Below are 71,334 nucleotides of genomic sequence, written 5' to 3'. Positions count from 1 at the left end.
CCAGCAAACAAAAGTTCTCAGAAGCTCACTGTGCTTCAAACTAATGGGTGTGACATCTCATTAGCACATTGGATGTGCTGTACAGTTAATATTTGTTCAATGCAGGGGCAACAATTCACGCCCAATGATGCTAGATTTATGCAGAATAGAGAGGTAGGCCTGGGCAAAAAATTGGTCCATGAAATTAAGTGATTAAATCAATTCAAATTCAGATTTTTTTTGCAACCCAATTATTCAATCAATAGATTGAGGAAAAAATAAGTTTTTGTGAAGTTATTTTTTTGGGTGCTGACAGCATAAAGAGAAAAACATTTTAAGAAAAAATTGAACATTCATTGGTTGTCTAGCTATGGAAGCCTGTGTGCCGGTGACTTTAGTGTGTGGCCTTCATAGCAGGGGTCCCAAAACCTGGTTCGCGGAAAGAAGTCAATCAAAATTTTGGTGAGGAATATGTAGTCAGTTCCCTGCATAAAATACCTGCTTGTAGCAGATATTAAACTCCATATTGAGCCAACCAAGATCTAATGTAAAACAAAGTAAATTGTATTTATATGAATAGATTCTTGGCTAGCCACCTGCTGGTGTAGAGCAGAGGTGCTCAAACTTTTTTGCTCAAAGATCTACTTTTAAAGGAGCCAACTTTGCGCGATCTACCCTTTTTATCCGGGCCCTTGAAAAAGCTCAGCTGTTACATATGCTGATGATATGATATACCTGATGCCAACAGGATCCAAAATAGTGTAGGGAGGCAGTAATCGTGCTTGGACTTGCAATTGCCCTGTTTCTCAGCTTAAGCCCCATATAAAATTTTACTGCAAATCCACTTCTTGGATCAAATCTTACTGTCATGCGATCTACCAATAGTACCTTAGCGATCGTTGGTTAGCTCGCAATCAACGTATGGAGCACGCCTGGTGTAGAGGTTCACTCGCCTGACTTCAGTGCGGACAGGAGCGGGCTCCATTCCCACTGGCGACAGAATGGTTGTCTGTCCCTCTGTGTCCCCTATGGCCGACTGGCAGACTAAGGTTTAGTCTGCCTTTCGCCCGAAGTCAGCAGGGATAGGCTCCAGCAACCAACGCAACCCTTACGAGGATGCGCGGTATGGAAGATGAATGAATGAATGATTCTTGGCTAATTTAGTTGTGTTTTCTCGCAACAGAGTCCCAAATTTTAATTTTGACACAGTGAAACCGATTCTCTATCGGACTACAAATCTCACTTTTTTCATCGTTTGCCCCGTTCTATGTCTTAAACTCAGGTCTGATTTATTCAAACTGTAAAATTGAGAGAGTGACTACCCCCTAAAACAGGGGTCGGGAACCTTTTTGAAAGAGAGAGCCATAAACAATTCCCATTTCCAAATGTTATTCCTTGAGAGCCATACTCACAATTTAAAAGTCAAAATACATGAAAATGTGCGAATTTCCCCCCTTTTAAAGTACAAAAAGTCTCTGGATTCTTTTGACAACATTGTTACGCTGTTGCTAATCAATGAATATCAATGAGTTCAATGAGTATCATGAGAGAATGAATGCAGAAGACTCAAATCAATGCCACAGTTCCGACGTGACGTTCCTATTGGTCCGTTCGGGACTCCCTCACCAGCAGTTTCCATATTTTAGCTCAGAGCCATATGCACCCACCAAAAGAGCCACATGTGGCTCCCGAGCCATAGGTTCCCTACCCCTGCCCTAAAATATCAGGTCAATACCCACAAGATCTATAATTAACTGGCACATGTCCGGTTGACTCTAGGGGCCTGTGCACTGGATCTAACATCTTTTCAGCTTGGGTCGGTATGTAGGAAGCATTCCTATTTTCCACGTCATGGTAAAACTTCCATGCAAGTATGTGCGTCTATATTTGACACAGCGAGGAACTGCCGCGGCGAAACAAAAACGGAACAGTCAAGTCAAACAGGGACTTCCCTTTATCCCAAGTACGGATGGGAGAACAGCTGGATTTGCATTCGCACCCCTGCCGGGACTGACAAGAGCAAACTGCAGTGTTACCTCATACAGAGTCCTCAAACGAGACCATCCACAATGGGCGTCAAAAGTGTACTTTGGCATACTCAATTGCTGCCATATGTAAAGGTTTTCATTTGATTAGAGTTATAGAAGTAGATATGACTAAAAATAAGGTCTGAAATGCTTTTTGTCACCAAAATCATAGCATCAAAACAGAAAATTGATTTGGCGAAAGCTTAGTAATGTGTCCTTCTAGTGCACTCGAGCAGGAATGAGATTGTGTTGGCTCTGTGCAGCTATTCGATAGCACTTGCAGTGGAAGAGCAATCGTGACATTCCCTTCCCACCTTTTAGATGTTCTTCCTTCTTGCTCTTTTTTAGCAGGTAAAAACAGGGCTACCAGATCGCCTTTCAGCTTTCAAAACCTTTCTTTTTCTCGTTTTCGTTAGCGCGCAAAGCTCTCACAGTGACTCGACAACAAGTACAACTAAAGGGAGTCTTCAATGGCCACTCCAAAAAAAATAGTTTCAAAATGATCGCTTCAATTACCCTCCTGAAACCTAAATGAAAGCAGCAGAACAATAAAAATGTTGCACAAACGGTTAGTTAAAAAATAAGAAGTACTAGGGCTGTGTCTGGGAACCAAAAGAAAACTGATAGTAGCATTTTGAACATGCTTTTTACTGCATATTGTGTCAAGTAAACATTTAATTTTGTGTATAATAATATTGAATCCAGGGCGTTCTGAAATGCTACCAAATAAATATTTTTTTGTGTTTTTGGGCTCAATTTTGTGCTATTTGGTTTTGGACAAGAAAATTAATTGCATTGCAAGAAAGTAAATTTTAACGTGCTAATTTACTTCAACAAGGACTCAAGTACTGGCTGAGCAAAAGGCAATTTACTTGTAGAGCATGGTAGATTGTGACTTGCATGCAAAATCAGGCTACATCAGACTTTGGATTTCTGTTCTTCGATAGTTACTGTATTTATCATAAATGACAATTAGCAAAAGTAAATTCAGCCAAATGTTGTTCTTCGATCAACTCGGCCGCATTGCGTTATGGCATTTAGTCTTCATCACCTTGCAGTTCCGTGCATTTCAAGTCTAATTTATGTGCATACAAGCCGTACCCTGGATTCAGTCATCATATTTTTAGCGACAAATACGGCTTATATGCGAGAAAAGACGGTAGTTGATTCAATGCAAAATAATCATTGATTATTCCAATATTAATTGGATCAATTATAAATGATTGTGATCACATCTGTCGGAAAGAAATCGTTACCACCGCATTACACAACGTGAACACCGTCAAAATGAGGCCAATCCCAAAATCTGCGGTAGTTACAGTAACTCACCTTGTCTCCACTGGAATAGAAGAAGTAACGCAGACGTACGATGTTGCAGTGGTCCAATTTTCTCATAATTTGCAGCTCACGGTTCTGAATAAAAAACAAAAAAAACAAAACTGAAGCAGTAATATCCAGTATATTTTGTAAATATAAATGTACCATGACGCCCTGGTGGAGCGAGTGGTTAGCATGTCAGCCTCACAGCTTTGGGGTCCTAGATTCAAAAACAGGTCGGTCCACCTGTGTGAAATTTGAATGTTCTCTCCGGGCCTGTGTGGGTTTTCTCTGGGTTCTCCGGTTTCCTCCCACATTCCAAAAACATGCATGGTAGGCTGATTGGACACTCTAAATTGCCCCTAGGTATGAGTGTGAGAGTGAATGGTTGTCCGTCTCCTCGTGCCCTGTGATTGGCTGGCCACCAACTCAGGGTGTCCACCGCCTCTGGCTCGAAGTCAGCTGGGATAGGCTCCAGCACCCCCCGACTCTAGTGAGGATAAAGCGGTTCAGAAAATGAATGAATAAATGTACCACTTTGCACTTAAACAGGGATTTTTCACTATCTTGTTTTTCAGAAAGAATAAAAACAACAAACAAAAAACAAACAAATTTAACACATGGATTTAGTGTCCCGTTAGCTTTTGGACTTTTTAATCAGATCCATATTACGAGCAATCAGAATGATCCTTTACTAATGTTATGCGTGTGTGTGCAAGAGCGAGCAAGCATCCATTTTCCACTGGACTGAAATCTGATTCCTCATATTGGTGCAAAGGCAAGCTATCCCATAATGCATCAGCAGACCTGTCTCTCACTTAACTCACTCACTTCGATAAAATCAATTCTCATTTCCAGTTAAAAAGTGAAAGACGTCATGTCACAAAAAGGCTGTAATGGATAAATATAAATGAATATGATCAACAACAAAAAGGAGAGTTACTTATGTTAACTGGCAGTCATATGAGGAGACTGAAGTCAAACCTAGAAGTGAGAACCACAAAGCTGCTAGATTTGTGGTTCTCACTTATAGTAGACTTTTTTTAAAGCAAAGACTAGAAAAAAAAAGTACTATATATTACTTAACCGATGAGTTGTTCAAAGTAGCATGCGAAGCTAACCACAGGTGAACCACAAAGTAGCAGCATAATAACATTGCGGGCAGACAAAAACAAGCTACAAACATTTCGCAATTCAGGACAGATGCACTAGGTAAAAATAAAACACAAAAACACCACGTGCCATGAAGTGACAATTTTATTGGGCAGCATGGGCAGCACCTGCTGCAACATTAAGTTCAACTTTTTGCACTACATATTGGATATATTCATCTCATATTATGAACCACTTTATCCTCACTAGGGTCACAGGGGGTGTTGGACCCTATCCCAGCTGACTACGGGCCTGAATCGGTGGCCAGCCGATCGCAGGGCATAAGGAGACGGACAACAATGCACACACACCCATACCTAGGGGCAATTTAGAGTGTCCAATCAGCCTACCATGCATGTTTTTGGAATGTGGGAGGAAACCGGAGTACCCAAACAAAACCCACGCAGGCCCAGGGAGAACATGCAAACTCCACATAGGTGGAATGACCTGGATTTGAACCCAGGACCCCACAGCTGTGAGGCCGACGCGCTAACCACTCGCTCCACCGGGCCGCCCTATTGGATATACAAACTATGATATTGCCCAATTTTCCAATAAGTGTGAAAAGAGCAAATAAGCCAACTCACTTACTTTGACCATGTGTTGCCAAAATAAAAGAAGCAGAACATTTATGTTAAAAGTAAAAATATTAACAGCAATGGGCATCTGCTGTCCATTGCAGACAAAGAGTTTAACGCTTCAATCCTGGTAAAATGAAAAAAAAAAACATACCTAGGATTGTAAAAGTAAAGATAATGCAGTCCTTGCACTATACAGTTAGAAAGCATCAAAATGTCAAAAACATTAACTCAATGCCTGCCATTGACAACGATAAACGTTTGGGAGAACTTTCTGTGAACGCTCATTTTTCAGCTCACCTCTCTCTGTCCTTAGCGCCCTTAACGGCAGTCAATGAGTTAAAAAATAAAAAAGAGTGGGTAAATGGTTTAAACCAAGGGTGTCAGACTCGGGTTGGTTCGCAGGCCGCGTTAGTCAACACGATTTTATGTGGGCCGGACCATTTTAGATATATTTAAAAAATAATAATAAATGGATTCAAAGAACTGGATTAAAAGCCCTGAATATTCAGTTTTATAGATCTAAAACAATGTTTATTTTAGCTTTATTAATATATTTTTAGATTTTACAAAATGATTTTTGAACTAAAAACACAGAAAAAAATGATTAAAAAAATTACAATTATTGATTTAAAAGGGGGAAAATCTGGAAATGTAATATACATCTATACTCTTCATTTTAATTTGATCCTAAAACAGAAAGTCGGCACTCATCATTTACTTTCCAGGGCCACACAAAATGATGCGGCGGGCCAAATTTGGCCCCCGGGCCACAACTTTGACATGTTTAAACACAAAGTTCCCAAGTCTTCTTTTAAAAAACTTTGGGCATATCACGCAAACCGAGACCCAGCAGCTCACCCGTCAAAGCGAGTCAAAGTCAGGTAAGGAGCGTGCGTGCAAAGTGTTGTTTGGAAATAACCTGCACATTTCAATGGTAGCGCTGAAATGAAAGCAGACAACACTTTTTACTTGAACTTTTTCATTACAAGACAACAACCAACTTCACAGAGCAGCATTTAACATGAAGTCTTAAATAATCATGGGTTATACAGAATTTAGAGGGGAAAAGGGATACCATAGTTTGCAACAAGGGTGCTAACTGTCCTAGCCAAGTTTGTGAGATACACTATGGAGGCTTTATGGTTTAAGGGGACTCTATCTGAAGCTAAGTGCCATTACAGAATAAGATTTCCAAAGTTTGCTACAAGCAAGCTGTTGAGCTCTGACTTAAGGAATTTAAAGTCTGTCTATACGTTGCCAGCTAGCAAGTCAAAGTGAAGTGGATTCTTTTTTTCTTCATTCATTATCCTTACAAGGGTCGCCTTGGGTGGTGGAGCCTATCCCAGTTTACTATGGACACTAGGCGGGGGGCACCCTAAATTGGTGGCTAGCCAATCACAGGGCACAAGGAGACGGACAACCATTCACGCTCACACTCATACCTAGGAGGCATTTTTAGAGTGCTCCATCAGCCAACCATCTGTTTTTGGAATGTGGGAGGAAACCGGAGTACCCAGAGAAAACCCATGCAAGCCTGGGAAGAACATGCAAACTGGACCGCCCGTGTTTTTTGTAAGCAATCTAGTTCTTTAAGTGAAGTGCGATTGTGGTTTCAGACTCGCTGTGAACCTTCAAGTGGGAACTTTGACACGCTGTGCCTAGCAACAGAATTATTTACCTTAAACCTCTTGTCCTGCAACACCTTCTTAATAGCCACCAGCTCTCCGGAGTCGCACAGCTTGGCCTGATAGACGACGCCGAACGAGCCGTTGCCGATGACTTTTGTGTCCGTGTAACTCACTTCCAGTGGTCGGTCAGGGCCTTGGCCCGGAGTGGCCATTACTGTTGTTACCTTGCCGCCATCTTTGTCCCCTGAGAGAGAACGAGAAAAAGCATGTCAAAGGAAGGGCATGGGAAAATACATGTTTAAGAGTTCATTGAGAGTCTCTTCTATACATAAAGCTATCAAACTAGTCTATTGTAGTACCACTGACCCGAGACGGCGTTACACCACTACGCCTACATAAATCATCAGGGCCTTTCCAGGACGCCTCTGCACTTCCTGAAACTGTGAGAAAAGCCTGTTCGCACGCACAGGGATTTCTCACAACTAAAAGGCGCATACAAGCAATACAGATAGCAAGGGACATGTCGCATAACTCTATAAGAACTGATTTCTAATTACAAAGAGTCGACAGAAAACGGAGCGACCATAATGTTACATCAGAAACATTGCAAACGACTGATTGTCCTCTAGTTCTCGTTTGGTTAGGAATCAAAGTGAATAAGTGACTAATTTTGTTCCCATCACTTGTGAGTGAGATGTGAGGGGGAGATGTAAAGGAAGGGGTGAGGAAAGCAGAGGGAGCAACGCGAAGGTGCTTTGAAACGCTCAACAAGCCTGCTCATTGTTCTTGGTCCACAACCCCCCCGCAAAAACAAAACCTTATGAGCAAATGTGTGGGTGTGTCAATGTATGGCGCATGAGCTCACAACTAAAGACCGAGAGAGAGAGAGATAAGGGCGCTAGATAGTGCTAGCACAAATTTATCGGGTACACCCATTCAACCTCATGTGTGAAAAGCACTGCAGTTATGTTAATTGTCCACTAGACGTTACGTCGTGTTCACTTTACCATTCATTTTTGGCCCAATGAAATTGACAAATGGTTGCGCTAAATACATCATGCATTGACGTATGGATCCATGTCACCCACATGACTGGCTTTGCTTTACTACTGTCCGCAAAAGAATGAAAAAATATTACAAATATTCTGTTAGGTTGCATTTAGTCACATGGAAATACAAGTTACTGGGTTCTCCCCGGGCCTGCGTGGGTTTCCTCCGGGTACTCTGGTTTCCTCCCACATTCCAAAGACATGCATGGTAGGCTGATTGGACACTAAATTCCCCCTAGGTATGGGTGCGAGTGTGCATGGTTGTCCATCTATCTACTTGTACCCTGCGATTGGTTGGCCACCGATTCAGGGGGTACACTGACAGACGTAGCTTCTTAAAGGGACAACGCATGTACATACAAACTCTTATACACTCACACTTTGGCTCAATGAAACTGCTCATGGCCATTGTTGGCTTTTATTGATGCGTAGACCGTGTTGTTTTACCTTGTTTGGTCGCCGGTCTTTTGGTCGTCGGTCTTTTGGTCGCCCGTTGTCGCGGTCGGGCGACCAAAAGACCGGCGACCAAAAGACCGGCGCCCAATCGACCGGACACACCCCTGCCTCTGGCCCGGAGTCAGCTGGGATAGGCTCCAGCACCCCCCGCGACCCTGAAGATAAAGCGGTTAAGAAAATGAGATGAGATGAGTTTATTTATGACTTATTTGTTCCCATTAACAGTGATAAGCATCCAATCCATTTGAACTGGGAGGGACTGGCAGCAATCATTCAATCACTGCCAGCCCTCAAAGTAGCCAATGAGAATTAATAATTTAGTTACTGCCTTTATGTAAAAAAAAATGCCTGTTGTAAGGCAGTGGGCCACCAAGCTGACCCTTAATGCTCCGGGTATATAAAAGTAGGACATATTTTTAGATACAGGGTCGAAATGGATACTGATAAGTAGGAAGGGGGGGAAGAAGGGTCCTCCACCCCTAGTAGAGAATATAATTGGCATGAATGCCTCAGGAAGGCCTACAGCTTCCTTAGCTGACAATTAGGTCCCTACAACCGAACAAAAATTACGTTCGATGAAATTAAAAGTCAGAATAAATGGTAAGAAGAAACCATTCATGGTTCGGTCCAGTCATCACGTTGCGCCTTGACAGTTGCGTAATTGCCTGCCGCGTTAACAGGCGCATGGCTATGTGGCAACCCGGCGATGACTCATATTCCAAAATGCTCCATACTATCGTAATCAGCATGACGGAACCGGACTTAGGATCGAATCCCAAGTCAAGGCCACAGCTGTCACGCTGCGGCCCGGCTGAGGGAGCTCCTCACGCGGGCTCTATGCTAAGCTAATCGGTAGCTAACAGTCCGGTACACTCGGGAAGGGAGGGGGGGGTTCGGATAGGATAGGGTGGAGCCCGCACCGAGTGGGCCCGGTTCTGGGGAGACGAGCACTTACTGCTGACTTTCATGCTGCCGAAGGCAGACGGCTGCGGTACCGGCTTGCAGCTCTCCGCGAAGGAGGTGGTTCTGGGCCGACCTGACATGATCAAAGCGCTCGCAGCTGGATCTCGGACGACTTGCTTTAGCCACTTATGAGATCTTTGGAGCTTTTCATCCAAAAACTATACAAGAAAAACAGTATCTGACAACCAATGTGTTGCACAAGTGGACACGTTCGCCTAATAAACCAATCCTTTCGGTCCAAATGTGTGCATTATCCCCTCGTTTGGAATATTTCGAGGGGGGGGGGCTTTAGGAGATATCTTCTACCAAAATGGTCATGGATTAGGCCTCCTCGGTGGTGCGTTTTTTTAAACAACTAAACAAAAAATACTTCAAATCCAGGGTGGGTTTTAGAAAGAGGCTAAGGTTAGCACGAAGGCTCAATGCGGCGTTTTTTGGCCTGTCCGGTTCCTCTTCATATCCCGATGTGGAGCCTCAGTGAACTGGCTGCCATGGCGGCTCCCTCGCCGTAGCCGAGCCTTACGAATGTCTAGAGGCAAGCCGTCTACTTTCCCCCAGAAATGTCTTCAGCGTCAGCGAGGTACACCTTTCGGATAAATTCCTCGCCTAGGCAGACGTTTAATTCCGGGTCGAACTTCCAAGTGGAACAGGGTAGGATTATGGAGAGTGACGATAGTGGATTTCTTTTTTTATTCCTTCCCAATAGGTCTCGGGCTCGCCGTCTTTGTCACTGCGCACGTGAGCTACGCCTTTTGCGTAAGGGCGCTGTCACACGGCTCCTTCCTACGCCGTTAACGTAAACTCGATCGCAGAATATGGGTGAGCGTGAACATGCAAAGACGAATCGAGGATGGCGAATATGGCCAATCGGAGAGGATTATTCTTCCAGAAGTAGGCGTCTACTGGAAGTTCTTTCGACCAATCACAACGGCGTTCTTGGACACCACATGGCATAATTTGCTCGGCACCGCCCATAGGGCTTCAGAGGTTTCCGAGCAAAGCCGCGACAGGATTTGAGGGACGGCCAATGGACCAATGAAAAATCAATACTCAAGTGTCGTCATTGACAGCCGCCAGCTGTCACGAGAGTATATTAATAGTACTAATACTATTGGCATACTAAGTATACCAGTTTCGTATGAAATGTGCATGCAAAAGTATTAGAGTATGCAAAAAAGAGACAAATATTTGTAGTTATTTATTCAACCATTACAATGAATAGGAGATGCAAAGACATTTTCCAATGGGGTGGAATTTCAAGTGGCAGCTGAGTAAACATACACACACATGCACGTAAACACACAATTTAACAACTTAAAAGTATCTTACATACACAGAAAAACTCAAACTTCACCACCTAAGGCACGGCACGCTAACCTCGGTTTCGGCATCAGGGAGCATCAGCTTTCTTCTAACCAATGAGAGATCACTAAGGTGATGGGAGATAGCTAATGGTAAAGCAACTCTACCACAACCATTACAAAACAAAAAAACAAAACAAACATACAGAAGAAATAGTGTATTTACGGTTAGGGGTGTACAATTTTGCTTGACGTTTTGTATCTTGGATTGATTTTGTATCTTGACACAAAATGGTTCCCCTCGAGGCTTTTCATCACCTGAATATTTTATATGTAGAAGCATTTGTAATATATATATATATATATATATATATATATATATATATATATATATATATATATATATATATATATATATATATATATATGATAGTAGAGAGTTCATACTTGCTTTGTTAACATTAGTTACATGTGGAAATAAACTGTCGATGCATGAACTGACTGCTTTCTTTACTCACCCTCTCTTCTGTGTGCGTGTGAGCTTTCCTATAACAGGCTAAACTCAAATGGTCTCCCCTCCCACACGCCAAAGTCGTCGGAGAGCCTTTTGTGTGGTTTGTATCACATCTGTTATACACGACGACAAAAGAATTCATCCCAGTCTGCCCTTCAGCGCGTCATATGCAGAATCAAGTCGTGTCCCAGTAAAACGGCATTCGAGCAAAAATAATGCGGGCGGAGTTCAAAATAAAAAGATGCCTTTTTTCTTTTAGTAGTTAAAGTCCTCCAGAATCTTATCATCTAATCTCTCATAAAGAAGCCCACTCTCAAACTAACAAACTGTAACAAACCATAGAAATGCAGTTTGGTGTCAACCTCCTGGGCAGTTTATATACTGCAACAAAACAAACGTTACATAAGAACATACAGCTCACCAGAACTGCTTTGTGTTCTTCAAATGCAGCCATGTAAATCAGTGGTCCCAAACCACCCGGTCTGTGGACAGGTACAGGTCCACGAGCTACCTAGTGCCGGTCCGTCAGAGTAAAAAATATTAACGTTTTTAATCTCGTCCCCCGCTGTGAGGCCGACGCGCTAACCACTCAGCCCCCAGGCCACCCAAAACACAGTCAAATTAATTCTCATCTCATTTTCTGAACCGCTTTATCCTCATTGGGGTTGCGGGGGGGGGGGGGGGGGGTGCTGGAGCCTATCCCAGCTGACTCCGGGCCAGAGGCAGGGGCGTGTCCGGTTGATTGGTCGCCGGTCTTTTGGTCGCCGTCTTTTGAACGCCAGTCTTTTGGTCGCGGTCTTTTGGTCGTCCCGACCGCGGCAACGGGCGACCAAAAGACCGGCGACCAAACAAGGTAAAACAACACGGTCTACGCATCAATAAAAGCCAACAATGGCCATGAGCAGTTTCATTGAGCCGACATGTGAGTGTATAAGAGTTTGTATGTGCATGCGTTGTCCCTTTAAGAAGCTACGTCAGTCAGGGTCTTAACAAGTTCTCCAACAAAAAACAATAAAAGTCCGGGAAATTTGGAGCTTTTCTTTAGCCTAATAATTACTTGGGCATTAAGTATGACTAAATAGTAATTCGCAGGTTGTATTTAGGGAATTTGAGCAACGATTTAAATGGTAATTATCACTTACCTTCCGGGCGACCAAAAGACCAGCGACCAAAAGATCGGCGACCAAAAGACCGGCGACCATTCGACTGTGTATCGAGGCAGGGGACACCCTGAATCGGTGGCCAGCCAATCACAGGGCACAAGGAGACAAGCAACGATCCCACTCATACCTAGGGGCAATTTAGTGTCCAATCAGCTTACCATGCATGTTTATAGAATGTGGGAGGAAACCAGCGTACCCAGAGGAAACCCACACAGGCCCGGGAAGAACATGCAAACTCCACACAGGGGACCGGACTGGATTTGAACCCAGGACCCCAGAGATGTGAGGCCGACAGTCCAACCACTCGTTCCACCGGGCCGCCCTCAAATTAATTGAATTAAATTAAATAAAAAGCAGATAAAAGGTCTTTACACAAATGTGGGTTTTAGGTCTTCCTTGAACACGACTGGATGAGCAGAACGATAAAGATCGTTACTTCCGTACTCGCTGTCGGAAGAGTCTGAGGAGTCCGTGGTCAAGAGTGAGCCTCGTTGCAAGCACGAGTCGCAGTAGGGTCGGTGATAGAAACAGTAGTCTGTAGAGCTGCTAGAGTCTGATTCCCAGTACCTTCCAGGTTCCTGAGTGTTACCTGCTGTCTCTACGTCAAACGTGTCTGGAGAACATCTGCTAGATTTTGATGGCAAACTGCTAACTTCCCCATCTTGCACTTCAGAATGGCAGTCAGGAACACGCAGTGCAGTACAATCCTCAGTGATGCCACCTTTCGATGCGACCCTCTCAGGGTGCCGACAGCTGGTGTGGAACCGTCTACGTCTACGCGGGTGGAAGGGTGGTCGACGTTTCCTCATGGCATAGGGGGAGATGCTGGGGTATCGGAAGATCGGAGGAGGATGAGAGGAACGGAGAGAAATTGGAGAGAACGAAGAGTCCTCGGTAAATCTACTGTGAGAAGGACTCCTCGCAGATTTTAGGACAGTTTCCAAAACGGTGTCAATACTAAGTTCTTGGAGGATCTCCTGCAGTTTCTCGCTACTGACAAACCCGGCCGGTTTGACGTTCGGTCCTGAGGGGGATGTTGGTCTGTTGCTCAAGGTTTCAAAATGATCCAAAAGTCCAGGGGAATGGAAAGAGGTTACAAAATTAGCCGTTTCTGTTGCTGTCCTAAGACAGCCCCGAGGCTTGGGGGGTGTTTCTGTTATGGCTTTGGAAGGATCTCCATTCATTTTTCCACAATTTGGAGATAAAGCAAAAACAGGGGGACAGTCAAAAGATCGCGGACCACCCGATGACGAAGAATCAGGAGGCGAAGGCGAGAAATCAGACTTGACGTCGCTCTGAGAAGTTAGAAGGTGAGCGGTCTGGAGTTGAGTGGCCTGAGTAGAGGACGACTGGAGGTGGTCGTCTGCCTCCTGCTCCCCTGACTCCTGACTGGCCGACACCAAACGCAGAAGCTTGTCTTTGGCATTGCTCACCTGCTCTTGCAGGCTGTCGATCACAGCATTCTTCTGGAAACCCGAGAATAACATCAAGTTAAATCTTGCTGCGCATTGGCTTATAAAAATACTTATGTGCTGAGGTGATTGTTCATAATTACACACTGGAATCCCTCACCCGTAGGAGGATACTAGTTGTGAGTTGTTTTTTTCCCTTCTTCCACCCTTTTGTTTTCCCTTTTCTCATCTAAGGAATCAGGGTGCTGCACGGAGACCCGCCATTTTTCCCTCCCCTGTACCCACTGTTTGCGTGACCGGACGTTTCGTCAAAAGACGTTTGGTCCCCGGACGTTTGGTCCCCGGACGTTTGGTCCCCGGACGTTTGGTCCCCGGACGTTTGGTCGACCGGACGTTTGGTCGACCGAACGTTTGGTAGAATGGACGTTTGGTAGAACGGACGTTTGGTAGAACGGACGTTTGGTCGTCGGGTTCGCTCGCTGTCAAATTATGACAGAGAGTTTACTGTTGATATTTTGATACTAGATATTTAGATATTAAACTCTCTCTCTCTCATGATTATAATTTTGAGAGCTGGTTTCAACAGTAACAACCCGGCGACCAAATGTCCGGTCTACCAAACGTCCGGGGACCAAACGTCTTTCCACGAAATGTCCGAGTACCCCCTGTTTGCATCACTAAGTGATTGGAACTCGGGAATTATTTCCTTCTTCAGTTCCATATTTGATGACAATAGATATCAGATCATGTCTATTTTCCCGTACATTTCAATGACTGGATCACTAGAACTAGATATCTAATTGAACGGAACCGAAAGGCCAGCCCTCCCAGTTCCAATGAGTTTAAACACATTGCACAGCTGTTGCTGTCAATGGCAGCAAATGTTAACCTTTTCAGTGCCATTTACCATGAAAGGCATCCAAGCACGTGACTATTTTTCATCCTTCTGTTTTGAATTTGTGTCACCAGTAAACCTCCATTTCTATACATGGGAGAGATAAGTTAGTAATTATGAAGGTCTAGCAGTGCCAAAATGAAATAAATACAAAGTGAAAAAAAAATAAACAATAAAAAAAACATTTTATAATTATAGTTCATTCAAATTTAAGTAACTTAACATTAGAAAATGATAAAACAAATCTTGAGAATATCAATCCTTAATAAATATCATATTTGATGACACTTAAGTAATAATTTAATAGTGTATTCACTTGTTAATTTAATCTTAATTTTGGTACTACTATTCCTCCAAGGAGTGCAAAAATGTAGTTGAATTTTTTGGGGGGAAATAAATACGTCCATGAATAAATGACTGACTTCGGCTTATCCCCTTAGGAATTGTATTAAAATATATCAATAAAAATTCAAAACAAATATAAACTATGTGGAAATCCAGAAATACATATAGAGAGAAATAAAAATGTAAATATATAATACATATTCATTGATATTAATCTTGAAATGAATAAAGACTGAAATATTAATTTATTAGGCTCCAGCACCCCCCGCGACACTAGCGAGGATTAAGCAGTTCAGAAAATGAATGAATGAATATTATTCGTAAATAAAGATAATTCTCATTAACTCATTGGCTACAATTGAGGAACATAGACATCCAATCTATCTGGAAGTAACCTGTCCAGTCTAGTACCTCATTGAGGAGCTTCTTCATGGAGTTGTTCTCCCCGAGAAGGAAGTAGATCTCATCCTGGCTATAGACCGACTGCTGGCTCTTAGCAGGGCTGCTGAAGTACTTGGCCATCTGACTGGCATTGTTGTGATCCTCCTCAAAATGCCGCCACTCGGTGAGCTGATCATTTAAGCAATAGTGGAGGGAGTCATAATCGAAGAATAGTTCTTGTACTATTGTTCCGATTTCCTACCTGGGGTACAAAAAGCATGCAGTCGGTGGCCAGCGTGCAAATAAAAATGGCGCCGGCCACCGTGCCGCAGACCACGTTGGGCCAAGCCGGCATCCAGAGCGACACGGGGATGGCCACGCCCGAGCAAAAGGTGACCAGTGATGCCGTCGTCAGAATGGTGGGCGACTGGTTGACCGGAGGCCGGCTCACATCGCTGGTCAGGCCCGCCAGGTAAGTTCCGTACAGCAGCAGACAGCCCTGAATAAATGGAAAAAGAACATAGGTAGGAGAAAAGGGGGGAATTTAATAATGTCATGCAAAGATGAGAGGAAGATGTGAATGTGGAACAACAAAAAACACACTAGCATTTATTCTTCAGTGTAGGTTTGTGATTGTAGTCTTTAACTTTGCACCTTAAAAAGAACACTAAAAAATATGCATTTACTACTACCATGCACTATAAAGCGCATCTACCTCAACTTTCTAAACTTTCTAAAAATCTGGCGGTGCGCCTTATATATGGATCAATATTGGTTCATCATTGTATGAAATTCCCTTTAGCTACATTTAGTTGATGCATAACATAATTCCTAACCACTACTACTACTACATCTAGTGCATGCATAACACAATTCCCTACTACTACTACTAGCACAACCACCACCACTTCTACTAGTGTGTTTTATAATCTGGTGCACCTTATAGTGCGGAAAATATGGTACTTTAAATGTTTTATTGTACTCTTGTCAGGCCCCAGACCAGAGTGGTGGCTGTTTGTCCCTGCCATCCAATCACAGGCCCAGCCCCTAATGACTCAAGCGCTTCCAGGTGTGAGTCATTAGCCAGTGAAGAGTATTTAAAGCCACCAAGAACCTGACCACACTGCTGGATTGTCTTATCAGTTCGCTGTTAGGTACCTGCCCGTATTTTCTCCTCGCCTGCCTTTATTGATCTACGACCTCTTGTTTGGCTCCCAGGATTCCGACCACGCTCAGCCCCACGACCACGGACAACGACTTCGCCTTCGCCCTCGCCCTATGTACCCTCCACTCTGGACTTCACGGCTACCGACCTTCCTTCTACGACTAACGACTAGCCTACGCTATCCCCTCTTGTGCCTTTGCCCGTCTCTTGGACGATTCTAATAAAGATTCGAGAACCAGACTCTCAGCCCTTGCCTGCTTTGGGGTCCTCCATCCCCGATCGTAACCGCACGATCCAGCCAACATGGACCCCGCGGGCTCAAACCAAGCCCCCACCGATCATCCAGCGCCGCTCATTGACCAGCACAGCCAAGCAATCCACTTCCTTCTGACTGAGGTATCGAAGATGACTCAAACCCTCAAATCCATACAGGCACAACTCTCGCCCTTGCCTCAATCACAGAGTGCACGGCCAACCCCAGCCTCGCCAGAGGTAACCCCGGTATCGCCGCGCCGCGAACTTGTGCAACCGCCGCCCGCCCCCTACAGTGGGAACCTTGACACATGTCAGCAGTTCCTTTTTCAGTGCCGTCTGGTATTTGAACAACAGGGCCTTACCTACAGCACGGACCGTGCCAAGATCGCTTACCTTATCTGCTGTCTTCGAGATGAGGCCCTGGCCTGGGCGAGCGCCGAATGGGAGCGGGGCTCCAAGATATGCACCTCCTACGCTGAATTCACCGCGGAGATGCGAAAGGTCTTCGACCACCCGGGGGCCCTTCGTCGCAGGCCATATAGCCCGCGTAGGGGAGGGGGTACTGTCAGGCCCCAGACCAGACTGGTGGCTGGTTGTGCCTGCCATCCAATCACAAGCCCAGCCCCTAATGACTCAAGCGCTTCCAGGTGTGAGTCATTAGCCAGTGAAGAGTATTTAAAGCCACCAAGAACATGACCACGCCGCTGGATCGTCTTATCAGGTCACTGTTGGGTACCCTCTCGTATTTTCTCGCCTGCCTTTATTGATCTACGACCTCTTATTTTGCTCCCAGGATTCCGACTACGATCAGCCCCACGACCACGGACAACGACTTCGCCCTCGCCCTTTGTACCCTCCACTCTGGACTTCACGACGGACTTCACGGCTACCGACCTTCCTTCTACGACTAACGACTCTCCTACGCTATCCCCTCTAGTGTCTTTGCCCGTCTCTTGGACAATTCTAATAAAGATTCAAGAACCAGACTCTCAGCCCCTTGCCTGCTTTGGGGTCCTCCATCCCCGATCGTAACAACTCTATTTTTTTAAAAATGTTAATGATTCATGCATTCATTTTGTGTATCGCTTAATCTCATAATGGTGGTGGGGTGCAGGAGCCTATCCCAGCCGAGTTTGGGCAGGAGGTGGGGGACACCATGGTCGCCAGCCAATCGCAGAGCACCAGGAGACAGACAACAACCAGTCATACTCCCATTCATACCAAGGGGCAATTTAGAGTGTTCAATCTGCTTACCATGCATGTTTTTGGGATGTGGGAGGAAATTGGAGTACCCAGAGAAGACCCACAGAGGGAAAATATGCAAATTCCAGATGGGAAGGTTGGAACCCACCAGGGGTTGAACCCTCGATCAGAACTATGAGGCGGTTTTGTTAACCACCACCCACCACCATTCTAGAATGAAGAATAAAAACTAGCATATACACCAATCTAATGGAATTATACATAAATACAAATATATATATATATATATATATATATATATATATATATAATAAAATAAAAACTCGGTCAAACTAATTTGATAAACTCCACCAACCTGAACAAAACTGGATGAAAAATCCAAAACAATTATAACATTTGTAAACTCAACATACATTTTGACCCCAATTAGCCCTATAATGGTTATAATTGAAGAGAGGGAGGTCAATAACCTACCTTTTCAAGGACGATAATGAAAACCCACAGATCCGAGTACAGGGAAGAACAGGAATCCAGCAGGGACAAAGAATAGGAGACATCCTTCTCCACTTTAACGATGGCATGGAGTGATTGGGAACAGCGGGTGGGGTCCGAGAGGTTCCAGACGCTCAGGACTAGTAGATCGGCCACAATCAAGACCGCTACCATGGCCATTAGTTGAATGTCTCTGATGATCTGACAAAGGACATAGATACAATTATTGCCTACCTCTGATAGCGATAGATATCCATTCCGACCTTGATTCACAATTTTCACCTCCATATTCATGGATTTAATAGGGAGTAGAAATGCATTACTATGTAGGGAAAATCTTAAGAAAAATCATCGCACGTGGTATTTCTGAGATACTGTATAAACCGAAAGGATCGTCGGCTGAATTGCACATTCGTAAAGGGTGTTGTCTGATATGGATCTAATATGGATAAATCGGTTCAGAAAATGAGAAGTCACGTGAGCAATACAACCAGGAAGTGTGTCCGTAGCGGTTCCAGTTTGTCGTCCCTAGGTAAGATGGCAGCGCCCTGAGTCATAGACGTCAGAATACATTTTGTTAAGCGTTTTATCAGTTTATCTTTTCTCTATTTTGAGATAAATGGCCGCATTGTCTTGCGTTATGGCGTTTCATCTTTGTCACCTTACAGTTTCATGCACGTCAAGTCTAATTTGTGCGCATATAAGCCGTACCCTTGATTCAGTCATCATTTTTTGGGAGCAACAAATACAGCGTATATGCGAGAAAATACGGTAATTTTGTGGCATTTTTGCATCACTTCCTTGTTAACTCGTTAGTTAGCATTGACGGTGCTGAAGGTTCAATTGAATGAACTTTGTCAAGTTGTCAAGATCTGATTTCAATAGTTGTAAATCATCGAAAAGATACAAAAGGGCTTCAGAAACATACAATTCATGTGACATTTTTCAATTAATGATCAAATTAATGACATATTTACACAGTGTGACGACCCAATAAATGTGAATTTTAAATATGCGCATTGGCGGACATGAGCAATTGAAAGCACTGTAAGACTGCGACATTGCTCCAATAAACAGTCTTAGTAACCAATAGGGAATTCCGGATGAAATTCTCAGTATACCAGCTTAGATGTTTTTAAGAATGCTTTCATACAGGAAGATGCCGTTTGAAGGACATCATTTGAAACAAATAAAAATAACATCACCGTTTCTTGAATGGCATTTTTAAAAGGTTTCATTTCCTATAATACATGTTCCTTCTACCACTCTTGGTTATATTGTATTGTTAAAAAGTTCCTGTTTCTTTTTCCCTGTAATAAATAAAAAATACAATAGTAAAAGAGCAATCCTTTAACTTAAAATTGGGGCATTTTCTGGGGAATTTTATATATGCAAGGGGAGCTTTGCAAAACACCATAGCTCATACCACTCTCTTGTCAGGAACTCTCTGTGTGAAGACCCTATAGAGTCGCCAGGTTTTTCCTAAAATGGGTCCGAAGACCATGGTGCTGCCCAGACAGAGGGTCCAAACCCGGGCCTGGAAGAAGGAAGTGGACTAGTATGAGGATCTGGAGTAGATTTTCATCAATGGGAGAGCAATACTCACGTGCAGTACGGCTGTGGATACTTCGGTGGGAGGGTGGGGTGGCGCATCAACGGCAAACAGGAAGCCGCTGATGTACGTTAGGACGCTTCCTAAGAGACTCAGGATGTTCAGGTTAGGACTGGACATCTTCACTATTCTGGGGTCAAAACAAAAAGGCTGTTTGATAAGGAGGAATGGCAGTGCCAAAATCAAGTCAATAAATGCATCATTCAAGCATTAATGAAATCATCATCATGCATGATCAAAAACTAAAGGTATTATTTCAGTAATCATTTATTTAAATATATCCTTTTCAATATTTTATTTCAATTTTAATAAACATGTTGAATGCTTTCAGGGACACCCTAAATGGACAATTTAGAGCACATGTGTCAAAGTGGCGGCCCGGGGGCCAAATCTGGCCTGCCACATCATTTTGTGTGGCCCGGGAAAGTAAATCATGAGTGCCGACTTTCTGTTTTAGGATCAGATTAAAATGAAGAGTATAGATGTATATTAAATTTCCTGATTTTCCCCCTTTTAAATCAATAATTGTAATTTTTTAATCATTTTTCCTGTGTTTTTTAGTTCAAATATCATTTTGTAAAATCTAAAAATATATTTAAAAAAACTAAAATAAACACTGTTTTAGATCTATAAAAAAACTGAAAATTCAGGGATTTTAATCCAGTTCTTTTAATCCATTTATTTAAAAAAAATCTAAATATTATATCTAAAATGGTCCGGCCCACATGAAATCGAGTTGACGTTAATGCAGCCCGCGAACCAACCCGAGTCTGACACCCCTGATTTAGAGTGTCCAATCATCCTACCATGAATGTCTTTGGAATGTAGGAGGAAACCGTAGTACCCGGAGGAAACCCACGCAGGCGTGGGGAGAACATGCAAACTCCACACTGGTGGAGCGACCTGGATTTGAACCCCGGTCCCCCACTGTGAGGCTTAACTACTCAGCCGCCATGCAGCCTATCTATACACACATATTTCAACATTCAACTAAATGGAACGAATTCTGTAATGATTTTTCTCAAGATATATTTCAGTATTATACATTTAATGTTTTATTAAATGATTTGTATTTTCATTGATTATAAAATTGATGTACTTATTTCAGTTTTCATTTAATTTCAACATTCGCCTGTAGATACCAATGTATTCGTTAATTAATTTTCAAATCATTAGTATTGTATTTGCTTCCTACTTATGTGAACATTCGTTTATTTTTCTTGTTTTTTTATTATCTTATTTTGGCAGACAACAATATTCATATTGGAAGGCATTAACGAACATGTAGTATGTTTTCATTTTTACTTTATATCCTCTGCCTATTGGTCATAAACTTGTTAGTGTAGCTACCTGTTGTTTTTGCAACGCAATGTGAAGAGCAGGAAGCAAAAGGCAAGCAAAATGCCACAGGACAGCAGCGTCCACACCACCGTGCTCATCACCGACGAAAGCCGGCGTCTTGAGGGCGTCGCCACCATCTTTTCAACAACATACAGTATGACAGTTGGGCATTAATCGTTGGCTGCAATCGATCGCAAAAGACATCCTATCAATTTGGACCGGGGAGCCCTTCACTGGCTCTCACAGCCAGTCCAACCAGTTTAAATCAATTGAACGTCTATTATGACTTTTACATATACATATAAACATATGTATATATATCAGTGGTGTACCGTCAGGGCCTTCAAGGCCTTCTCTGCTGGCCTAAGAAATATCTGAATCATATATTATATTTTGTCCATCAATGCTTATTAAATAATACCAAATTGTCTGTCAGCTTCCTTTCATTGCTTTTCCCCCTGGTTGCACAGCTTCCAGATGTGTGTTTTCAAATTGAAGCATTTAACCAATCACATTTCAGCCGTTATTTGTTGCCAGGGTCAGAAATCTGCCGCAAGGCCTTCACAATCAGTTCTGCAGGCTCTGCTGCATTAAACAAGCGTCGATAAGACTGTTGCTTTAACCAATCAGATTTCGAGTTGGCAACACCACAATGCATTGTCGCAGGCGTAGGGATACGTCATTGCCTTGTCGCAGGCGTAGGGATACGTCATCGCTTTCACCAACTATGATTGGCTAGTGATTAGCCAGAGCTACCAAACAGTATCTGTAGCGAGCTGCACAAGCAAATATATTGTTGTGTTGATTTAAAGCCATTTTCAAGACGGAGTATGCCAGAAATACGACAGGACAGACTCGACTTTCAGCATTAGCTTCGATGGCGATAGAAAAGAAGGAAGAAAGAAAGGAGGATGGATACTGTGTACAGTTAAAAAGGATAATGGTGAGTAAAATATGGCTATATTCCTAAATAATATTTCAATTGTGGGCCCGGTTCTGATATCTGAAAAGCTCCAGTGTTTGTATTTAAGCTCCAGTGTTTGTATTTAATCACTAAATGCTACTAGGAAGTGGATTTTACCCCATTTTAGTGCAATTTTTGCCGTTTTGCCATTGACGTCCATTGCTGTCTTTTCCTGGGAAAATCACCCCCCGACCCGGTTGTAATGTCTGAAAAGCTCCAGTATTTGTATTTAATCATTAAATGCTGCTAGGAAGTGGATTTTACCCGTTGAAGGCGCTACGAGAAAATGCACGGACCGCCACTGATATACATACATACACATATATACATATCATATACATTTTAGGTCTTTTCCTATTATTTTTGGACTAACAATTTCTTTTGTCAAAAAAATAATGACCACCACCTTATATTTTAAAATGAATGTGTCATTTAAAAAAAAGACAATTTTGCCCAACAAATGTGTCATAGTAGTCAGTTTGTCATTGCATTCGGAGGCACTCCCTGTTCAAAATTGTCGGGCATTTCCTTGCGTTAATGGTCTACATTACTTCATAAATCTGAAAATTTCAATTAAAAAAACAACTTTTTACCCTTGTAAGACTGCAGAGTCTCTGAAGCACATCCATGCTGTCTTCCCTTTGGACCCCCAAGATGCCCAGGCATAGTGGGGAATCGCAGCGAGAGCTGCAGTTCCATGCTGCCTCCATGTCAGTCCACCTTCAGCTGGACATCCTGTCCAAGAACCAAATAAATGTTGTTTTACTGGGTGAACGACTGCAGTACTCGGAGCCGCCACAGTGGGACGCCGACACCCACGTGGATTTACAGATGGGATTTTATAAATAAGTAACAGGAAGATGCAACTTTTGGAAAAATTGCACAAGGGTGGTTTCCCCTCCCATATTTGTGGGACATTTTTGGGTCACTTCTTTGTTAACTTACTGGCTGCAGTAGACATACAATCCAAATGATTTAGATCAGGGGTGGCGAACACGCGGCTCTCGAGCCGCATGCGGCTACTGGCCAAAATTAATGCAGCTCTTTGCTTCTAATCATATTTTGTATATACTGTGGCTCTTGGCCTCATTTCAAGTTTCTCTTATTTTTATTCTCTCTTAAATACACTCAAAGTCACCGGGGCCCATTAAAAACAAATAATAAATTATAGTTTAAAGTATAGATTTTTTATGCTGCTTCTGATGAAATGGTGGCTCTTTGACTCTCACAGTTTAAAATTTTGACTCTTGTTCGGCACCCCTGATTTAGATGAAACCAAAAAAAATGGTCAAGTACATACAATTTCCATTCATATAAACAAAAACTGAAATGAATATATATCAAACTAATGCTAATAACGAATTAAATGTTGAAATATATATAGCAGAACATAGAGCCTCCAAAGTCTGCTCAAGATGTGTATAAAATATTTCATAATTATATATGTTATGTCTGTTTCATTTTTATGTACTTTTTTGTATATTTATTTCACCTTTCCACTCTGATCAGTGTATATTTATTTCCATTAGAACTTTTATGCATTAATTTCAACAAATATTTCAATTGTTTGTTGGAGTTTTTATTCAAATAAAAAATGGAAATGAAAACATTCAATGTTGAAATAAAAATGGAAAAAATGCATAAGCCGATTATTTCAGTATATCTATATATTATATAATAAAAATATTAATAAGTAACAATACCAAATATGGGCGGCCCGGTGGAGCGAGTGGTTAGCGCGTCAACCTCACAGTCGGGAGGTCCTGGATTCAAATCCAGGTCACTCCACCTGTGTGGAGTTTGCATGTTCGTCCCACGCCTGCGTGGGTTTTCTCCGGGTACTCCGGTTTCCTCCCACATTCCAAAGACATGCATGGTAGGATGATTGGACACTCTAAATTGCCCCTAGGTATGAATGGGAGCGTGGTTGTTTGCCTCCTTGTGCCCTGGGATTGGCTGGCCACCAATTCAGGGTGTCCCCCGCCTCTGGCCCGAAGTCAGTGTGGGTAGGCTCCAACACCCCCCGCGACCCTAGTGAGCAATGTTCCCTCTATTATTTTGTTTGTCTGGGCAGAAAGACAACCTCCCTGAGCACACTGAGTACCGGTGTAAGCAACATCCTCATTGCTCGCTATGGGCACACACCAGTATCACACCTGCCATAAGCAGGTGTATGTCTACTACACATAAATGATTTAGTAATAATAAAATGTAATGATTAATATCTATAAATGGGCGGCCCAATGGATGAGTGGTTCACGCGTCGGCCTCAGCTAAAAATAAATAAATAAATAAAATAAAATTGAGATTTTATTTTGTGCGCTCCATATGATTTGCTGTGCGCAGAGAAGATGAGAGTAGTGCGCAATTGCGCACGCGCGCAGCTTAGAGGGAACATTGCTAGTGAGGATAAAATGGTCCAGAAAATGAAAAAACAACAAGTATATTGTGGACTATCAACACAATGATATAATAAAGGCCTGTATCATATAAATCAATGCCTTTAAGCTTGAATTCTCAATTTTCCCAAGCAAAGTACAAGAATGACAAACAGTAAGTTTGTCATAGGGCCCGCAGGCACTTGCATCTTGCGCCGACATGTATACGTAGCTAGCTAGCGTGACTGAAACACTGGTTGTAAATCAAGTAAGGTTGACTATGACTCAACCGCATGTGGCTCAACATCACATTTTAGCTGAACACGTTTACCCGCCGTCTGAGTTGGGGAAGTCTCGTCCAAGCCGATGACGAGGCGGGACGTCATGACAATTCTCACACTCCTGTATGTGCTGTGGTAGTTATTAAAAGAACAGAACAGGCAGAAAAGGACGAAACATTGCAGTAACATTGACGGCAATGTATGTCCAATCCGATCGGGCCAGTCCAAATGGATTGGACGCAAGAGTTCATACTCCTGGGTTGGAACTGTTGTAAATAAAACTTTAAAACGTTAATCTATGATTAATCTTAAATAACAAATATAATAATAAAACACACATACATATAACTGCGATTGGCTGGCAGTCAGTTCAAGAGGCACCCTGTACGTTATTAGCTGGGCTCCAGCACCCCCGCAACACTTGAGAGAAGACAGAAGATGAGTGAATGAAAAAAAAATAGTAGATGGGTGGAAAATAATGGCAAATAAAACAGTATTATTAAATGAAAGAATAATAAATGACTGAAATACTTTATTGCATGTTATTAAAAAAATCAATAAAAGATACAAAATGCATGCAAAAAAAACAAAGCAAAATCTCACACTAATTATAAAACATTTGTTTAAATTGAGTTTAAAAAATATGTTTTTTAAATTAAATTTTAGAAATGTTTAATACAAAAAAATCATGTAAAAACATTAAGAATGTGACATAAGATAAAGCAAAATAAATACAAAGAAATGGAAAACAAAATAAAAAAATAATTTAACTAAAATTAAGGCTGGATGAAACATTTTTAAAAATAAAAGTACAAAAACAAAGAATAACAATAACGATAAAAAAGAAACAAATGGAAAATCTGATTAAAAATATAAATTTAAAGGATTTATGAAACAATGACTGCGTGGAAAATGAACAAAATAATGAAAAATAACATTTAAATGATATGAAAATAATTTTGTTTAATTGAATAAAAATATGGATTGGTGATTAATGGACAGAATTTATTTTAAAGGGTTTTGGGAGCCTTGCGTTTTTTTCCTAATAACAAATTGTTGCAAAACCCACCATGACCTACTTGTACAAAAATGAAAAGCGAGAGAACAGTAGTGAGAACAATGCCGTTACATAGTTGGGAAAGGTCCGCATTTCCTGTTCTGCTCATTTCCGTCACTTTTCCCACTTTAGTCCAGCCTCTTCCTACAGGAAAGGCCCATCTAGAAGGAGGCATTTCCTCCACATTTATTTAAAAAAAAAAGCTGGTGAGGACTTTGAGTTGAAAGTCATGTACGTATATGAGCCTGGCTTTCCACTGATCCGGTCTGACTTTTTAATGGAAGCCCGTTTTGTCTTGCAATGGGCCACTTTCAAGATTTAGATTAAGGGGGCTGGTGTAAATCCATCCGCCGAGGCATTCCACCTGCCTCCCTTTCGGAGTTGATTCTTTAAGCTGAGTTAGAATGCAATTTATTGGGGATAATCTCTGGCCACGTGTTGGTGCATTTTGAACCAGTGGCGCCTTAACAGACCCGTTACCGGACGTTTGGTCGCCGGACCCTTAGGAAGGGACGTCAGTGAGGGTCTTAACAAGTTCTGCAACAAAACACAATAAAAGTACGGGAAATTTGGAGCTTTTCTTTAGCCTAATAATTAATAGGGCATTAAGTATGACAAAATCATAATTCGCAGTTTGTATTTAGGCAATTTGAGCAACAATTTTAAATGGTAATTATCAATAACCTTCCGGGCGACCAAACGTCCGGCGACCAAAAGTCCGGCGACCAAACGTTTGAGTACCTAACAGAGCGGGGCGTTGACCACGATCTGCCCCAAGGTCCGCGGGTTCCTTTTCTGCCACTGACGGCGATGGACGTCCAATCCATCCCTGATATCGAATGAATGAACGTTCACCCTCCCGTTTCCAATAGTTTGGATGTCCACCGTGATAAACGCATTACAATTCATATCAAAAAAATGGTTGGTCATCTAGCAATGGCTGCCAATGAGTTCATTACGTTTAACATTCATTCATTTTCTGAACCACTTATCAATAAGTGCAAGGGGTGCTGTAGCCTATCCCAACTGATTTCGGGCCGGAGGCGGTGGCCAGCCGATCGCAGGGCACAAGGAGACACACAACAATTCACAAACACACACTCATACCTGGGGGCTAATTTAGAGTGTCCAATCAGCCTACCATGCATGTTTTTGGGCGAATGTGGGAGGAAATCAGAGTACCCAGAGAAAAGCCACACAGTTCCTGGGGAAAACATGCAAACTCCACACAGGTGGACCAACCTGGATTCGAACCCAGGACCCCAGAACTGTGAGGCTGATGCGCTAACCACTCATCCGCCAAGCCGCTATGTTTAATATGTTCTTATAAAATGACCAAAATTTATATTATATTATACCCGAGTTGTTTCATAATCTGTGACGCTAATATTACTTTTCTTGTAATGAATGAATTACACCCCCCCTAACACACATTTTTTTGTTTTATTGAAAAGAAAAGATGAAATTAAAAGAAATAAATGAATGTATATGTGGACCGGTGGACACGTGGTTAGCGCGTCAGCCTCACAGTTCAGGAGTTGAGGGTTTGATGAGAGGTGGGTTCTCCCTGGGATTGGCCCCCTGAGTAGGCTGGTTGAACACTGCTTGGTGCCCATAGTGAGCTGCGATAGGCTCTAGCACCCCCCACAACCCTTGTGAGGATAAGGGTATGGAAAATGAATGAATGAATGAGTAAATGCATGTAGTATATCTTTATATTTCATGTCTACCATCCGTAACCCTTTTGAAAGGGGTAGAACAACAACAAAAATGAGAAAATATTTAGAGCACATGTGTCAAAGTGGCGGCCCGGGGGCCAAATCTGGCCCGCCGCATCATTTTGTGTGGCCTGGGAAAGTAAATCATGAGTGCCGACTTTCTGTTTTAGGATCAAATTAAAATGAAGAGTATAGATGAATATTACATTTCCTGATTTTCCCCCTTTTAAATCAATAATTGTATTTTTTTAATATTTTTTTTCTGTGTTTTTAGTTCAAAAATCATTTTGTAAAATCTAAAAATATATAAAAAAAAAAAGCTAAAATAAACATTGTTTAAGATCTATAAAAACTGAATATTCAGGGCTTTTAATCCAGATCTTTTAATCCATTTATTAAAAAAAATCTAAATATTATATCTAAAACTGTCCGGCCCACGTGAAATCGAGTTGACGTTAAAGCGGCCCGCGAACCAACTCGAGTCTGACACCCTTGATTTAGAGGCTCTATAAAATGAATGGGAACATTTGAAGATTAACAATGTTTTTAAAGGGTGTAGTGACAATCAAAATAGAATATGATTTATTTGCTAATGGGTTGGTTGATTGGTCGTGGCATCCACAGTTTAATGTCATTGACGTCCAGTGCCATTTCACTGGGACGTGCAAATGAATAGTCTTAAGGGATTGGACGTCTAACGCCGCCAATGGTGGACAGATGAGTTAAATATTCATATGGGTTGGCCATAACCATATTTTGAAGTTTGATTGGTTTTGGGGTTGAGGCCGATTTTTAATAATTTGTATAAGGTTGTACAGTTTTTGACCAATTTAGTTAATTTACTCATTAAAAATATTCACAAACGTTATCCGCTAGTGTTTGGTTAAAACATAACGTTTGGCCAAAATATTACTAAATCTTCATTATACATACCTTTCCAAAGCCACGTTCAATTGCTGCAAAATATGTAAATTTTTCATCATTTTCAACTGCAAAAAAATTCTATTGGTGCTCAATATTTAAAAAAAAATCCTCAAACTGGAAATACCTCAAATTGTACAAAACACCAGCTTTAATTAAACAATTGTCTCCTGTTGACCATGATAAAACATTCAATTCATTTAAATTGGAAGGACTAGCTTGAGACTGCCCATGTTTCAGTCCACTGACACCACTGGACGTCCAATCCACTTGGAGTGGGAGGGGCAAAGGACCAAATGCTCATTCAGCCCTCCCAATCCAAATGGATTGGACATCCCGTATCGTCAATAGCAGCCAACGAGTTAACAAGGAAGTGACTGGTACCCATAAAAGATCCAGATCAAGATCAAAACTTTTTAAACAACTCTGGTTCATCGATCTACGTCATTAGTAGCTAATGAGTTTAATTTACATTTTCACATTACCTTGGTACAATTCTGACGAGTAGTCCTGAGCCCGGAAAAAGCAGAAACCAGGAGCATGTCCTTCTCGTGTTCTAGCCTCCCACTTGATTAGAATCCCGGCATTTGGTGCGCCTCCTGTCAGGAGAAACTGAGTGAGTGAGGCGGGAGGTGTGCGTGTGTATGTCACAGGAAGGGTGTGTGTGTGTGTGTGTGTTTAACACTCACACATTTCCAGCCAATAGGGTAAAAAGTATGATTGGACATGTGGTACAGACAGGACGTTGTGGCACATGTAAGAGTCTGCAATGTAAATAAATAGGCCAGTGAGTTATAAAGGAACAATAGTGGTTTTGTAACTTGGTTGTTTTGAAAGTAGAAGCATATTTTACATTGAATTAGCACCATTGAATCCACGCTCTTTAATAATACCCCCTAAACAACAAGTGTCAAACCGATCCCTAGAAGGGCCAAGTGGGTGGAGGTTTCCCTCCCTACTAAAATTAGGAGGCCTGCTGGAAGGAGCAGCAACTGACTGCAATCAACTGATTACAGTTGTACAGATTGGTGAAAAGGTGTCATCTTGGAGGGTTGGAATGAAAATCTGCACCCACTTGGCCCTGTCTGGAATGAGTTTGACATCTATGCCCTAAACCAGGGGTGACCAACTCCGGTCCTCGAGGGCCCCTGTTTTCCATTTAAGCCAAAAATGGTAATCGGCTCATTTAGTGATAAATTAAATAAAGGTCTGAGTCAATTGCTGGGTTAATTTGTAGCTACTAAAAGTGACATTGCTCAAGGTCAGCAGTGATCTTTGACCTTTCCATTTTTGGCCTAAAAATGAATGTCAATTTGTTACCAACCCTTCCGTGCATTTTCTCGTAGCACCTTCAACGGGTAAAATCCACTTCCTAGCAGCATTTAATGATTAAATACAAATACTGGGGCTTTTCAGACATTACGGGCCAGGGGGTGATTTTCCCGGGAAAAGACAGCGATGAACGTCAATGGCGTACCGGCAAACATTGCCCGAAAATGGGGTAAAATCCAGCCGAAAACAGCATTTATTGATTAAATACAAATACTGGAGCTTTTTGGACATCAGAACCGAGCACGGAGTATCATTTCTCCGGGAAAACGACAGCGATGAACGTCGATACGTCCATATACGTCCATACGCGAAACGGCAAAAATTGCACTAAAATGGGGTAAAATCCACTTCCTAGCAGCACTTATTGATTAAATACAAATACTGGAGCTTTTCAGACATTACAACCGGGCCAGGGGGTGATTTTCCCGGGAAAAGACAGCGATGGACGTCAATGGCGAAACGGCAAAAATTGCACTAAAATGGGGTAAAATCAACTTCCTAGCAGCACTTAGTGATTAAATACAAACACTGGAGCTTAAATACAAACACTGGAGCTTTTCAGATATCAGAACCGGGCCCACAATTGAAATATTATTTAGGAATATAGCCATATTTTACTCACCAAAAATCCCTTTTAACTGTACACAATATCCATCCTCCTTTCTTTCTTCCTTCTTTTCTATTGCCATCGAAGCTAATGCTCAAAGTCGAGCCTGTCCTGTCGTATTTCTGGCATAGTCCGTCTTGAAAATGGCTTTAAATCAACACAACAATATATTTGCTTGTGCAGCTCGCTCCAGATATAGTTTGGTAGCTCTGGCTAATCACTAGCCAATCATAGTTGGTGAAAGCGATGACGTATCCTTACGCCTGCGACAAGGCAATGATGTATCCTTACGCCTGCGACAATGCATTATGGTGTTGCCAACTCGAAATCTGATTGGTTAAAGCAACAGTCTTATCGACGCTTGTTTAATGCAGCAGAGCCCGCAGAACTGATTGTGAAGGCCTTGCGGCAGATTTCTGACCCTGGCAACAAATAATGGCTGAAATGTGATTGGTTAAATGCTTCAATATGAAAACACATCTGGAAGCAGTGCAACCAGGGGGGAAAGCAATGAAAGGAAGCTAACAGACAATTTGGAATTATTTAATAAGTATTGATGGACAAAATATAATATATGATTCAGATATTTCTTAGGCCAGCAGAGAAGGCCTTGAAGGCCCACCACTGAATTATGGCTATATTTTTTCAAGTGATAATAGGCTAATTTAGTGAAAAATTAAATAAAGGTCTGAGTCCATTTGTAGCTACTAAAAGTCACATTGCTCAAGGTCAGCAGTGATCTTTGACCTTTCCATTTTTGGCCTAAAAATGAATGTAAATTTGTTACCAACCCTTCATCTTATTCAGATTGGACATATACTAATGACAAACGTATTTCAATTCAGCGCAGAAGTATGCAAGTCATAAAGAACAAAAGCATCTCGGTTACAAGCAGCGAGTATCGCACAGTATCAGGTTTCCTTTCAGATCGGGTTTAAAAGACATCAGCCAGGATCTGCTGGCTCACGTTACTAACAGCCTGAATATTTTATTCACTCACCCAAAGAGCAGAAGTCAGCTCATTTACTCTTTAGCTGCCATTGACGCCAATAGATATGTAATCATATAGCTCTTTCCAGCCTTCTCCTGTAAATTGGAATGGGTTTCTCACCATTCGATGTCCAAGACATTTGAACTGAAAGGGCTGGCAAATAAAAACGAGAGCTAATTTTTGGGGGCCAAAAAAGGAAAGGCTATGATTACAGCAGTTTGAATATTTCATTAAAAGAGCAGAAGTCAGCTAATTAATTTCATGGGTGCCATTGAAAGGGATGGTGTTCCCTCAAATTAATTCATGTGTAAGAATGACAAGAATGTACCATAAAACTATCTAACCAACCCTTTTAAAATAGTAGGATAAAACGTGATCAAAATCCAAATGAGAATAATTCTTGCAACTTCAATAAACAAGCAGAAACATTTTAAACAAATTTTATTATAATGGTATACAAATGAAAGTAAATTTACAATATTATTTCTGTTTAACTGTCCACTACCTTCCTGGTTAATCAAATAAGGAAATATTTTGTGGACACTTAATTAAAGCAGTTATTAAAAAGGTGTCAGTTACAATTTTGTATCCCTGAATTTCAAAATGATATCTTTCACATTCAGGTCACATTTTTTATTCTAAATTAAGAGAATATCTAGTGAGATTATGAATGCTAATTGTCATCATCCAGTTTTATTAGTATGTTGTTAGAATTGTGCCACAATTTCATGTGCGTAAGGGAAAATGCCAAGAAAATGTGTGTTTCAGCACCCAGTGTGCAGATGAGCACACAGAATTTATTTTTGGGGGAAAAATCATTTTAATTATTAATTTTCACATTTCCTATTGTTTACATTTCATTTCCAAATGTTTGCTGCATTCATTGGTCTTATTGTTTGTTTTACATCAACATGCCATACCTGATTGGCATTTGAAACAATGTGTCACACATTTTATACAAAAAGTGTTGTGATGTTAAACACTGTTTCGCATTTCGATCCATTTGATTGGATCATCACGTACCCAATCCATGTTTTGTTACACCCTTAAAATTTCACATGACATGCATGTAATTGTGGCACTAATTTAACACAAAAGCAAAAATGTAATACATGTACATATACATAAAACTATAGTTGAAATAAATTGACCTGATTGAGCACACCTAATGTAATATTTGCATTCCTTAATTCATTCATTCATTTTCTGAACCGCTTAACCTTACAAGGATCAGGGGGGGGTGCTGGAGCCTATCCCAGCTAACTATGGGCACCAGGTGGGTGACACCCTGAATCAGTGGCTAGCCAATCGCAAGGCACAAGGAGATGGACAACCATTCACGCTCACACTCATACCTAAGGCGAATTTTAGTGTTCATTCAGTCTACTGTGCATGTTTTGGGATGTGGGAGGAAACCGGTGCACCCAGGAAAAAACCCACACAAGCCCAGGAACAACATGCAAACTCCACACCGTGAGGACCCACCTGGGATCAAACCCTCGAACCCAGAACTGTAAGGATGATGTGCTAAACACTTATTTGCATTCAGCACATAATTTCCAATATTAGCCTAAAGAAAATTTGGTCTTGACCATTGAGGAGTTCCACTTATTGATTTAAACTAAATCAACCTTTCTAAAGGCATTTTCCACAAGTTAAAATGTTTTTTCATCATTTTAAGTCACAATTCACAACAGACTCTGTTCCAAAAACCTTGATTGAAAATGTTTGCACCTTTTTTGCTGCGCTGACAGCATTTTGGAAAACGTCACTTCCTGTGTGAATGATTAATATATCAGGAAGTTCAAATCTTGAGGTAAAAGACTGGCTTACCAGGCAAGCCAATCACGTGATAGCTTAGCATTGGCACTGCAACTTAGCACCATAGTACCTTGGACCCACGGAAACTGCTTTTTAAAAAATATATATATAAAAACTAAATGTTTGAATTAGATTTTCATCCGTCTGTTGCAGAATGGTAAGTACAGCTCCAACAACAAACAACTAGTTGGCAAAGTCCTCGCCGCGGAGCTGAAATCCAAAACACAGGGCGCAATGCGAATATACAGCAGGCGAAAATGACAAAAATCGCATCGCACTTTGTTTGTTAGTCATCGCTTGGCTCTGACCTGAAGGGAACTGATTTCTTTTCAGAGGGTTTTGTGGGAAATAATGGTGATACTGGTTTTAACATTGCTATGGGCTAAAAAAAACAACAACAACGCTGAATACACCCAATCTTGACTACTAGGATGGTCAATGGATAATACTAACAATTTGCACACCGCTTAAGTGATGCGCTCCTATCTTGACAAAATGAATATGAGTTGGCCAGCGTACTTGCAGGTTATTTGTCGATAAACAAACTCATTGGTGATTGGTTGTAATGAGAGGTGACAGAAATAAATCCACTTTCTGTCCTCTTAAATCACGTTGCCGGCTCGTACACATGCAATATTTGTTGCATGTCGCTCGACCATAACAGGGTAGGCGATAATCACTTGGTTATGCTAATTCCAAAGAAAATCAATTGAACGCGAGGAACGTCACCTCCCTTGTGTCCCGCCTATTCCTTATTACGTTTAAAGGGAAAAAATGTGGAAATATTTGGGCATGCGCTATTGCCCGCTGCACGAATTAGTGTTATCTATAGCTCGTCATATTGTCCCTGGCCAGAGCGGCACTCATTCGATGCTTGCTCTGTCATTGCTCTTCCTTTGAAAGGGAGTGGAAGAATATCCCCTCCCTATAGTCTTAATTTTACACCGTTTCTGGAGCCCCGTAACAGCGATTCAGCATGCAGCCTGTCCCGTCTCTCCCCAATGTAGTATGTGACGTTATAACTGTCTCGGTCAGGCTGCCTGTGCGCTTACAAAGACAATAAAGAAACGCTGTACCTTGCTAAGTAGACAAGCTGGAGAAGGCGGGAACACAGCATTTAGTTGGTTTCCCATAGAAGAAGATTCAATCAATAAGCAGAAATGACAGTGGCCAAAGTCCAACATGTTTCTGCGTGGTAATAAACAAAGAGAGGGAAGGTGGGACCTTAAAGTTGGAAGGAGAATCTCACCCTTTGTGGAGTGGAAACTTTACAGAAGAATCTTATCGCACGTTTTTTGCCACTTTTAAAAAAGAGCCAAACCACAAAATTGCGGGACCATTATTTTTGTGTTTTTTTCCACCTAAAAGTTTTCCCCTCCATCAACAATGCCCTAAATTTAGGTTAAATTGGGTGAAAAACCCTAATGTGGGGTCTTTAAGTGTCTCCTTCAAAGCTCAACTAGGTAAAGTGTGTGTACTGGGTATGATGGGTAGGGTGATGACGTCTTAGCCTAGCAGCACCCTCTGGAGGCGGTCGGCGGGCACACTGTTGTCGTCGTCTGACTCGGCGTCGCTCTGCGGGTTGGAGGTGCAGGGTGACGTTGTGCACTCGGGCGAACACAGGTAGTGCATGAGCGGCAGCCGATACTTGCCGCAGAAGTCCACAAATTTGATGTGGCGCACGCAAGAGTCAAAGTACACGCCTAAGTGAGGAACAAACAACAGTTTAGTCATATGATGCTCGCTTCAGCCAGAAACATTCCACACTCCTGTTCAAATGCCACAGACCCGTGATAACTATATAGTAATGATTGCATTGGCCTTATTAAGCAATAAAAATTAATTGCAATGCGGCACATATTTACTCACATAGGGCTGACGTAAAAGTCTAAAAAGGATTTTTGGTGAGTAAAATATGGCTATATTCCTAAATAATATTTCAACTGTGGGCCCGGTTCTGATATCTGAAAAGCTCCAGTGTTTGTATTTAAGCTCCAGTATTTGTATTTAATCACTAAATGCTGCTAGGAAGTGGATTTTACCCCATTTTAGTGCAATTTTTGCCGTTTTGCCATTACCGTCCATCGCTGTCTTTTCCCGGGGAAATCACCCCCCTGGCCCGGTTGTAATGTCTGAAAAGCTCCAGTATTTGTATTTAATCATTAAATGCTGCTAGGAAGTGGATTTTACCCCATTTTTGTGCATTGATTTATTTATTATTTTTTATGTGTCGCAGCTGTAGCTGCAGTAGAGGTTTTATAGCCATAAAGTAGTTTTTAAGGGTTGGATTGAGTCATTGAAGACGCTACGAGAAAATGCACGGACCGCCACTGGTAAAACAAGATCGGTTTTACAAAAAAGTTACTTGAAAAGAAAATTCTCGTACCAAAGTTGTTATATGTTGTACAGAATTTGAAATGATCAAAAACCGGATAAAATACGGGAAAAAACGTAGACGTTGACAGGTATGGTAAATATTCATCTTTCAGAGCGAATATTCATTCACACTTTCCCAGGTAAAATGGATTGGACGTCTGCAGTCAAAGAGTTACCAAAGAAGTGACCCAAAACTAATAGTACGTGACACATTGTAAGCAAGGCAACTAACCGGCACATTTAGGGTTGGGACACTTGCTGGCCAGGTCCAAGTACTTGAAAAGGTGGTCGGGCAAGTCCTGCCGCGAGTAAGGCACGTTGCCACTCTTGACGGTGCGACCGGCAAGCTCCAGCAAGGACGGCGGATCGTACATCAGTTCCTTGACAAAGCGCACCACCAACGGGTTCCCGCGCAGGCTGAGCTCCTGCAGGCGCACCAGGCTCAGGATCTCCCGCGGCAAATAGCTCAACTGGTTGTTGTGGAGGCTCAGCGAGCGCAACGAGTGCAGCCTGAAAGGCGTAATTGGGGAAAACAAGGGACGCCATCAGGGACCAACCGATAGAGCAGCTTTCGTGGTCGTCCGCTTTTACCGGGTGAGCTGCGGCGGGACGCTCTGAATGCAGTTGTCGGACAGCGCCAGGTAGGTCAGCCAAGGCAGGTTGGCCACCTCGGCCGGGATGGCTGAGATCAAGTTGCCGCCCAGGTATAACACCTCCAGTCTAACACACAGAGAGAAAAAAAAAATTAACTGTCACGGAAAGATTTGCAGAGTACAGTAATACCTTGAGATAAGAGCTTAATGTGTTCCGGGACCGAGCTCGTATGTCGATTTACTCGTATCTCTACGTTTCCCATAGAAATTAACTAAATACAAATTCATTCGCTCCCACCCTCTGAAAAAACACCCAAAAACTGGATATTGCAATGGAAAAATATTTTTATTGGTTCTAATTCACCATCTACTAACAGAGTAACAAATATTTATCTAGTGGTTATGATGTTCAATACTAAAAAGAGACATTCTTCATTTTCCCATCAGAAAAAAACAAAAACTTTGTTTTCCAAATAAAAAAATAAAAAAAATAATTGATGAATGCCCTTTCTTGATCAAGTAATCTGTACCCTTCTAGGTTGGGTGGACGTGCTCTACTAATTCCCTTTCAGAAACGATGATTCAGATGTAGTAAACATGATAAGGCGGCTCTTTTCAACTGCCACTGGGAAACTCACTGAACCTTATGACACAACTATATGACATAATAAAAATTTCACTTGTTGAGACGAAACAATCATACCCGGCATTGGTGTATAAATGAAATTTGTATGTATGGTTGCATCTCTCAGTTCAAACGGATTGGATTAGTTAATGGCAGACAGGGAGTTAACGATCACTTGTTATTCTTTGGTTTGTGACTCACATAAATGGCTTTCACCAAATAAAAAGGAATTGGATTCAGATGTTTTCCCAAACAGTCCAATCCACTTTAGTGCAGTTCAGCTAAAAAATAAAGTCAATATGTAACTTTACTATGCAAATAAACATGCTTCAATGTGGCTATGCTGTAAACGATTGCTTAGCATATACCTGTTTCCACTACATTAACAAACTGCAAAGGTCAAACTGTGCATCTATTTGGCATATTTCATGTTAATTTCATCTAGTTCTGATGCAATCTTGATGTGCCAATATGAGAGGCAAGGCAAAACATGTGCAAAACAGAAAGCCTCAAAAGCCTCCCGCCTTGACAAATCACTGCTTATGCAACATGTTATGTCAAATTTTAGCACTTTTCGCATTGTGACTTCCTTCCTTCAGCCAGCTTTCTTAACACGTGCCCAACAAATTTTGCTTATGTTGGAATCAAACTCGTTCAGTGTTTTTTTTATGAAATTGTCTGAAGGGAGGGCGCCAGATCTCACTTGCTTTGCTCTTCTTGGTGAGGACACCAACTACAGTTGTTACTCCTCTGTTAATCCTGGACAGATCAGAATACATTTTGACAGGTATCTTGTTGGGGTGTATAAATATCCATCTTCTGCATCCATTTTTTTTTAAATTTATGTTGTTGCCTGTGGTTTCTGAAATTGCCAGTAGAGGGCATGCAGACTATTCAGCATTCAGTGTATTGCTGATGAAACATTTAGGGCAAGGGTGGCCAAACTAGGCCAAAAACCTTAGAAACACCGTACAGTCGTACGGTGTTTGTAAGGTTTTTGGGGGGTTTGTAAGGGGAATCATAATCATTTATAAGGGCAGTTATCGGCAGAGGTTGACAGGTATGTATTCCACAAAGGGCTGTAGTGGGTGCAGGTGTCCATTCCAAATCAAAAAGAGGACTCCATTTCATCAGCCTGGTGTCCTACAAGTGCAATCAGTGGATTGCGGTCAGGTGCTGCTTGTTTTCTGCAGAAATCTCATTGGTTAAAGACTGTGCTGGATCAGTTGGGAAAAAAAACCTGCACGCACAGCAGCCCTCGGGGACCGGTTTGCCCACCCCTGATTTAGGGAGTTAGCAAGATGGTGGTGAACTTCTGGAAAAATATTTTTTGTGTGGTACCTTACAATTACTCACGTATAAGCCGCCCCCTGATTCACAATTTTCACCTCCATATTCATGGTTTTAATAGGCAGTACAAATGTGTTACTTTGAAGAGAAAGTCTTGAGAAAAATTGTTGCACGTGGAATTTATGCAAGTGTATATGAATCAAATGCACATTATTAGGCTCAATATCTTTAGGAAGTTAGTAATTCATCCAGGAATGGTTGTTTTCTTACTGCATAACAGAAAATAACCAACAAATAGTAAATCTTACTATGCCAACATCAATTGTTGAAAATGAGTAGAGCAAGTCTTGTGCACGTATAAGCCATACCCTTGATTCAGTAATCATTTTTTTGCTATAAATACGGCTTGGGGATACGAGAAAATACGGTAACCATTTTTAAAACATTTAAAACAACATTTTCCAGTTAATTTATTAAACCAGTTCATCAGTGAACACTAAAACGACACCACTAAATTAGGCCTGAAACGGTAGCTCCGTCCACTCTTGCTCGTTTTGTGTTTTTGCTGCTTTTCTGTCTTAATGATTTGATTTGGTGATTCTTAATGATCCCATTTACTTTGATTTGCTTTGTACTTTGTGCTTTTGCTTTGTGGTTCTGTCTAATCACCTTCTTGCTACTGTCACAATCAAATTTCCCGAATACGGGATGAATAATGTTATCCAATCCAATAAAAAAAATGCAGGTGAGGCACTTTTTTTTAATCTGTTCATCTTTAAATGTAATTGCAAATTGGAAGTTCAGACAGTTTAATTGAGTTGAGACTTGAACTATTCAAATTCTTCAAATATTTTTTAGTCCATTTTCATGACATATATTGAAAAGGATTCACCTGCCATTTGCTTAAACATCCCAACCTAAACGACAACACTAACACACAATGTGCAGCTGGACCCCTTGACCATTTATCCTCACACAAACCTGAATGGGCTGGTCAAAGTTCATTGAGTTTAGGAATTGTTACCATGGAGATACCACCCGCATTTGTAACGCGTTTTGGCAACGAAATTCCCGAGAGTACCTGAAGTATTCTCACCTGAACCCACAAACTAATCGGAAAAATCATGTCGCTATAAATCATTCCCGACACTATTATGACAGTTTTCGCGTACTTCGCGAGTGGGGTGACCTACCTGCTTAAATTTTCAATCTCAACTGGAATACTTTTCAGCCTGTTTCCACCGAGTGACAGCGACTGTAGACGCCGGAGTTTAGTGCACTGCAGTGGAATCTCTTTGAAGCAGTTGCCACTCAAGTTCAACACTTCCAGCTGCAAAGAGCCGAAGTCCTTGGGTAGAGAAAACTCGTTCAGCCGGTTGTTCTTGGCTACCAGCGTCTTGAGTTTAACCAAACGCGTGATGTGCTCGCCTATGACTGAGAGTCCGTTATTGCTGATATCCAGCAACTCGAGGTTGGAGAAGGAGCTTACGGAAGAGGGCAACACGCACAGTCGGTTGTTGTTCAAATACAGTTGTTGCGTATTTCGTTTTTTCTCGCTGCTAACGCTGTCCGCGGTGAAAGTGTCTAAATTAGCGTTGGAGACGTCGAGCACACCCTCGCCGTTTACTGCTGCTTTGTCGTTGAGCTCCATTTTGGGATGAATCCTCCCCGAACACGCTTCTGAACGAGGCAAGTCCGTGTAGGTTTTCGCCCGGATGAAACAACCGCGTTGGGTTTTCAAGCCCCAAAGTGCTCGTCGACCCTTCTAACGACGATTATTCAACGTTCCGCTGTTAAAAGGTAGCACATTTCACAACCCATAACGCCGATTGAGCTTATACCACAGTTGTGGTTGTCGTAGAACGTTTTTGATTGGTCGAGAAATTGGAGTTCGTCTCAACCCGCTTTTGATTGGTTCCAAATGCTTCGTCATAATTATTTCTTTATTTATATTATATGTTTTTAATTAAAAACTGTTCAGTATCAATTAAACACTGAAGAATATGTACGCACACGACGATTCACAATTCGCCTTTAAGTAGGAGTGACACGTGGCTGGTTATGTAACCGTCCAACTGAGAGTAGTACTACTTCTATTCATAACCTACTTGTACACTTTTTTTAATACACTCAATGAAATTGTAAAAAGTAATAACTGCCCGCCATCTTTATGAGATCAAAATCAAATGGGCACTTAAAGTATCCCCAAAATTGTCTTTGATGTTCCATTTGTGCAATTTTTTTTTCTATTTGTGCTTTAAATGTAATTATACTTGTATAATGACAATGAAAGTACTCGATTCAATTATAAGATGAGTTTTCAAAGCAAGTGTTGAATTTTTAATTAATAAAAAAATTAAAATAAACGGAATAACAGCAAACCAGTTTTTCAGGGTATTTTGTTTCAATTTTAACTTGGTGTTTTCAATTCTAGTTTTCATCATTTTTCTTGGTTTTGTTATTGATAAGGACACAAAAATTATGGACAACTATTGTGGTGTACAAAGATTTATTGTTTCTAACCCACATTCCGTAGTCGCCTTTAGTGGTGATTAAACTGTTTGAATCACTTTTAGCAAAACCACTCTTATTTCATGGTAAAAACACTTTGTGCAGGCAAATACTGTTTGCAAGTCTAAGGCACTCTGTTTTTTTTGTTCTTCCAACATAGCATTTAACCCCTTGATGCCTGAATTTAACAAATATCTTTAAGGCATTGGAAGAATATACATAAATGCATAAAAATAGTATTCACCCAAAAATGATATACACAAAAAAAGTGAAAAATACAGCAACATATTAGGGGGAAAAATGAGAACAGATAAAAAAGAATCTGACAAAAGAAAATAAATTGTTAATATTTAAAAATATTTTTTCTTTCTTTTCTCATTGTACATTTTAAAAGATTTACCTTTGATACATTTTGTTTTTTTAATGCATTATTTTAGAAATATATTTTCATGATTTTTTATTTATTTAGAATTTCCCAATTTTTAGTTGGTTCTTTGGGGTTAATGATCTGCTGTTGTCATTATCATTATGAATTGCATTTTGTTTGTTTGTATGTATTATGTATTTCCCTAAGCGTTTTGATGGATATTTGTGAACTCATTGGCTGGCAATGAATGAGTTAAATGTAATTTCAAGCATCAAGGGGTTAAAGAAATAGACACTTTAGTACTAAAGAGAACACTCATCCTCAAACACACCATCCTATTCTAAAGAGTGATTTGGAAAAGGTAAAGCATTGTTCCTGGGTACGGAATAGGCCTGGGCGATAAATCGATTTTATTAATAATTTGAGTTTTGTTTGCTTTTTTTTGCTGTTAAAAAAATAATTCAAGAGGATATTTTTTTGTTTTGTTTCACTGCCAAAAATCGAAATCTAGTTCTAGTGCTTCAGTAGATTATTCCATACATTTGCTTCTTTTGTTTACAAGATAAGCCTAACATAAATAGAAGAAGCCCATAATGATGTTGAGTTCACATACATGAATGTCCAATTTTGGATCATGTAGGCCACAATCTTAACATTTGATCCTCATGTTTCAGTGCCATTGACGGCGATCATGTCCAATCCATTTTGAATGGAAAGGAATGACCGTTAATTCGCTCCTCCCAGCCATAATAGATTGGACGTCTGGCATCATCAACAGCAGCTAATGATTTAAAATATGTCTTTTGTTTTTATTGTCTCTTTCAAAAAATGAGCCGAAAAAAATCGTTAATCAAATTGGGGTAAAAAAAATCTGAGATTTTATTGTTAAGCCATATCACCCAGCACTAGCCCAGAGTAATGTTACCTGGATATTTTGTGTACATAATTCAAAACATCTTTAGCGCATCTTTGGTTTCAGTCGTCCCCATTCTTTAACTTATCTATTGACGTCAATGGACTTCTGTTGTTTTGTCCTTAACTGCAAAAATACATAGTAAAAAGTGTACAATAGTAGTTAATACAATCAAATACAACAGTACTGAACGCAAGGGAATCGTAAGATAGCCCCTGGAGGCAAACAACGTCAACATAAACACTGTATAAAATGTATAATAATAACAACAGTTAAAATAGCAAAAAAAACATGTCAGAACAACAGCCTGGCTGTAAGTCAAGTATGGAGGAATGGTGGTAGTATGCATCCTCTCTTAAGAAGAATCCTCCTTTAGGCCTCCTTTGTGCTAGCCTTCATTTTTTCCACAGTTTCCTGTGGTTAAAACAACATAAACAAAACAAAATTCAACATAATGAACACTAACTGCACCTGCTGTCTCAAAACAAAACTTACATACCGTATTTTCACGACATAAGGCGCACGTAAAAGTCTTAAATTTTCTCCAAAATAGACAGGGCGCCTTATAATCCAGTGCGCTTTATATATGGACCAATACTAAAATTGTTATCACGATAAAATAAAATGAGTCAGTCGATAGGGTACACCGACTCTACTATTTTCCCGTAGACAAAGTACTGCGCAGTGACTGGTGGGATATGTAGTAGTTCTTTTGTCAATACACCCAATGGATTGTGGCCTGTATACATCGACATCAATACAGCTTGACGAAGCATGGAAAGCACCGTTGGAAAAGTTACGCTAGCTACCAGCTAGCTACTATTTGCGAATGGATTGTGGCCGCCTGGACGAACGTATAAAACTCAGCGTTTTCGATGACTAATTTGGACAATTGTTCAATTCGGACACAGAAAATGAGGACTTTGATGGATTTGTGGGTGATGATGACGTGAGTAAGTTGTAAAATGGCTAAATAAAGAACAACCGAATTCAGTTTTGCTTCCGTTGCCTTTTTAAAAACGTGTTTTTAGCGTGTGGGTGTAGCGTGCAAGAACTATATATCCCAGCAGTCACTGCGCACCGGAAACAGGAAAAAGAGTCTGGGGCTGCTTCCGGTAGCCAGCGCTATTGCGGTTAGATATTCATATATAATATATAATATATATGCATCTAAAAAAACGGTGCGTCCTTTGTGTGTTTAAAATACAGAAATAGCACTTGTTACTGACACTGCGGCTAAAAAATACGATGTGTCATATAGTCGTGAAAATACGGTAAATACAACTAGTCATTAGAAAAAATCTGTTTAATCTATTTGCCACTTTTGAAAAATCTACTATTGTGAGATATTTTTACTGTTATAAGTATCTTGACATAAATGAGAATCATTAATAGTGTTACCCGAAGATCACTTGACCAAGATTCTTATTTCACAAGTCTGTATCAGAGTATCATAAGTAATACAGTAACCAAAGGTCATTTGAGAAAGTTTCTAATGTCAGAGGTGTGTATCAAACTGGAAATCGGATTGAATGCCATTGACAGCGAAGTCCCTGTCCCCCCCCAAAAAAGTGTTGTTAGCATTCCAGCAATGTGAACTTAATACTTTACTTGGTTATAAACAAAGAGCAGGAACAGAAGAGTCAAAATCCATCTCATGTCAGCCGCTAAAACAATTTCTGTTATTGTCACATGATTGCCTTTTGAGACAATATCCCTGTAAAAAAAATATGCTGATTCTGCTTTCCTGGTGTTATTGGGTTAGATAAAAGCTTACATGGCAAAATTTAAAGAGAAGATGTAAGCAATTTCATTCAAATCTGCTTTGTCAGGAAAAATACACAAAATCAGATCCTGGGGTTTGTTGGTTTACTGATGAAAAAAAAGAAGAAGCAAACCTGGTGTTTGTTAAGCTCGGCCACGCGGAGATCCCAATCCTCTTCTGTCATCTCCGCACCGCCGTCTATTGACTCATCCGCTGCAGCTATCTTATCTGTGCACAAAGTCAGTTAAACGCAGATATAAGAGGGCAGTATTGAAGTTACTTAAAAATAATGTATTAAAACCATTGATCGACCGATACATGCAGACAATATTTGGGAATTTGGCATATATCGTATCAGGCCTTTTTTATTCAAACCAGCTGATATTAATAAATAAATTTTAAACTGGGTTATTTCGGCTCAGATTCAGCCACGCCTCTCTCTTGTCTTGCTTCTCAGCCTCTAACAAAAACAACTAGGTGCTTGTTAAGTTGAGGGCTTTGATTTGGTTGCAAATGCTATGCTTCAATTCATGGTGCCCTTGATTGGTCATAAAAACACACACACACACCAACACCAATTTACCCCTTAACCATTGGTTGGCCTAAGTACATTGAAAAATCGGCAAGAAATCTTCAATATGGTTTGCAACAGAATGTCCCGGAGGTTGATGACAACATGGTCATAGCCATCGAATTCGGCAATCGTCTTGACAGTGTCAAGTAATAATGTAATATTTTGGTATTATTTTCAGTAATGCCTTACACCAATGGTGTCAGACTCTGGTTGGTTCGCGGGCCGCATTAACGTCAACTCGGTTTCATGTGGACCGGACTATTTTAGATATAATATTTAGATTTATTTTTTTATAAATGGATTAAAAGAACTGGATTAAAAGCCCTGAATATTCAGTTTTTATAGATCTAAAACAATGTTTATTTTAGCTTTTTTAAATATATTTTTAGATTTTACAAAATGATTTTTGAACTAAAAACACAGAAAAAATGGATTAAAAAATTACAATTATTGATTTAAAAGGGGGAAAATCAGGACATTTAATATACATCTATACTCTTCATTTTAATTTGATCCTAAAACAGAAAGTCGGCACTCGTGATTTACTTTCCAGGGCCGCACAAAATGATGCGGCGGGCCATATTTGGCCCCCGGACCGCCACTTTGACACCTGTGCCTTACACTACTAGTTATTGGGAAGAATATTTTTTTTACAGTAACATGTTACAGAATTAAACACTGCATAATGATGCAGTTTACCAGTGCAGGTCATCGCAGTGCAAACCCAGTTGCCGCATGCGCACACACAGCGGTTACACTCCACTTGGGTCTCTGCACCATCCTCATAAGTCTCGTCTTCCAGGGCACATTCTGTGGGGAGAATCACATTATAAGTTAAAATAATAGTGCACTACTTCACACATTATGGAAACAGTTTTGTGTATTGAATAATTCTACTAGGGTAGTCAAAAGTATCATAATCTGAAATGTAGGATCCACATACAATATTTGATTGCAAAAGTATTGATACTCTTTTTTTTTCTCGCGCAAACAGGTCACCAGAAAATTATGGTCATGAGGTAAATGTGATTTTGGATTACTCTTGATATAAAGAAGGATATTTTTGCATTGACCTTGTTCAGTCATTGGCTGCCATTTATGGCACTCAATGTCCAATTCATTTGAAGTGGGAGGGTTGGTTTAGGATTAGTTTAGCTAAATAGTGTTTAAGAGCCATATAAATGGACACCTATCATTGTAATGGCCCCAAAAGGGTTAATAAAAAAATATATATTTGTGTTAATTATTTATTTATAGCATTGAAAATGAGTATTCTTTTGGAGTATCGCGATCGTTGAAAACCTTTGTATCATGACATCTGTAAATCTTGGAGTTGCTCAATGGCCAGATAGGAAATTGAGCTTGCTGGAGCCTCAGGACTCAGTGCCGTGAACTTTACTCCACATTTCGCTTTTCAACATGGGACAACAACAAGACATTGCCACGCCAGACCACATGACTGCCTCACAAATGCATTGTCTGCTCTGCAAGTAGTAAGTGAACTAAAAACTAGATCCAGTGTGTCTATCCCAATGGTTTTATGAAAAACGATTAAAAATAAAAACTCACGTAAAAACATAAATTAAAAACATAAACTCAGTCACGTTGAAGTCAAATCATGTGGACTTTAAAAGCTAAAATAAACACTTTGAATAATATTATCAATAGTTGACGTCCAATCCATTTGAGGGAGGGAGGCAGCGAATGAAAACTGCCATACCTTCTGTTGTTAATCGATTGGATGTCCAGCGCCATCATTGGAAGTCAATGAGTTGAGAATGCAAATATAATACCATCAGGAATAGTGCAAAATCGAGTTTACCCAGTGACAAAACATTTTCTGGTGACCTGTGGTTGTGCAAAAACTAACAAATAACTGAGTATCGATATCAAATACATCGATACAAATGTCATATCCATATACAGTTCACTATCAATACTTTTGATGCATTTTTGTGTTGCCATTGATGGCGAGAGACAAATGAAACAATTCAATACCAGCCATCCCAGTTCAAATGGAATAGGTTTCGAGTTCTCTTGAAGCAATCTACACTAGTGTGGGCGTTCTACTTTGAGATGAATCATGGCAGTTCAAACTGATCTCCAATTAAATATGAATCACCATGTATGCAAAGAGATGAAGTCACATCCATCTTAGCATTTTTCTCATCTCCATAGTATTCAACATTGGAGGAACTGTTTGCTATCTGACAAGATGTGGTCAGGCTGCATTTCAACTAGGGTTTATAAAAACATAACATTTATACTGAATCTTGCGTTTGGATACAGTATTTGATTCCAATAGTGTCAAAAAGGCAGGCAGTGAATGAACAAATGTTTATTTGCAGCCTACCATCCCACTTCAAATTGATTGGACATCAACTAGTGGAAAAACTCATTTCAATTCAGAGCAGAAGGATGATTGGATACCGTGTGCGGTCGATTGGTCGCCGTCTTTTGGTCGCCGTCTTTTGGTCGCCGATCTTTTGGTCGCGGTCTTTTGGTCGCCCCGACCGCGACAACGGGCGACCAAAAGACCGGCGACAAAACAAGGTAAAACAACACGGTCTACGGATCAATAAAAGCCAACAATGGCCATGAGCAGTTTCACTGAGCCGACATGTAAGTGTATAAGAGTTTGTATGTACATGCGTTGTCCCTTTAAGAAGCTACGTCAGTCAGGGTCTTAACAAGTTCTCCAAAGAAAAAACAATAAAAGTCCGGGAAATGTGGAGCTTTTCTTTAGCCTAATAATTAATGGGGCATTAAGTATGACTAAATAGTAATTCGCAGTTTGTATTTAGGGAATTTGAGCAACGATTTAAATGGTAATTATCAATAACCTTCCGGGCGACCAAAAGACCGGCGACCAATCGACCGTGTACCATTGGATACGAGGCCTTTGGAATTATGACTTTGCCAATGGCATTGATAGAGAAAAAAAAAACATAGAATTTGATTTCTTTTATTTTCGTAGAAGGATGATTGGATACGAGGCCTTTGGAATTATGACTTTGCCAATGGCATTAATAGAGAGAAAAAACACGGAATTTGATTTATTTTATTTTCGTAGTATCAGAAATGTTATTGAGTATTTTTTTAAATTTATTTAATCTCATGACAATCGTAATTTTTACCACATATTATTGATTAAGTGTTCACAAGTGGTATAAAAATAATTGGACTGTTGGATGTTGAGTTTGCACTTACTCTTCTCAGCTGGGTTGAATCCAGGCTTCAGACAGTTGAGAAACTCATCAAAGCTCAATTTCCAGTCTGCATTCTCATCGGACAACTCAATCAGAGCATCAACACACAGACTCCTGGAGAACACATACTTATGATGAGTCGGATTTACTTATCCCCTAGTGTAGTTTACACTAGGCCAGATAAGGCCCAGTAACCTAACTGAAAATAGCTTTGACACATAGAATGAGGACATGCATTTATAGCAGCGAGGTCAGATAGCGACAGGTCAAAAAGGAAGGTCTAACTTTGGCCTTATCTTTCACAAACTAGCCATTAAACATTAACATATACCAACCGAAGCAGTTTGTTGTTATCCTGGTCGGCATAGGACTGCATCTCGGTCGCCACCGACTCATTATGTTGGATGAACTTAAGCAGCTCAGAGGAGTCCATCATGGAATCACCACTGTCGTATGACTATCCGCAAAGATAATGCACAAAAACAATATCAATGTCGATAGAACTTTTGCTTCTACGTTTACGACAGTACAAGCAGATGCCATTTGGAGGTTTCAAGTCAGCACACAACTGTTTTTATTTTCACAATATAAGGCACTTGTTAAACGCCCTGGTGGAAGAATAGTCGCACGGGGGTTTGCCCCCTACCTGTGGAGAGTTTGCATGTTCTTTGCATGTATTTAATATTGATACTCAAAAATATGTAGAGGCCACCAATTTCAGTGCCATTGATGATGATAATCATCGTGTGCGGTCGATTGGTCGCCAGTCTTTTGGTCACCGGTCTTTTGGTTGCGGTCTTTTGGTCGCCCGGACCGTGACAACGGGCGACCAAAAGACCGACGACCAAAAGACCGGCGACCAAAAGACCGACGACCAAAAGACCAGCGACAAAACAAGGTAAAACAACACGGTCTACGCATCAATAAAAGCCAACAATGGCCATGAGCAGTTTCACTGATCCGAGGTGTTAGTGTATAAGTTTGTATATACATGCGTTGTCCCTTTAAGAAGCTACGTCAGTAAGGGTCTTAACAAGTTCTCCAACAAAAAAATAAAAGTCCGGGAAATTTGGAGCTTTTCTTTAGCCTAATAATTAATAGGGCATTAATTATGACTAAATAGTAATTCACAGTTTGTATTTAGGGAATTTGAGCAACGATTTAAATGGTAATTATCAATAACCTTCCGGGCGACCAAAAGACCGGCGACCAAAAAATCGGCGACCAAAAGACCGGCGACCAATCGACCGTGTACCATAATCATGTGGCTTCTAAAAATTTATTATAGCTCTTGAAATGAGTCAAATGAGTTGAATGAGTAGACGTCTCAAACATTTGAATTGACAGGATGGCAGTGAATAAATATTCACTCATTTCTGCCATACATCTCTTTTCAAATGAATTGGACAGCTAGAGGTACCTGATGGTGCAGTGGTTCTTTAGTGTGGGTAGTCTGGGTTCGATTCTCACTCAGTAGCAGTATAATTTTGAGCGTGAGTGGTTGTACGTTTCATCGTGCCCAGCAATTGGCTGACAACCGATCCCCTGCCTGCTGCCCGTGGTTGACTGGGATAGCCTCGAGCTATCGGAAGTTGAATTTAATGGACAGCTAGCGCCATTGATGGTAGCCAATGTGTTAACAAGGTAATGCAAAAACATTTCTAACTAATGAAAAATCAAATTTATCCCATGACATTAAATTTCTAGTTACTCGTGGTCATGCAAAAACAAATGACTGAGTAGCGAGACTTTTACAATCAAATATTGTACGCATAAACAATATCATATCGATCGTGTGTGGTTCCAGTTTTTGTCCAACTTCACAACGTCTTTTTGAGTCTGTATCCGTTTTAGCTACCGGAACCAAGATGGCGTCGTTGTGTTTTTGCTGCTTTTCTGTCTTAATGATTTGGTGATTCTCAATGATCCCATTTACTTTGATCTGCTTTGTACTTTGTGCTTTTGCTTTGTTGTTCTGTCTAATCACCCTCTTGCTACTGCCACAATGAAATTTCCCGAAAACGGGATGAATAAAGTTATTCAATCCAATAAAAAACCTCAATACTAATTACAACTCTATAATGCCGAATTTATATTCATATATACAATCATGCAGCATAGAAGAGTTTATTTTTTTCCTTCCCCAAGGATAAGGACAGCAAGTGCAGAGGGTGCTCTCACCTTGAAGTACTTGAGCAGGATGTCTGAGAAGTTTGAGCCCTTGACAAACCAGCCATCTGGGACAACTTCAGTCTGCAGCCACTGAATGACACGGCTCCTCAGCTCGTTGCGGTCTGCGGCGTAACACACCACTGCGGGACGGGACGCATTCTAAGGTCATCACTGATGTATAATTCATTAAATTGTGTCTATATTGATTGCTAGAGGATATTTTCATCAGTCAGAGCCACATGAAAAGTATCAAAATTTAATACCCACCAGGGCTTGCAGCTGCCTGGTCAGTCTTTTTCTCTAAAAGGGGTATAAAAAATAGACACCGCTAGATTAAAATCACTCGAAAAATTACTACTCTGAGGTTTTCAAAATGATTAATACTGAAATGCTATATCCAGATACGGTATTTGATTGCAAAAGTATCGCTATCCATTGATTTATTTGTCTTTTACTCAAGCACAGGTAAAAGAAAACAAATAAAGGAGTACCAACACTTTTACAATCAAATCTCGTATCAGGATACAACATTTCAGTATCAATACTATACCACCAACCCAAGTCTAAACAATGTAGCCTTCCCTCGATTATGGCAACTTCACTTGTCGTGAATTTATGTCTTTGCGATTTTTTCTGCTATTAATTATGAATTATTATTATTATTATTATTTTTTTAAAGTTCATAAAAATGTGAAAATCCACGGTGAAGAAAAAAAAACGTAGTTATAATAGGGGTGATCCTACTTTGCGATTTTTCGATTATCGCAGCCATGTCTGGTCTACATTAACCGCGATATTCGAGGGATTACTGTATAATATAATGTTTAAAGTTACATACCATGGCAGTGTCCGTCGTAATCCACTTGAATCTTCAGTCCGCTCAGGCAGGCATCCCTATGCAGCTCACAGTGGTTCCTGTAGGTCTTCCCATTGCTGCCACACACTGACCTCTTGTGGGGCTTACAGCTCTGGAGGAAGTGGAAAATTGAAATGACCACATTCTCACCCATCCCATATCTCTCTCACCGGCATGAATTAGTGATTGCATATGAGCACAAATATTGGTACGATGCTTCATGTGACATGCATGATACACGGTTATGTGTGCGTGTGAGGACATTTTATATTTTGTTGTATTTCGTTTTTTTTTTATTATGAATATGCGCTGTATGCTTGCCTGTTTGTGTGGGTATGTACTGTGTGTGTGATGGCGTACTTTATTTTCCTTTGTATTTTAATCATATTTCTTGGTGTGTCAGCATCATCGCAGTACCATGTATTGTCAACTTGAGATTTAATGTGTTTTATTTAATAAATGTCCATAAACTAACCAAAATATGCTTACCTGATGATGAATACATTTTAGATACATCCATTCTGCTAGTGTGACCACTATTAACTACAAATTGCTCCAAATTAAGTCATGATAGTTTTCTAATAGCGAGTAGACATCATGTCACTGGTTCTAAAACCATCTTGTTTTCTGTACTACCTTAAAAAGAGTGAAACTGTGGAGTATCCCTACTTTTCAAGGGGACACTAGAGCAATGCTCACCTCAATGCACAGGCAGCTGGGCTCCCCTTTCTCATTGATGGCGCATTCTCGGCCAGCCCCGCAGAAGACATTGGCGCACACCTTGCTCTTGCTCTGCTGCTCCTGAAATAAAAGCTAATTTAACTTGGAGGTCTGGCAGCGAATGAGTAGAATATTGGGGGAAAAATGGCAGGAAAAGATTGGAAAATTGTAAGGAAGTGTTTTTGTGCCATTGAATGACATGGTTGAAAGCGCGATGGCGACATCTTAAGTTTGATGTGTAAACACATCTGTTCCAGCTCTCAGCTGTTGCACTGAAACTATTGTATTTTTGTTAAAATTGCATGTCAAGACAGTGCCTTTTTGTAAGACCATACGAGCATGTATCATTAATGAATTACTTATATTAACACGTAATAGTCAATTTCAAACATGGCTTTTCTACCAGCAGTCTTTGCATGTTTCCTGGCGGAATCCCTGAATAATATTCTCAGATTTCTGTTGTTCCTTGTTAAAAGTAGTAATGAATCAAAACAAGATGGATGCAAATATCTGCTTTTCCTTTGAAAAACAAACCATTTGGATATTTCTCAGACATATTTCCACACATTGTAGCAGAATTGAATATTCAATGAATTCAAGACCTACTGATACAATTTAAATCATTCTTAAAAGACTTCAAATCAAGATTAGTCAATTAAACTGGTATTTTTGACAGTGCTTCACGGCCAATCCATTTTGACTGGGTGGGGCAAACATGATTTTTTTAACTCGATTTATATTTTTAAAAAAACAAACTCAATATTATCTTCAACACTATGTAAATAAGACACTATTTATTCTTCACTGTAGGGTTGCTCTGTCATGATCTGGAACTGTATACGCACTCCTATGGTGCTCCTAACTGTACTACCTTTTTATTTTTTTTACCTTAAATCTAACCAGTGAAGAAAATCACAATCTGTGCTCCAGGCAAAAAAAAGCAGTTGCACATAATCAGCTTACGTTTTTCCTCTAGGTGGCAATACATCACATGACATGAGCTTAGCTGCTTCAGCTCAGTGGCCTCTGATTCACGCTCAGCTTCCAACACATTAGTCCAAACTACATGTTCACAGTAAAGAGGCTAAAGGGGACATTATTTCCACTTTGTTTATTTCGCCATTGACGTCTTTTCTTTCATTACCCTTTATTGTTTGCACATCTTCTCGCCTAGTGCGTCACCCGCAAAAAAAAAGCAGTCTCAAACAGCAAACAACCACAGACTGCTTTAATAACCCCTAATACCTTCTCTACTCTCCCTATGAGTGCCTTCGGGTGTATCCCCACATCTGGAGTTCTAGCTTGTGTTTTTCTTTGGGTCTGTTCCCATGCAATCTTTTCCTCCCTTTTTGTAAGACACCGTTTCCTGTAACAAGAGTGAGGGTCGAAAAAAGAAAACTCCAGCACATATGAGCTTGCGGTCTGGTATGCGGTCTCAAACAAGGGCTGGATTCTTGGAGCCTCACATCAGCTCAGCAATAATTGAATTTAACAAGATGGATAAAAGGTGGGGGATGTTTCAAGTCACAAGCAAACGTGAAGCAAACGTGGAGCAAACTTGCACCTCAAAGAGGAGAGAACAGCTCCGGGGGGAACGGTGGTTCAATTCTATGCATGATTTAAAAAGTGGCGCATATAATAATCCGATGTTGGGATGGGATCTTCAAAGTGATCCCTGCGGCTTTGAGTTTGCCACCCATTTGCTTGCAGGCAGTGAATTCCGGATGAGCAACCAACAGACAACCCTGACATTTATCTAATGAACAAGGCTTTTCCCCCCTTTCTCCATCTGATGCTAATGGTTGGTTGCTATGGTGAGAGCAGATAACGGTGAGAACACAAGTGCCAATCAAAACAATAATGAAATCACAGCAGAGTGTGAATGTTTTGATGTTTTTTTCTGACCTTGGTGTTGTATTGTGCGGATTATTATACCTGCAATAGATGAAAATCTATGAAATAGATGATTTAAAAAAATAATTTGTCCCATCACAAGCTGACACATTAAAATGAATGTAAGTCGCCTGGTGGTGTAGTGGTTAACTCACCGGAACACTTTATATTATCTTTCGGTTTGAGTGTGAGCGTGAAAGGTTGTTGGTTTCATTGTGCCCAGCGATTGGCTGGCAGCCAATTTAAGGTTGTGAAAATAAGTGAAAAAGAAAATCAACACAATTTTGATTGTTGTTATGTTGTATTTTTTAGTATTTCTATTCGACTTCTTAATTTTTTTTCACAATTTTTATTTTAATCCTTAATTAATATTTTTTTTCAACTAATTGCCTTTGAAAATGAGAAACAACTTATCCTTGGCAATGGGAGGGCTGGCATTAAGTGAGTGTTTCTGACGTGAGAGTTTTATTCATTACTTGGTTGCCATTGATGGAGAGAGACAAATGAAACAATTTAATACCAGCCATCGCCGTTCAAATGGAATATGTTTCTAGTTCTCTTGGAGCAATCTACACTAGTGTGGGCGTTCTACTTTGAGATGAATGATGGCAGTTCAAACTGATCTCCAATTAAATATGAATCACCATGTATCCAAAGAGATGAAGTCACACCCATCTTAGCATTTTTCTCATCTCCATAAAATATTTGACATCTTATTTGCCTCCACTTCTCACCCGCTTTCTTTCACGGTTCTCCTTTGCAATGAAAAAAAGCTTTGGCTCTGTCACCTTGTTTTATTCCTGCCGTCTTGTCCTTTTAAGGCTGCGACCCAGTGGACCATGACCAGCGTGTTCCGTTTAATGGAAAGAAAATAAAGGCTGGTGAGATTAAAAGGTGATGATGATGATAACACTGAGAGAGTTGAATTGCCTACGTGCTAAGATTTGACATCAAATGCATTTTCCGATAAGGAATTATTAACATAGCAGCGGGATGCTCAATAATGTAATTCACAGCGACATTTTGTGCAGGTATGTGCACACTAAGGCTCTTGTGTGCATTTTGTTGTGATGCTTCGGTGAGTTAGAAGGTCAATCGATGGCTGTTAGGCCCCGATGTCACTTTCCAGCCGATTGGGATCAATTCCCAAGAGTGGCAAACTACTCATTTAGCATCGGGAAAATGGATGGATAATTTGGATGCTGAATAACCACAAGATGAGCATGGAAATTTGTGCTTCTTGAACAAAGACAAATAATATTAGTGTGAGTATTCAAAGCAAGTATTACTATTCTCATGGATATGTAATCAATTACCAGAGGCAATTTTCCTTTTTTGAAATTCAATCTTTTTTGAGCCTATCGTGTCTAAAGTGGCTATTGAGTGGAGAAGAATATCAGTTTTTTTTCTCGACATCTTCATTACTGATCTGCTTTGACAGTTTACACTTGACAAAAGAAGTAAAATCCATGTTTGCTATGTCACTATAGACGACTATAGTAGATGTCAGATCCATTTGGACTGGGGGACAGCCAGTCAAAAAGTAAGATTTCGTCAAATATCAAGCAGTTAAGGACCCAGAAAGTATGGAGCACATTCCTGAGCAATGTTCTGCCTCAGTTGGGTTTGACCCGGTTCATCTTGAGCCAAAATCTGATCTGTATCTAGGTCAGAATGTTGCTTGCCCCTGATCCCCCTCCCCATTGTTTCTCTAACTCTTTGGATATGGGTTCTGTTAAACAGAGATTTCGTTTGCCTTCCCAAAGGACAACCTAAGACAAGACTTCACCGTTTATTGAACTAGTTTCCTGGTGTAAAATATATGCAAACTGCGTGAGGAGAAGCAGCTCAAGCGGGCAACTTTTCATGTGTTACTGACAGAGCACGTCATTAAAGCTGGAGGATTTGCCCTCAATAATTTAAGCACCTCTAGATGTTGCCTTCTAATTAACTCTATTACTTCATACATCTCAAATCAGATTTAAGTGGGATTCCTTGTCCAATTTACAGCTTTGTGAGGAGGACCTTTGGCCCACTACATGGCGGAATCCAACCATTTTCCCAGTCTTTTTGGTGAAAGATAAAGTCCGACCATGAAATAATGAGGACGAAGAACAAATAAACAGCAAGGGCGGTCTCGGGCGTTCACTTGGGGACAAGCGTAGGCTGAGTTTAACCCCGCGGAAAGAAAAGCATCCTTAGTAGCAAGCAGCATGCTCCCATCTGCTTGTTAAGTCTTTAGCCTGTTTCTTATTCAGTGTGAAAGGAATGCAAAGATGATGTTGAAGATGATGTCACTCCCCTCCAAAGTCAGGCGAGTGTACCTCTACACCATTAGGTGGCTTCTTACAAACTCATTGGCTGCCATTAAAAAAGATCCATCAATGTCATTTAATCTGTGAGGACTAGCTGTGAAAGCTCATTTTTCAATGACCTTAACGGTGCTAGATGTGCTTTTCACTGTGAGGGTTGGATGAACAATCAAGAGGATTTGGACGTCTAGCACAGTCAATGGAAGCCAAATGAGGTTAAGTTTTATATTATATCGATTTTTCTTCCCCATATCACAAAGCACAATTTTTCCATAATAAGTTTTGTTAGTCCTTAAATAATGTATGGTGGTACCTCGAGATACGAGCTTAATTCGTTCCGGGACTGAGCTCCTATGTCAATTTACTCGTAACTCAAATGAACATTTCCCATAGAAATGTACTAAAAACAAATTAATCCGTTCCAACAATCTGAAAAAACATCCAAAACGGGATATTGGATTGGAAAAACAGTTTTATTTGTTCTAATTCACCATCTATTAACAAAGTAACAGATAACTAGTGGTTTAATAGTACTAAAATGTGTTTAATAGTACTAAAATTAGACGGATTTCGCGGAAGGGAGAGAGAGAGAGTGACAGAGAGAGAAGGGGTGAGAGGGGGGGGGACTTTTTGCTCGGCAACACGCTCGTAACATAACATAAACAAATTTAAATGAACTTGGATTACGATGCAGACACTCAAAAATAAGTTTAATCTAACCTTACACTAAACTTAATTCTAAATTTGTTTTAAATCTTTATACCTTTCGTCTCTGGGTTGGCTCTATTTGCCCCGCCTCCCGCCCTGACTTTCAGATGCAACCTATCGAGGGTTGTTTGCTTTTGTATTTATTCCCTTCAAAATATTCCGAAAATGATGCACACAAATGTCCTACCAATAGAATAACGCACGACCACTTGCCAACGAGAAGTAGTATATATGCCATTCGCACTGACTAACAGAAAAAAAAACACTGAAAAAATGTAACGCTCCGCCCAGTGCTCGTAGAGACATTACACGAGGGATACGACCAGAAAGACAGTGCCCATGATGTTCTTATGAGCAGCCTCTTGCATCCGCTGTATGCTCATATATCAAAATGTGTCTCGTATCTCAAGATAAATATTTGCCCGAAATTTTACTCGTATCTCAAATTGCTCGTATGTCGGGGCACTCGTATGTCGAGGTACCACTGTATACTACTGTCTTTTCACCATTTACAGTCAAACATATTTTCTGGAATGTTCCAGCAGATGGGAGTTGTCTGAGCTAAGATTCAACCCAAAGCAATGACTTCATCCTCTGCCCTCACCTCTTTCCCTTTGAGGCCACTATTGGGGTTTACAGTTGCAAGAAGTGAATAAGTAGCCCACTTGAGCAAAGACATACTTTTGCCTAAACTGATTAATATTATATTCCACTTCAGTCTTCTGTCAAATATTTTCCGCTGTTGTCTTTTTGGAATCTGGGCCACAAGGGGCGGACCCTTTCACACGAGATGTTGCTTACTCGTCATGTGTTTTCTATTTGACAGGAAAGCAACAACACAAAGGAGGAGCCCGTTAGTAGACAAAAAGTGTGGAAGAAATTAAACTTCCACCGAGTTGAAGGAAAAGAGTGGCCTTTAAGTCTGTACTCTTCAAACATTTTTACAGCATGAGCAGCACCATTGAGGCAAACGTTACCTCATTACCATGGCTCCGTCCTTATTCTGTTTAGTCTCTGGATGGCCTGCCTGACTGCATGTCTATCCACAGTAATGAGTGCAGGCTGATAAAGACAGAGGACAGTGTGTCCCTCCCTCACACATACTTATGTTCTCCCCACCTGGGCAGATATTTTTAGCCCACCTTGGATGGGGAGAAAAAAGAGCCTATGGCGCACCAACGAGGGAACCAACATCTACTTAGGCATGTCCTCGTTGTTCTCCGTCGTGCTGGAGCCGAGGAGGCTAGCGCTGGGGTGCACGCTTGCCTTGACAACTGCAATTTTCATGATCCATTGCCGGCCTCTCTAGGTGAATTAACCATTCGGCTCTGTCACAGCGAAAAATACCGGATAATGGATGTGACTATAGAGGTGCACTTTTACATGAACAATGCTATGGTAAGACACATACATCCTGTTTAGTGTTGACATTGGTGTCGCAAAGTAGTAAAACAAAATAAATTTCTAACAAGTTTGTGCTTGATTTAAAAAAAAAAAAAAAACAATGGTGGATAGGGTGTAAGGCAAGTGATTTTCTCCACTAAAATGTTCTTAATTCACCGAATTCTTGACAGTTTTACAAATGGTTTAACATGGCTGTGATTCAGGTCAAGGATTGGATGTCTATGCGATCGATAGCCCTGAAAAATAACCATTTCCATTCCACAAACCTCCATTTTATCAAGGAAAACACTTGGGGATACAGTGTTTCCAAACAAAAGGCATCTTTTCCTCAGTGTTTAATTACACGGGTTAAAAAATGTTTGAAAATGAAAACTTGTTGACCTCTTTTCGACAGCACACTGGTATGCCAGTTGACGCCCTTCTCAAAGCCAGACAACAGGCCGTATATTATCAGGGTAATTACCTCGGGAGAACAGATGCCGGGCCATTAACTGGCTAGCAACTCCATTGGACAAACTACGGCCCAAGCGAGACTTTCCTCGCAGGAATTAAATAAAGTGCACAAACAATGGTGCATTCTCCAGGGCGCTTTGCAAAGGTGGGGGTAAGCCATGGAGGCAAAACAGGGGTGAGTCATTAATGGCTATTATCCAAAAGGTTGGGGTGGCAGACAATTTGCTTGCCTTTGCTTTATATTACCTTCGTCAAGGAGGCCATGATTATGTTTCAAAATGCTAAGGTAGACATTTCAAAACATGGTCAATCTGGTGACCTGTAGTCACCGACATAAGGTTCTTAATTCAGTATAATAATGCTGACGTATCCAAAAGTTTATGCAAGAGAGTAAAATACAATGGACTATAACAAACATTACGAGGGATGTAAAAAATACGATATGATATGGATTCTTTGGACAACGATGTATTTGCTGAGAGTACAACTACCTAGATTTATTTCAAGGGTCTTGGGTCAATTTAATGTATTATGTACACATTTAACAGAATTAGTCATATTTAACATAAAGCACACATTTAACAGAATTAGTCATATTTAACATATAGCACACATTTAACAGAATTAGTCATATTTAACATATAGCAAAGAAAAAAAGCAAGCAATGTAGAATTTCTTGATTTATTTTGTTGCTGAAGAATTTACGACAATGAAATGTAAACCATTTTATTTCAACCATAGGGTTTATCAAAAAGATGGCGATGTTCGAAATTTTGCGTTTTAACCAATTTCAATAGATTCTTTCTTATTCAATCTACGAATCCATCCAGATTAAGGTATTGTTACACACAGTTAAGGGTATGAATAACTATTTCCATAATATTTGGACATTTATACAATGTGTGCCAATAATACACATCAAGTGTCTCTACATATCGTCATGCCCTTCGTAAATATTTGTACGAATAACACTTCTCGGCCGTGAAAATAGAACAATCATAGCAAAAGCAGGAAGTGCAGCAGAAAGTGATTTCATCGTCCTTTGTCACGTCTCAAAAATAGTGTTGCACCAAAACTATTTCACTGGGTGGTGGTTCTAACCTCAAAATATTATGACGGGACCTTGTACAATATGTTCCCTAAGTTAGAAAAGGATCAATCAAGTACCATTAGGGATGTCCCAGTTCGGATCATGTGTGAACATCGGGCCCCATTCACGTCATTTTCAGAGAATCGGGTAAAAAATATTTAATTATGTATTAACTATATATACAGTATGATACTATATATTTATATTTACACGACTGAAACACACTTTCCAGAACCAAGAGAAAGTGTCCAGCGACAATATAAAAGTCAATAAAACCCCATTCAAGGGAGATCAATTCATCACATTGCATTATTTTGATATAAATTAAAATAGACTTGAGGAATACAGCCAAAAATACAAATACAGTACATTTAATACTATATATTTGATTTCACTAGTGAAACTCTCTTTCCAAAGAGTATTATAGTCAAGAAAATCACGATCAAGAGAGCTCAATTCATCACATTGCGACACACTGTGAGGCCGACACGCTAACCACTCATCCGCCGCGCCATCCGGGTGCGGTCGTTTGGTCGCCGGTCTTTTGGTCGCCGGACTTTTGGTCGCGGTCTTTTGGCCACCCGGACCCAAACAACTGGCGACCAAAAGACCGGCAACCAAAAGACCGGCGACAAAACAAGGTAAAACAACACGGTCTACGCATCAATAAAAGCCAACAATAGCCCTGAGCAGTTTCACTGAGCGGACGTGTGAGTGTATAAGAGTTTGTATGTACATGAGTGGTTGCCTTAGGAAGGGACGTCATTCAGGGTCTTAACAAGTTCTCCAACAAAACACAATAAAAGTACGGGAAATTTGGAGCTTTTCTTTGGCCTAATAATTAATAGGGCATTAAGTATGACTAAATAATAATTCACAGTTTGTATTTAGGGAATTTGAGCAACGATTTAAATGGTAATTATCAATAACCTTCCGGTCGACCAAAAGACCGGCGACCAAAAGACCGGCGACCAAAAGACCAGGTAGGAATGTATCTTGTTTTTCCAATAGAAACTTATCAACTGTTACATGGGCGTGCGAGTGGTTAGCGCTTCGGCCTCACAGTGGGAGACCTAGGTTCAAATCCAGGTCGGTCCACCTATGTGGAGTTTGCATGTTCTCCCCGGGCATGCGTGGGCTTTCTCCGGGTACTCCGGTTTCCTCCCACATTTAGAAGACATGCATGATAGACTGATTGGACACTCTAAATTGCCCCTAGTTATGAGTGTGAGCATCAATAGTTGTTTGTCTCCTTGTGCCCTGTGATTGGGTGGCCACCAATTCAGGGTGTCCCCCACCTCTGACCCAAAGTCAGCTGGGATAGGGTCCAGCACCCCCCGCAACCCTAGTGAGGGTAAAGCGTTTCAGAAAACGAGACAATGAGAGATCACCTTTTACTGCGACTCTGGGTTAACAAGTTCTCCAGGTGTTCACTCAAGTGAGGTCACAAAACAGCACCTGTGTGTCGGCCCTCTTATTACTCATACCATGCCTGTTTTTTGCCCTCTTTTACTCTTAGTGCTGACACTTAAGTGGCGAGAATGTTTTATTTTCCCCTCTTTAAGGTGCAAACAAACACTTTGCAGCAACTTGACCACCCAAAAGCACTGTTAAGACAACTTTAGAGCAGCTGGCCTTCTCACAGCCGTGTATCTTCAAATGAAGTGCGAATTGGAGGTGGAGCAGCACTGATGAAATGTACATAAGAATCTACCTTCCTCCTTTTCTTTTCACAGCTGCCTGCCATTCATCGGGTCACTTTTCCTGAGCCGATTTAAAAATGGAGCCTCTATTGGGCTTTTGGGTAGAAAACGTTGAATTGCACTTTAGTCCAAAAGTGTTTTTATATGCAGTAAGACCTTGACATAAGAGTGCCCCGACATATGAGGAATTTGAGATACGAGTAAAATTACAAGCAAATATTTACCTTGAGATACGAGACAAATTTTGAGATACGAGCATTCATGCAAAGATCTCTATGAGCACTGGGCGGAGCGTTCCATTTTTTCCGTGTTTTTTTTGGCGTTAGTCAGTGCAGAATTAAGGGAAACACAATGGATCCTAAGTAAGCCGGTGCAATGAAGCGTAGTGAGAAGAAAAGGTGTATGATGACAATCGTTATTAAACACGAAATATCGAAAAACATAAGTAGTGTACGTGTGACTGAGCTGGCTCGCCAATACGTATGGAGAAGCAGGAAGTTCGCCCCGAAAGCCGCGGTGGAATACATTAACCTCTTTGCCTTGGATATTGCACAAGGTTTAAATTTAGTGTAACGTAAGATTAAAACTTTTTAAAAGTGTGTGTATAGGAATCTATGTTCATTTAAGTTAAATTTAAAGTTTATGTTTTGTTACGAGCACATCCGTCTCTCTCTTGCCTCATTTTATTATTAAACATCATAACCACACGCTATTTGTTACTCTGTTAGTAGATGGTAAATTACAACCAATAATGTCACATTTTAGTATTGAAGATCATAACCACTAGATAGGTATTTGTTACTTTGTGAGTAGGTGGTGAATTAGAACAAATAAAAAGATGTTTTTCCATTATAATATCCAGTTTTATTGTTTTTTTTCAGAGGGTGGGAACGAATTAATTTGTATTTAGTTCATTTCTATGGGAAACGTAGAGATACGAGTAAATCGACATACGAGCTCGGTCCCGGAACGCATCAAGCTCGTATCTCAAGGTATGACTGAATTGTGGAAAACCATGAAAAACAATGTATTCACGTCTAAAAGTATCATGATCGTAGGAACATTTGGACTTATTTCTTTTCTGTTGGTAATTCGGCTCGTTTTGGGAAGGATACATTTGAAAATGTGCAAGCTGGAAGTTGTAAATCATTAGTAAGTAACTTACCTCTGCGTGAGCGAGCGTCAGAGCTAGCAGAAAAAGCACAGCAACACCCCGTAACATCTGGTCGTGGGGCGGCGGGGGGTGAAAAGTCAGATTTAGCAAGGTTGAAAAAACATTGAAACCTCCTTTTAAGTATTGATAAATGACTTTAGTCTCACCTTCTGTATGTGACGTTACCTTTTTTAGGCAAAAGCTCGCTCGATGGAGGGATGAAGTGGAACCGAGCGGATGTCCGACGATCGTGGGGTAAAGATAGCTGGACGGCGGCTTGAAGGAAATTTGAGCAGATTTGAGGAATTCGAGCAGTTCCCCGTTCTTTCTCCTCCTCTCCTGGCTAAAGAGCCAATGGAAATGCCTGCTTTTTCTTCCCAGTGGAGGAGGAGGAAGAGAAAGAAATGTGGGGATGAACGCCCCGGCGAACAAACCGGTGGCTATTAAGATGCATTCATGGACAGGCAGTAAAGGTGTGTTTACTGACTATTTATGAAAACTGTGCGTATCGTATCGAAGACTAACCCATATCGTGAAAATGTGTACGGTACACAGTTTCACGATATGAGTTATAGAATTTGTGATGCTTGTTTAAACATTTAGAAGTTACAAGAACAAATTTTAGTTTAAGCATTTTTCAAAAGGCGTCTTTGTTGCTTTTGTTAAAATCCCCCAAAATAGTAAATATGGATCATTAAATTGGACTAAAAATACAACTGAAATTGTAAAGTAAAAAAAACATTTATTCATTTTGTGAACCGGGGTCGCGGGGGGTGCTGGAGACCATCCCAGCTGACTTCAGGCCAGAGGCGGGGGACACCCAATTGCAGGGTAGAAGGAGACGAACAACCATTCACGCTCACACTGATACCTAGGGACAATTTAGTGTCCAATCAGCCTACTATGCATGTCTTTGGAATGTGGGAGGAAACCGGAGTACCCAGAGAAAACCCACACAGAACATGAAAACTCCACACAGGTGGACCAACGTGGATTTGAACCCAGGACCCCCAATGTGAAATAAAACAAAATGCTTTTGCTGTATTTGTCAAAAAACATTCAGTTTCTCTTTATTAATACTACTTCCAAGTACAAGTCAAGAATATTGCCATCCTAGTTTTATTTAAATGAATGAATGAATAGATTGGAAAAAAAACTAAAATGGCATTAAAAGGGTGTTATACTTTATTCAGTACATTACTGTTTTATATATATTTTTTATTTAAAATATTTGTATGTGCTTGTGTGTTCAGTGTCAGACTTTACTAGTGTAAGCGATAATATAGAAAATGTAGTCACAGGGACCTCTGCTGGCTTTTGCAGCACTTTACACAGAAAACATCCTCATGTGGGAGAAATTTCATTCAAATATAAATGGAAATTCTGTCATTTATTTTTCGTACCGCTTATCCTCACCAGGCAGAGGTCATTCTGAATTGGTGGCCAGCCAATCGCAGGGAGACAGACTTAGGGGTCAATTTGGAGCAGGGGTCTCCAACTCCAGTCCTTGATGGCCCCTATCCAGTCTGTTTTCCCATATATCCCTCCTTTACCGCACCTGAATCAAATAAACAACTAATCAACAAGCAGTCCAGGAGCTTGATCACGATCCTGATTATTTGATTCAGGTGTGTTGTTGGAGGTTTCCTGACACATTCCAAAGACATGAATGGTAGGCTGATTGGACGCTCTAAATTGAACCTAGGTATGAGTGTGAGCGTGAATGGTTGTCTGTCTCCCTGTGCCCTGCGATTGGCTGGCCACCAATTCAGGATGTCCCCCACCTCTGGCCCGAAGTCAGCTGGGATAGGCACCCCCCGTGACCCTAGTGAGGATAAAGCGGTTCAGAAAATGAGATAAGATGAGATGAGATGATAACCAGCCAACTATGCGTGTTTTTGGGGATGTGGGAGGAAACCGGAGTACCCAAAGAAAACCCACACATGTCCTGGGAGAACATGCAAACTCCACACAGGAAAGGGGGTGAAGCCACCTGGGATTTAACCTTCGATCTCAGAACTGTGAGTCCGACACGCTAACCCAGGCATGGGCAAACTACGGCCCGCGGGCCATATACGGGGCATAGACTTTTTATTCCGCCCCGCCGACGTTGTCCAAATTATAGTAAAAATCAATGACCTCATTCATTTTCCTGCAATACCCTCGTTTCCCCGATAGATAGCGCACTAGTCTAGTAAAAGTATGTAAATGTGTGTGGGAGCTCAAACAGGAGATTAGTTCGTTATTGGAGCTACTTGAGAATACTGACACATTTCTGAACATTTAACTTTTACTGTGGACATCCTGACACACATGAACGAGCTGAATGTGAAGCTACAAGAGAAAAAACAGTTTGTGCATGAAATGCAAGCAAACCTTCCGCCTTCAAAACCAAGTTGGTTTTATTTTTCAAGCAAATATCAGACAAGTCATTTGCTCATTTCCCCACACTGGTTGCGTTAAAAGAGGCCCCGCATGTGAAAAAATACAGGAAATCATTGGATGACCTGCATGAGCAATTCTGCCATCGGTTTTGTGATTTTGGAAAAATTGACAGCTGGTGTCATGTCCTTTCTCACAAGACCCAGAAACGGTTCCACAGGAGTTGCAGTTGGAACTGATTGATCTCCAATGTGACAAGTTCAACTCCCTGAAAGTCGCTGAGTTTTATGCTTCATTAAGTGCAGCCAAATTTCCAAACATCCAGAAGATGGCACAGAGGATTCTGGTGTTATTTGGCTCTACATATGTGTGTGAACAGACCTTTAATCTGATGAAAACCAAGAAAGCACCCCATAAATCCCAGATGAGTGATGAGTATGTTAATACTTTAGTCCTTTTTTTCTGTTTATGTTTCATATGTACTGTTAACGGATGCAGTTTTTTTTATATGTATCATATCTAGTGCTGACCCGGCCCGTCTGTCAAATTTTTAAAGTCAATGTGGCCCCCGGGCCGAAAAGTTTGCCCAACCCTGCGCTAACCACTCCACCTTAAATGGAAATGTAAGACGAAAATATAAAATAGCAAGTTATGATTGTTAAATTGTGTGCATGCATGAACGTTGTACAGAAAGGCAACACATCTTGACACGTGACTTATTTTTTTAATGCAATTAAAAAGACACTTCCACTACACAACTATCATCAGTGAAGACTACAAGTTAGTATAAATGTTTTTTTGTTGTTTTTGTTGTTTTTTAAATATATATTAATCATGTCTTCTTACAAACATCACAACTGGTCTAAATAAAAATACACAGCCATTGTACAATAGAAGTCATTGTACTTTATGTGTAAACAAGGACCTTGTGACAATTTCTTTCAAATATATGTTTTGCTTTATGACCGCTCACAAACTGGTCAAAGCTGCCTACAAGATGTGTGTGCACGCATTTTAACCACTTTAACTCATTGGTTGCCATTGACAGCTCTAGATTTTCAAATCCATTTCGATTGGGTGATCAATCAATTATAATTCTACCGCTGTCAATGGCAGTGAATGATTTAAAAGGATTTGAATACAAATCCATTCAGATTTTGCATGCAATCATGAAAGTTCCGAGATTCTCAAGGGTCCATTCTAACAAAATAATGAAATAAAGTTCACATATTTCCAGAAAAGGCACAAGAAAAATGGTTGAAACAAGTAAAATATTAAGGCTTGTCATCATTTAAACTTCTCCTCCTTGTTTTTTTCTGACAATGTTACATGAAATGTGTACGCATTCTAAACAGTGCAGTACCTAAAACACCACAGTATGTACATACAAGACAATTTAGGCGCTATGTACATTTTTTTCTTCCAAAGTTGGTGTTTTCTCCACCGCTCAAACTCAATCAAGTATTTGTCTTGCCCTCCCAAACCAGGTTAAGGATGCTTGTTTTCACTGACAGGCACCCATTTCTTTTATTGTCCCGCCTCCCAACAATACTTTGTGCTGATGAGGCAAGATCTTTTTTACCCGCACGCCTGTTTGTACTGCGCAAAAAGAGAGAGGATTTGGCCTGAGGTGGCTCTATAGTCCAGTCTCTAATGGGGCAAAATGAGCAGAGCTCTCATCCAAAAGTTGCATCAGAGTACGCCAAAAAAGCGCTCACACCGTTCTAGACAAGGTAGCAACAGGATTACATTGAAAAAGACATTCAGGCATGTGTTCTTATAAAGGTTTACTCGCTATGTACCCTATTTTACAGACTATAAGTCGCACATTGTTTTTTTTTTGTAGTTTGGGATTAATTTGGAGTACGATAAAGAGCTTGGAGACAAGTTATGTTGTATTGTTTAGGCTGTAATTATTAGAATAACTTTTATTGTTATTACCATAATGTAGAATGTTTGATGTTGATTTGTGATCAATTAAAATGACTAAACATGCTAGTTAAACTCCAGTGCAACTTGTTTGTGTTTTATACTATGGTCCGGATATCTGTCTGTATGTTTGTGTTCAATAAATAATTGTAATATAAATTTGGGGATCAGGAAGTTAAAGGTCACAGAGGTCAAAAAGAATTTTTGCAATAACTATTAGGAATTAGCCTGTTTAACTCAAAGTGTGGAAACAATGCACAATGAGAAAAGAAAGAGTGGTGACTTTGCGGGCATGAGGGAAGGGAGTGTCCTCTCCACCATATATGGCGATGCTTTGAATTTGGTGGCTTAGGTGTGTGTAATTTTCAAGGTTATAATAGCTTTTTAAAAATTCTAGTTTAATTTTAAGTAGTTTAATTTTTCCCCTTTTAAACAAGTTGGTTTTAGTAAGTTTATTAAGTGGGCAAATGCCTTTTTTATTTTTTTTCTTGAAATTATTAGTTTTAGTTCAGGTATTAGTTTTAGGTTTTCATAAATTGGGTTAATTGTTAGGTGAAAAGTTAAAAAAAGAATAAAACAATACAACTTTAAAAAAGCATTAAACATTTATTCACTCTTATTGAGTTTTTTTCATTTTGATGTGCAAATATTAGATAGAAAGAAGATAATACAAAAAAAGTGTAATTAAAAAAAGGTTTTTAAAAATGTATTCAGCCCTCTTGAGTTGTGTTATTTTGATATGTACGTTTTAGAAATAATATTAAAAACAAAAGGCATGAGTGTCTTTAATTTTGGTTAGTTTTACGAACACAAAACTTTTTTTAGTCAGTGGTTTAGTTGTTGTTTTTTCTTTTATACATTTTATTAATTCACTTAACGAAAATGTCATTTCGCTCGTTTTCCTGAACAATAACCTTATGTGACTTTTACTCAGGTGCGACTTATAGTCCAAAAAATACAGTAAACCAGCTTGTGTCAAAGAGATGCACCGTTGAAGTGTTGGAAAAAAAAGTTACACACGGTGTGTGAACTTTTACGTGTGCAAAAAGGTGCTCTCCTCTCGACCCCGAAAATATGACCTTTGCCAATACAAAGAGCTGCGAATGTTGTATAAAAGTGTAAAAGTAGGCACTTGTTGCATTATAGCACTGTTGGAATGGGAAATCAACTGATTGACAGAAAGACAAGTATAATAAAACTCTCTCCTGTTCTAAGAATGTGATGAAAAGAGTAATTTAAAAAAATGTTGACACAAACGCTTGCCATTATTTTCCCAATTTGGAGTCGGAAAATGTTGTCTAACATTGGCTGCCATTGACGCCAATAGATGAATATACGTATATATTTATCCTCCATTGACAGTGAGAGGTAAAGTGGATGTCTATCATGAGTTAGTTAATGGAATAACATTAGTTGTTATAAGTGTTGATCTAATTTGCTAACATCAGTGTAGGTAATATTAAGTGGCAATGTGCCAAAGTTACTGTATGGTCAAGGTAAGTGTTCATTTACAAGAAACTCTTGTCCATTTATCGCCTTCAATGGCAGCCAAAGTCAAATTATGAAAGAGATTAAAGCCGTTAGAACAGTGAGAAGTTCGATGGCATGTTTCCTTAGTTTTGAGTGGTACTATGCCAAAGTTAGTGTGTTTAATTAAAAAAAAACATTCTTAAAAAAAAAAAACTCTGGTTCATCTAGCACAGAGGTCTCAAACTTTATCTGGGGTCCTGCTGGAAATAGATTCTGGGTGAATCTGAGCTGCATGAAGGATTCCCCTAAATGTGGGTAATGTTGCTAATTCACTTTTGTTTACTTGTTGACAAACACCAGCAAAGTCTATTATGCACAAACTATGGTTGGTGATAAGAGATTGAAACTAAATGAATAAATGGCCAACTTGTGCGGGCCAAACATTTTATTGATATTATTTTTAAACCGCGTACGTACTATTTTTTTAATTGCCCAAGCTGAAATACACACAAATATATAGAGGGGTGATGGGGTCCAATGGGCCCCAATTGGCCCCCGGGCCACAAGTTTGAGACCACTGGTCCAGCACCATCAATGGCAGCCAGTAAGTTCATGAGGGGTTTGTATACTCATACTCAATATAATAACTAGGGTTGTCAAAAGTATAAAAACGGATAGAAGTATCGTCATTGAAATGTATAGGGATACGATATAATATTTGATGGTAAAAGTATCAATATGAAGTCATTCATTTGTTTCTGCATGGCCACAAGACATTGCATTTTACATACCATTGACAGGGCTCGATATCCAATCCAGTTGAAGTGGGCGGGCCCAGTTTAAATGGATTGGACGTCTACTTGTGATACTCTCATTTAAAGAGTTTTCTGTTTTCAAGAGGCACGCGATTGGACGTCATTGTCAATGGCACTGAAAGTGTAGAATAGATTAAAAAAAATTGACTTAATTTGGGTTTTAGTATTCATGGTTTATCGAAAATGGTATTGAGTTACCTATATCAGGTTTAAAATGTTGTTATCGTGACAACAATAATCCTAAAAACCACAATACATACTTGACTTACATGAGTTAAATTTTTGGTCGTTATTCCGCAACGTTTTCTATCAATTGGCAGCGGCAAATCATAACGGCAAACTTGAAATGCAACGTTAATAATTCCCTGCCTGGCCCGTTCTGGAGTGCGTGCGTGTATGTGTGCGCTCTCCCGTGCATGTTCATACGGTGAGGTCGTCCGACCTGGCCTTACTGCTAGCCTGGCTCAGTCGGCTCAGAGGTCTGCTGTCCTCTATCGTATCCGACGCTTTGCTCCCCGCTCGAGCCGCCACGCGCCCTACATCTGCCACCTCCGCCCCTGCCGGCGGCGCCGCGTCCTCTGGTCGCGGCATGGCACTTCCGGTCTCGGCGGTCTGAGCGTAAGTGGGCAGAGTCTCGTCGTACGCTTTGGGGTCGTCCCCCATAGGCGGCTCCTCCTCTGGCTTCTCCTCCAGGCCATGGAAGGGTGGGGCCCCCCTGCCGGCCTCCATGCCAACTTCTGACAGCGGGTAGAGGTGCGTGATGGGAGCTGCTTTTTCCTCATCCAGCCGCCGGTAACCTTTCGCCCTCTGCAGGGATGACACGGGCAAAGGGGGCAGGCTTTTCCCAGCGGTCGAGCCTTCGCCCTGTGCCGGTGCGAGGGCCGGCTTGCGGAAAACGAAACGGATCTTCTTCAGGCCTAGGTGGCTGATCTCCACAAAGTTGAGGAAGAGTGAGACGCAAGCCACGGCCAGCATGAAGATGATGAATACCGTCTTCTCCGTGGGGCGGGACACGAAACAGTCTACGGTGTTGGGGCAGGGCCAGCGACTGCATTTGTACAGGGGCAGGATGCGGAAGCCGTACAGGAAGTACTGGCCCACCACGAAGCCCACCTCAAAGAGTGTCTTGAAAATGATATGGCAGATGTAGGTCCTTAGCAAGGTGCCCTCTAGTCGGAACTTCTTGCTACCTTTAGTGCTGGTCTCCTTAGTGGTGCGGACGCTCCCTTGGTCGGGCGCCAGCGGGAGTCGCTCCTCGCTCAGCTCCTGTTGACGGCTAAGTTCAGCCTCCTCCCGCTCCTTGCGCTTCTCCTCCATGTGCACGTGGTGCACGGCGTGGCCCACGTAGACCAGAGATGGCGTGGACACGAATATGATCTGCAGAACCCACAGGCGGATGTGGGAGATGGGGAAGGCCTCGTCGTAACACACGTTCTCACAGCCGGGTTGCTGCGTGTTGCACACATAATCGGACTGCTCATCACCCCACACAAACTCGGCTGCCGTGCCCAAGATGAGGATGCGGAAGATGAAGAGAACCGTGAGCCACACCCGCCCGATCACCGTTGAGTGCTCGTTGACTTCCTCTAAAATATTTCCCAGAAAACTCCAGTCGCCCATGATCGGTCCGTAGCGCTGCAGAATGAAGGGTGGGGTAGGGAGGAACACGGAGGGCGCAGATATGCGGGGAGGGTGGGGTAGGCAGACCCGACAAGTAGGGTGAGGAGGGAGGGGGGCACACAAGGAGTGTCAAACGTAAGAAAATGTGGAAAATTCCACCGAGAAAAACGTAGGAAATTCCCAAAATCGTGCCTTCGGACGATACCACTCAACAACGTTTTGCCGAATTTGGCTCAACTTTTGTGTGTAACTTAGTTACGAGGTGCAGTCTTACACAAGCGTGGTTCTTGAAAAATTAAAATAACTCAGTCAATTAAATGTAGAATCCCTGGAAAAATCATCGTGAAACCGTTTTCGGTATAACCTACAAACGTGCCCAGCAAAAGCGCTACGCCTATCCCGTCGGCAGTCAGACAAATCTTAACCTTTAACAGCGAGAAATAAAAATGTCAAGTTTATAACCACGCTAAACCTAAAGCAAGCTTCAATATTCTCCGATAAATGTGAAATAAAAAGAAATGGGCAACTTGCCACAGCTGCGGCTCCCTGGAAGTTGAGTCCTGTCCCGTTCTCTTGGCACCCAGTGGCTAAAAGTGAACTTTTCTCTGCCCTCTTTCCCACCTAAAGCCCTGTCCTTGTCGCCCCACTGAGCAGATGTGAATGAATCGGCTCTGATGGTTGGTTTTGAGTTTGCTGCGATGTTTAAGCTTGGAGCCAGACGGCCTTTATTTGCCGGGGCGACGTGCGGTGACGCAGTGAGACAATAGGATCAACGCGGCCCGAGCGGGGATGTATGGGGAGCAGGCCTCAGGCTACCATGGCAGCGTGGACGCCGGACCACTGGGCCACCGGGTCCACCATGCCGCAGAGGTTCGGATCCGCTTCACGAAACATACCGAGTGCAGTCGCAGAACCTGCAGTTGCTCAGCCATGCCCCGTGTCAGGGAACAGATCGTGGATGTGCAAGAAACTATTAAAAGAGACTTTAAAATGTATAAATTTAGCCATACATATATTCTATTTGAGAGGATTAGGGGAAGAATTGAGCCTTCTTCAAACTTTATCTGGAATTTTAAGAGGTGTGCCTCAAATTCAAGAAGATAAAGATAATATTCAGAGGCAAAAAGTGT

At 40.9% G+C, this 71,334-nt stretch overlaps 5 protein-coding genes and 1 long non-coding RNA gene across 8 annotated transcripts in view; 1 reads left to right on the top strand and 5 right to left on the bottom strand.

The window, feature by feature from the left end:
- gsk3ba (glycogen synthase kinase 3 beta, genome duplicate a) overlaps positions 1-9,944 on the bottom strand; it is a 23,904-nt gene extending 13,960 nt beyond the window's left edge. The window contains exons 1-3 of one of the 2 annotated variants that reach the window (XM_077617022.1): positions 9,145-9,944; positions 6,735-6,928; positions 3,336-3,419 (exon numbers count right to left, since the gene is read on the bottom strand). In XM_077617022.1, coding sequence (XP_077473148.1) covers positions 3,336-3,419; positions 6,735-6,928; positions 9,145-9,232 — 366 coding nt within the window. In that variant the 5' untranslated portion in view covers positions 9,233-9,944. The remainder of the gene's footprint in view (positions 1-3,335; positions 3,420-6,734; positions 6,929-9,144) is intronic. The other variant, XM_077617023.1, reaches the window with a different exon arrangement.
- A 1,848-nt stretch (positions 9,945-11,792) lies between these two features.
- On the bottom strand, positions 11,793-29,423 carry gpr156 (G protein-coupled receptor 156). The gene is made up of 10 exons (XM_077617921.1): positions 29,240-29,423; positions 29,036-29,149; positions 22,789-22,930; positions 21,241-21,368; positions 19,885-20,020; positions 19,705-19,815; positions 18,261-18,479; positions 15,426-15,662; positions 15,194-15,352; positions 11,793-13,596 (listed from the first exon to the last, which is right to left on the bottom strand). The coding sequence occupies exons 3-10, from the start codon at positions 22,903-22,905 to the stop codon at positions 12,499-12,501; spliced, it is 2,205 nt and encodes a 734-aa protein (XP_077474047.1). The 5' UTR covers positions 22,906-22,930; positions 29,036-29,149; positions 29,240-29,423; the 3' UTR covers positions 11,793-12,498.
- Positions 16,184-17,569, top strand: LOC144087456 (uncharacterized). The gene is made up of 2 exons (XR_013304753.1): positions 16,184-16,317; positions 16,382-17,569. It is a non-coding gene; the product is annotated as an uncharacterized LOC144087456 (long non-coding RNA).
- Positions 29,424-31,904: 2,481 nt separating the features above from the next.
- On the bottom strand, positions 31,905-40,119 carry LOC144087171 (leucine-rich repeat-containing protein 58-like). Its single transcript, XM_077617530.1, has 4 exons — positions 39,379-40,119; positions 36,269-36,397; positions 35,910-36,187; positions 31,905-35,004 (listed from the first exon to the last, which is right to left on the bottom strand). The coding sequence occupies exons 1-4, from the start codon at positions 39,834-39,836 to the stop codon at positions 34,808-34,810; spliced, it is 1,062 nt and encodes a 353-aa protein (XP_077473656.1). The 5' UTR covers positions 39,837-40,119; the 3' UTR covers positions 31,905-34,807.
- Positions 40,120-40,677: 558 nt separating this feature from the next.
- On the bottom strand, positions 40,678-62,437 carry LOC144087203 (follistatin-related protein 1-like). 2 transcript variants are annotated; one of them, XM_077617568.1, is made up of 11 exons: positions 62,156-62,437; positions 62,001-62,057; positions 51,252-51,353; positions 50,535-50,664; positions 49,964-49,996; positions 49,706-49,836; positions 47,860-47,981; positions 47,526-47,638; positions 45,015-45,125; positions 43,875-43,969; positions 40,678-42,390 (listed from the first exon to the last, which is right to left on the bottom strand). In XM_077617568.1, exons 2-11 carry the CDS (start codon positions 62,055-62,057, stop codon positions 42,349-42,351), a joined length of 936 nt encoding a protein of 311 aa, XP_077473694.1. In that variant the 5' UTR covers positions 62,156-62,437; the 3' UTR covers positions 40,678-42,348. The 2 variants fall into 2 exon arrangements, with proteins under 2 accessions (XP_077473694.1, XP_077473695.1); XM_077617569.1 differs by having other exon boundaries at positions 62,001-62,059; positions 62,176-62,437.
- Positions 62,438-67,982: 5,545 nt separating this feature from the next.
- On the bottom strand, positions 67,983-70,886 carry LOC144087150 (gap junction alpha-8 protein-like). The gene is made up of 2 exons (XM_077617493.1): positions 70,736-70,886; positions 67,983-70,219 (listed from the first exon to the last, which is right to left on the bottom strand). Exon 2 carries the CDS (start codon positions 70,202-70,204, stop codon positions 69,005-69,007), a length of 1,200 nt encoding a protein of 399 aa, XP_077473619.1. The 5' UTR covers positions 70,205-70,219; positions 70,736-70,886; the 3' UTR covers positions 67,983-69,004.
- Positions 70,887-71,334: the final 448 nt, after the last annotated feature.

Source organism: Stigmatopora argus, chromosome 13 (assembly GCF_051989625.1).
Source record: "Stigmatopora argus isolate UIUO_Sarg chromosome 13, RoL_Sarg_1.0, whole genome shotgun sequence".
Classification (NCBI taxonomy): Eukaryota; Metazoa; Chordata; class Actinopteri; order Syngnathiformes; family Syngnathidae; genus Stigmatopora; species Stigmatopora argus.
The sequence above is the reverse complement of the archived record's forward strand: the minus strand, read 5'-3'. Positions and strand labels throughout refer to the sequence as shown.

Excerpts from the sequence above, each read along its gene's own strand:
- LOC144087171 (XM_077617530.1), bottom strand. The coding sequence starts at position 39,836 with ATGGAGCTCAACGACAAAGCAGCAGTAAACGGCGAGGGTGTGCTCGAC. Across the intron at positions 36,398-39,378 it reads GAGATTGAAAATTTAAGCAG|ACTGGAGGTGTTATACCTGG; the intron begins GTAGGTCACCCC and ends TCTGTGTGTTAG. Across the intron at positions 36,188-36,268 it reads GTCCCGCCGCAGCTCACCCG|GCTGCACTCGTTGCGCTCGC; the intron begins GTAAAAGCGGAC and ends TACGCCTTTCAG.
- gpr156 (XM_077617921.1), bottom strand. The coding sequence starts at position 22,905 with ATGGAGGCAGCATGGAACTGCAGCTCTCGCTGCGATTCCCCACTATGC. Across the intron at positions 15,353-15,425 it reads GCATGCTTTTTGTACCCCAG|CTCACCGAGTGGCGGCATTT; the intron begins GTAGGAAATCGG and ends TTAAATGATCAG. Across the intron at positions 13,597-15,193 it reads TGAAGAAGCTCCTCAATGAG|AAGAATGCTGTGATCGACAG; the intron begins GTACTAGACTGG and ends TCGGGTTTCCAG.
- LOC144087150 (XM_077617493.1), bottom strand. The coding sequence starts at position 70,204 with ATGGGCGACTGGAGTTTTCTGGGAAATATTTTAGAGGAAGTCAACGAG.
- LOC144087203 (XM_077617568.1), bottom strand. The coding sequence starts at position 62,057 with ATGTTACGGGGTGTTGCTGTGCTTTTTCTGCTAGCTCTGACGCTCGCT. Across the intron at positions 49,997-50,534 it reads TTACGACGGACACTGCCATG|AGAAAAAGACTGACCAGGCA; the intron begins GTATGTAACTTT and ends TACCCCTTTTAG. Across the intron at positions 47,982-49,705 it reads TCCTGCTCAAGTACTTCAAG|TCATACGACAGTGGTGATTC; the intron begins GTGAGAGCACCC and ends CTTTGCGGATAG.